This window comes from Amphiura filiformis, chromosome 7, assembly GCF_039555335.1.
Source record: "Amphiura filiformis chromosome 7, Afil_fr2py, whole genome shotgun sequence".
In the NCBI taxonomy this organism is placed as follows: domain Eukaryota; kingdom Metazoa; phylum Echinodermata; class Ophiuroidea; order Amphilepidida; family Amphiuridae; genus Amphiura; species Amphiura filiformis.
Window position 1 is genome coordinate 28,001,231 of NC_092634.1, and position 65,864 is coordinate 28,067,094.

A 65,864-nucleotide genomic window follows, 5' to 3' on the forward strand; every position below is an offset into this window, starting at 1 on the left:
AAACATATTAAAGTTAGAAGTTCCAACTCAGTGTATTTCCGAAGATATCATCAAAAACTGCCTAATTAGTCTCAAATGTGGTATACCATATTTGAGACTAATTCTGCAGTTTTTGACGATTTCTTCGAAATATACCAATTTGGAACGCCAAATTCCAATAAGTTTATGAGAAAATATGAGCTTTCATCTAGATCTGATACCAAAATCAGCATTTTGATAGTGGGGGATGAGATTGTCAATCAGGTTACCCACCTTTAATTTACAGGATGGTACGATTTCTCCTTTTATGCCCAAAATAATGTGCACAGTGCACTTGCATTTAGGGGTGGTTCAATAATTATGTATACCCATAGAATGGTGAAAAGTGGCAGGCTAAAAGGGGAGGCGAGCGATTTTTGGCACAGATATTTGGCACCATTTCGATATTAACCCTAAAAGCCGTGTAAAACATATCATGAAATGCTCAAATATGCAAAATGTTCTTTTGATGCACTCACATCACATGATAATTTCAGGTTTTAAATTGGGGTTCCCAAAATCTAACATGTGTAAACAAAGGGCAACGATTTTTTGGCAGGGGCGTGGCAAAAATTTTCAGCATGTTAAAAAGGGCAGTAAGGATTTTTTGGTATAATGAAAGGGAGGAGCAAGCAATTTTAACAGAACATTAAGAATCACTCATCATGCACATTCCAATTCAAACAACACATCTTTAATTCATAGGCCTATTGGCATCTTGAGATATTGGGGCTGAAGACGTCCAAGAGAATACTTGAAGAAAGCTTCCTCTCGGTAAGCAATTTCAAGTTGGTTAGAAATAAGAAAAGTTAAACTTGAGATATGATTGTTTAAACTGTTTTATCTAAACTAATTTGGAAATCGCAAAAAAGCCATGAAGCGCTCCACAGACTCCGAGTATTGTACGTACAATATTGTATGCAACATATCTACGTTATTTAATCTATTGCCATTCTATTTCCAGTAATGTTTAAGTTCTAACGAATGTTTGATGACGAAAAATCGATAATATGTTACATGTAATATCTAGTAGAAATATATTATCGATTTTACGTCATCAAACATTCGTTAGAACTTAAACATTACTGGAAATAGAATGGCAATAGATTAAACAACGTAGATATGTTGCATACAATATTGTACGTACAATAAAAAGTCTGAATACTGCTTTACATTGATACTTCTCAGGTACATGGGTATTCGCCACTTGCACGGTTCCGCCATTATGCACTATATGCGGGAGAGCCTCGAACTGGCAGCATACATGAAAGGAAGAATTACGTAACCTTACACAGAATGTTATATGACTGGTTCAATTCCCATTCATGTATGCTGCCAGTTCGAGGCTCTCCCGCACATAGTGCATAATGGCGGAACCGTGCAAGTGGCGAATAGGCAAGAAGAATCATTTTGTATATCAACCAAGTAAATGTCTATAATATTGATTGATATATCATTTTTGTACTTACAGTCTACTTGCGCTCAGGTCTTCACTTTCACATAGCATTCATAGGGTCAATGATAATAATTTTTCTACTGATGCAAACAAAAATCTACATTTTGATGTGGGGAATAGGCTGTGGATTTGATCATCCTCACCAATATATGAACAGGCACTTGCACAGACATACAAACATAAATCACCCCCAGTACCCCACTACAGTAAAAATGATAATGTGCCCATGCTGTGGAAGATGACTCCGCCCAAGAATACTTTGGGGATAAGCCCATATGCATTGACATGGGTGCATCTGCATTGGGTGGTGGTTGGAGGGCTGTATGAGGGGTAGGAGGAGAAGTTTAACAAGAATGTAATCATAGAGCTAGAAATAAGCCTTTTAAAATAACACATTGGGATATGTTGTGGCGATATATTATTTTATAGCCCGTGCCTTCTATTTTAATTTATTTATTTATTCAAAACTATGGTGTCATTCACCTCGAGTGAGATCACTCTCTCGTATCATTTCGATTAGACTATCGTTAAACGTCACAATGGTCTTTTTGTAAAGAGAGGTTTTGTGGACGACGCAAACTGAGAATGAATTGTAGTCTGTGGCATTCACTCAGATGGTTAACATCTCTCCATAAACTCTCCGTGTGCGTCAAGATTTGAACACAACTTCTTAGTTTAGAGCGAGTACAATTCTCGCTAATTATTACTGGATAATGGAGTTTGTTCTACTCCTAGTTCTCTTGTTAGTTTTAATATAAAGTTTCATACCGAATGAAGAAGATGTAGTAAGTAATAAATATAACTTAATTAACAGTAAATTGGGTTTTGATTGTCTTCATGTTTGTGTGTTAATACTGTGCTTGGCTGATTCTAAAAGCCTAAATAAGTCCCTGGTTGAACCTCTGGTTCTATGAAGAACTTTATTTAGCGCCCCTACTCACGCCTATGATGAAGAGACGATGAACCGAATACCAATCTGAGGGACTAGTCGAGACGAGTGAACCAAGACGCATCTACCAAGCCGTGTGATTATTCCCTGGTACCTACCTCGCCGGTTAAAATATTTAGCGAGTCCTATTCCCAAAGTTCTTTATTAGAAATGGTGGAGAAAGCCAAGGCGTTTTGATATTTTTATATCAATGTTATTTTAAAGATCACACTTACAAGAGACAATTTTTACCCAATATATTAATACATCTTGTTCATCGACGGCCGAAGACGTCAGCGGAGTTTCTGAGTGATGCTACGGGCTACCCTTACCATTTTTGTTTCAAATTTTATTTTGGTAAGTTAAAATGATGGTGGTAAGTTTTATTTTGGTGGCATCAACATATATTGTGTGTAAATCTATAGTCTAGGCACGTAGTAGGTAGGCCTATTTCATTTCAAAATTTCGCGAGTTGAGTAATTTTGCGCTAGAAATGGGCGTTGGCTGCCAATCGATACCAGCTGTGTATGTGACGGGTTTGCATTTATGTGTAATCAATGGAGTGTACAATTGTATTCATTGAATTGAAGCTTGCTTTCTTTGGTCAGTCCTTATAAGCTTGGCTTTGTATTGTGTTTGATTGTTCATTCAGCCGTCATAAACTGTGGCGTGGCATGTATTTAAAATTCGCGCACAGTATACTCATTCAATTGAATTGGCTTTCTTTGTCAGTCAACCGGGTTCATTGATGGTCATCATGTTTGTAGTTTACTATGATTGCTAATATGAATTATTTGGTCAGTGAATTAATGGCATGTAAATAGATAGTGGAAACTTGTATATAGGTTATTTGCAAAACTTTGTTGATGTAAAGTAATAAGTTGACTTTGAAAATATTCTAAATAATTTTGCTTTGTTAAAGCGAGTCAATTTATCAACTTATTTTGATGACAAATATTGAGATGGATTTAAATTTTGTAAACATCCATGGCTTCTGGCGATGATGAAATTAAATTAGAAGAAAAGTTGAATGATAGCTCTGAAGAAATTTCTAATACATCTGATAGTAGTTCTGATGATGAAATATTAGATTTTGATTTAAACATGGCTACTAAATACGACATGTACGATTTAAAAATCAAATATTCAGGAGATCCTGAAGATGATTTAGATTCTTTCATTACCAAATTTTCAAATTATGCTGCACTTCGAGATTATACTGCGCCAAAAGCAGCATTGGCTCTGACAATTAAAATTGAGGGCAATGCTAGCGTCTTTCTTGAGTCAATACCCGAAAGCGACAAGGATACGGTTGATAAGATTAAGGCTCTTCTTAAGGAGAATTTTGAGGGTGATTCGTGGCGTTGGGGAATTGAATCAAAATTGCTGTCGCGTAAACAACTCACCAATGAAACTTTGGACGTATACGCGTCAGATATTATGCGCTGGTGCAGACAAGTTGGTAAAACAGATTCCGAGCAAATGTCAATTTTTGTCAGAGGTCTATTGCCTTCTTTGCGGGGATTTGTGTTTTCCAAAGAACCTAAGACATTCCGTAATGCCTTAGACGCGGCACGATTAGGTATCGCAGTGCAGCAAACCGCTGAAAGTGACACATCTAGTACTAAAACTGTAGAAAACTCTAGTAATTCAGTGGATGAAGTGAATGTTGTCAAAAATATACGTTATCAATATGGTAAACGTGTTGGGAATGACAAAAAGGTGGAAAACAAAGATGTACCGACTCTTCCAGCTGAAATCAATTTACAAGGGTTTAAAGATGCACTGCTGACCGATACTTTTGCTAGTTCTATGTTGAATTTTCTAGAGCACGACAAATTGCCAGATGATGCTCTTAAAGCTAGAAATCTGTTGTTGCAGGCTGATCAATATTATGTCCATGAAGGATTATTATATCACATTTGGCATACTCCAGCAAAGAGGCACATGCCAGAAAGGAATACTTATCAGTTGTATGTTCCAATCACTTTTGTTGATACAGTTCTGAACAACTGCCATGATCACGTGTTAGCTGCACATTTTGGATTTCAAAGAACTTACAGCAAAATTCGTCAGCGGTACTTCTGGAAAGGGATGTATCGTGATGTAGATAACTGGGTTAGATCTTGCATATCCTGTTCTCAACGCAAAACGCATAGGCACAAAGTTATCGCCCCAATGCAAATCATGAAAGTACCAGGTGCTTTCCAACGCGTTAGTGTTGATATTTTAGGACCTTTACCAATTACAACCTCTGGCAACCGTTATGTTCTTTGCTTTACGGATCACTGCACCAGGTGGCCCATTTTGGTACCTTTGAAAGTAACAAATGCTTCAACAATAGCAAGAGCATTTTACGATAATGTCATATGTGTCCACGGTTGTCCAGAAACGTTATTAAGCGATAGAGGAACAAATTTTCTAAGCAAGATCGTTTTGGAAGTGTGTCGAATCATGCGAACACAGAAATTGAATACCTCAAGTTATCACCCACAATGCAACGCGATACAAGAGCGGTACAATGCTGTAATTTTAGACACCATTTCACACTATGTAAATGATTTCCATACTGATTGGGATCAATATATCACAGCCATACAGTTTGCGTACCGTACAACTCCTGCTGAAAACTCCGTTGGATTCAGTCCGTTCTTTCTTTTGTATGGTAGAGAAGCGAGACTTCCTTTAGATGTAACGCTCACGTCAGACTGCAATTATGCAGAACAGAATCTCAGAGAGCACATTCATCATCTAATCTCTCAATTAGAAATTGCGAGGAAGATCTCACAACGTCACGCAGAACAAAATCAAAACAAGATGAAAGAACGTTTCGATGAGAGTGCAACGGAAGTTCCTTATCAAGTTGGAGACTCAGTATGGGTATATATTCCTGCATTGCAGCAAGGACTTTCACGCAAACTTCAGAAATTCTGGTCGGGTCCATACCTGCTTGTTGAACAAACAGGTCCAGTCAATTTCCGTGTACGTAATCTAGAAAACAACAAATTGATTACTACACCAATCCACGTCAATCGTATGAAATTTGCATATGATAGGTATGTCCGACCAAACAATGATACTGAACCAACAGATTTAGAACAAAGAGATCCAATTCCAGGACTTGTTCCGGACAATTGTCCTGAGGACTCTTTTCTTCCTCTTTTGGCCACACAAGAATCTGAGAAAACAAAGGTTCCAATCATCCTAGGTCTGCCACCAGTTCAGGATAAAACTCCTGAATATGTGATTGAGCATATTATCAGAGGACGACGCTATAGAAATGGGCGTCTAGAATATCTCATTAAGTGGCGGGATTTTCCAAAATCAAGAAACACTTGGGAACCAGAGACAAACTTGAACGCAGCTGCTCTTGAGTCTCTGAAGACCAACCCTGTCAAAATTACTGGTAAACTGTAAAGGCCAGACTATGGAATCAGTATCATTGTTAGATCAGTTGTAAGCAACTCGATCAAAAGGCTGTATGAAAAATATAATGTCTTTAAAAATGTGAAATTAGGCATAATATTATAATTATTATGTGATTTGTAATTATCAAAGAATACTTCTAAAGATTTTTGTGCATTTACAAATTTATGAATGACTAATATAAAAGTCAAAGGACGTCAAAATTAAAACAAATATATTTGGCATTTGATAAATGTAGAAATTATATTATATGTTGAATTGATTCTGAATTATTGTAATTTGAAAGTTTGTCACAATTGTAGTTGTGTGGAATTGGATTATCAGAAAATAATGTATTTTGAATTATAATGACAATGAACCCGAATGTATATTTGGTTGGCGCGTATGTTGTGGATTTGTACACTATTGGAACAAATTGTTTGTAGGTAATAAAGTAATGAAACATTTAAGAAATTAAGAAATGTAGAATTGTAATGTTGATGCCACCATCATTTTATTTTGATTCAATTAAAGTAAGGTATATTATTGTATTTCGCGATATGTACTTGTGCGTGTTACAATGTATTGCGATATTGAAGGAAATCAGTCAGAGAAAATCCTCAAAAGAAACATTCCCATCTCGATGTAATCATTTTGGAACCCCGGAGAAGAGTTTTGCCTAAGTACGTGAAAGGGTATGTAAGGGAATGTTTGTGTAATGTAAATACAATGTAGTCATTGACTTTTTCCGTGAAACCGAAATTACCTGAAAATTAGACATGTAAATTTTCGGGTCAATTCGGTATCAGGAGTTCCACAGATGCAGATACGACAAGGCATTGAAGAATTACATTTCGTAACAAGGAAACAATTTAAGCGAAGAAGAACTTACAATTATGATGAAGAACGATTTTCTACGCTAATTTGATCTACGATAACTATTATTATGTTGAACATTTAAACACTGTATTTCAAACAGCAAAACAAAGCTGTACGCTGCTTTTTATAAAGAACTTTATATTATCTTCGCATATTGAAATCATCACACAACGAGGATACACTGACGAGGATAAGAGGATTTATATCGCATGGATATACCTTCATAAAATTTTGTTTAATAATCAATAAATTATAAAAATGTCCTGAATTGTTATCAGGGACAGTCAATGATTGTATAAACATAAATGAAATTTGCAATTCAATTATGAACTGGAAAGTAGAACAAATTTGGTGTTCAATAAATTTACTTTTGTCAGGTGCCAAAACTTTTAGGGAGGGCGTATGTTGTGGCGATATATTATTTTATAGCCCGTGCCTTCTATTTTAATTTATTTATTTATTCAAAACTATGGTGTCATTCACCTCGAGTGAGATCACTCTCTCGTATCATTTCGATTAGACTATCGTTAAACGTCACAATGGTCTTTTGTAAAGAGAGGTTTTGTGGACGACGCAAACTGAGAATGAATTGTAGTCTGTGGCATTCACTCAGATGGTTAACATCTCTCCATAAACTCTCCGTGTGCGTCAAGATTTGAACACAACTTCTTAGTTTAGAGCGAGTACAATTCTAGCTAATTATTACTGGATAATGGAGTTTGTTCTACTCCTAGTTCTCTTGTTAGTTTTAATATAAAGTTTCATACCGAATGAAGAAGATGTAGTAAGTAATAAATATAACTTAATTAACAGTAAATTGGGTTTTGATTGTCTTCATGTTTGTGTGTTAATACTCGTGCTTGGCTGATTCTAAAAGCCTAAATAAGTCCCTGGTTGAACCTCTGGTTCTATGAAGAACTTTATTTAGCGCCCCTACTCACGCCTATGATGAAGAGACGATGAACCGAATACCAATCTGAGGGACTAGTCGAGACGAGTGAACCAAGACGCATCTACCAAGCCGTGTGATTATTCCCTGGTACCTACCTCGCCGGTTAAAATATTTAGCGAGTCCTATTCCCAAAGTTCTTTATGGTGAACAAATGGAAGGATTTGACAGGTTTAGGAGGGGGTGTGAGAGTCACGGGAAACATTTTATCAAAATGAGCTAGGTCTTTCCGTCGGAGTGGGGACAATGAGGTCAAAATATAAAAGTTGACGAAATTTGGATTTTTTTTTTCAAAAAGCCATGGAAAGTTTTAGGAGGAAATATTTGAAGAAAAGTACTTTTTGGATTATCAGAAATTGGGGGGGCTGTGTTTGGTGAGGCCACATAATTTGACAATTTGTTTCATGTCCCAACATTTATTTATTTTTTTGCTAAATGAAAAAAAAATACTGCAGTTTCCATGTGATATTGACAGTGCTAGCAGTTTTCAGTATCTAACAGGAAAATGATGAGGCCCTTATTTTTATATTTAAGATTATGAAGGCCAAGGGTTAGACTCTTTTAAAGTTCTACAAAAATACTTGCAAGTGATTCATGATGAAAATTTAACTTGTTTATCAACATTAGGCCTAACCTTAAAATTAAATATGATAATAGAGGGAAAAAATATGGACTGATCCCAGAAATTGAGGAGTGGACGCGAAATTAATTGATTGAAGGGATCAATTCCCGGGGATCATTTGATGAGAGCCAGTTGAAAAATGGTGGTCAACAACAAGTTAAAAAATTGGCCCAGAAGAGCAACAACATATATTATTTACTCTTGACCTACACATAACTAAGTAAGACCTATATGAAATTCATGAATACAAAACAGTACTATAAGTCTAGTCTAATATTATTTTCTTCAGATTGTCTGTGCCATTTGATTTATCATCAATAGTAAAACTCCCAATATTAGAAAAACACAGTGCAATATACTTACAGATGTTCTTTTGCCCAATATTTTTTGTAGGGATTATAGGCATACATGTTATATTTTCAAACGTTATTTCTTTCATCACATGAAAAGGGAAATTTACATTAGCCTTTGACCCCTAGCCAGGTTCACCACAGGGCCGCGTAATTCAAACGCTATTTATATCTACTACATGTATATAGTATGTAGATCAAGATGCATGAAGTTATGACATTCCATATTGTATACAGTGCGTATTGGGCAATAATATTTCTTGTCTCACACTGTTGTCTGCTGACCGACATATTCAATTGAATAAGTATTTTAAAAAAGCCTTTCATCCTCAATACCGGTAGCTTCATATTTTTTTAATGTTTTAATTACAGTATAAGAATGCAGGAAGGGTCACTTATAACTACTTATATTGAGCAGTTTTTGAATTAGTATTACCACCGGCACCATCTCGTCAAAAGTAACAAAAGAGCTTTTAGGAAATGTATACATGGTATATGGAAAACAAAGATTCAACATAACAAAAAATTATTTACACACACTCTCAGAAAAAAACAGGTGCTACTTAGAACCTTTTTTGTCCTGTATGTAGAACCCTAAGCAGTAATAAGGTTCTAAAAGAACCTTAAAACGTTCTATAAAGAACCTTAAAGATTTAAATAGGTTCTATAAAGAACCTTAAAGATTTAAATAGGCCGGGGGATATTCTAAATAATTCATTCATTCAGGGACTCGTCACAAAGTTAAGAAAAGTAAAACGTAGTGTTAACCCTTTTGGTACTAAAAATAATTTTCTTGGATAAAAAAAACTTTTTTTCTGTTCTACTAAGAACCCTTTGAGGGTTCTTTCTTTAAGATTCCTTAAGGGTTCTTCAAGCTTAAGGTTCTACAAAGAACCCTTTTCTTGGCTACAGAACCTTTTTTGGTTCTACAAAGAAGTTGAAAGAACCCAATTGACACCCAATGGATTTTAGTACCTAGTTTTAAGGTTCTTTTTAGAACCTTATTACTGCTTAGGGTTCTACATACAGGACAAAAAAGGTTCTAAGTAGCACCTTTTTTCTGAGAGTGCATGCTATAGGAATAGCTTGTAACAATGTGTAAATTTGGATAAAAAGTCTCAAAAATGAGCTAAAGATAATTAAAAGTACGGACATTTTGACTTAATAAAAGAAGGAATTCAGACATGAGAAGGAAAGGCAGCATCTCTGATACTGGGAAATACTTGCAAATATTGAATATAGTAGTAAATACCTGGACAAATACTTGGTTTTGCAATAATTTATGTATACATTTTAGAAATAGTTTTTTTTATATATTAACACATTTTCATATTCTTATCAAATAATTTCAATACATTTTAGAAAATGCCATTCATCCAAAACAGGCAAAATTATATTTATCATATGAGTGATATTTGTCTGTGACAAAGAAGTTACAGAGTAAAAGGCAAAACATTATTTCACTGTAAAATACCGGATAAAAACATTACCCTTCCCATATATATAACTTTTCTCTATATGAGTAATGGTGAGTGATAATTAGTGTAAGATTTTTAAATGTCCAAAGTGAATACGATACGATATATAATTTTTGTAACATGAATATGTTAAATATCTATATATGAAGAAGAAGAGTTTATTGACAATCACCAAACATTATGGTATAATCAACAATTAAGACAGTAACACAAACTTGTACAATAGACCTATATAAACTATAAGAAGTAAATATCTCAAGAAATACTCATACTTTACCAGATCTAACATCAAAACATGATTGAACGAAATTGGTTACTACTTTCAGAACATCATAATCTGAAGCATAATCAACAAGAATATGTCATTCAATGACATATCATATTATAACATATAACATTGTAACATATTATTCATGTCAGAAAGGAACTCCATAACAAAATGATATTCATCTTCAATCTTATTTGCGTCACAATGAACACAAAGTCTGTCTTCAATTAAAGTTTTTGGCGAGGTATGTCGACCTGACTCAATTCTAAGAGAATGGCAACTAATTCTAAGGTTAGTGAATGCTAATCTACGTTTACGATTAAACATAACAGTATAATTTTCTTTACAAAATTGTTGTTTAAAAGTACAATAAGTCCTCAGTTTAGGTTGAGAATTTGAAGTAACAAATTTCCACTGAGTATTATATAAAAGTTCTAGACCAGTGGTAATAGTTTTAGAAATACTAGATGAACTACACGCATTGGGTTTGTCCCAAATATCATCCCTATTGATAACAGAAAGAACCTTTTTAATACCAAGTGACCATGTAAAACTGTTGCTATTATTAGACAGTTTTCTGTTTTCAACAAGAGCATCAATAACTAGTTTGTTACTATAACTATTTTGCATACATAAATCATTCAAATGCCACCAGTATTTAACCGAAAGGTTAAGCATAAAAATCAAAAGAGGAAAACTACCTAAGTCACCCCTTACAGCATGATTTGTAGTCTTTCGGTGGACACCTAAAATAAGCTTACATACTTTAACATGAAGAATTTCACTAGGTAATTTATCACATAATTGAATAAAATTATCATCCTTTAAGTTCTTTAGCATATAAGGTGCCCAAACCTCACATCCATATGCTAGAATTGGTTGAATAAGTGAGTAAAATAATTGGAAACTACATTTAACAGAAGAATTATATAAATTATTTCTAATTTTGAAAATGCTTTAGAAGCCTTTTTCCTTAAGTTTTATCATCGCTTTAGTAAATGACCCAGATGGTGTAAAAACAATACCAAGATAACTATATTCATCAACAATTTGAAGTAATAAGTCACCAAACTTAAAAGCATGATTACACATAATACGACCACTCTTATTAAATATCATTACCTTTGATTTATCAGTATTTACCATAAGTTTCCATTTTTTGCAATAATTAGAAAGTCTATAGAGCACATTGCAAACCCTTAGCGCTCTGTGAAATAATGACTAAATCATCAGCATACATCAAACAATTCAAATTAGAGTTATTAAGTTGAACTGGATCACAATGATTATCAAAGATGTCTGGAAGATCACTCAAAAAGAGATTAAAAAACATTGGACTAAGGCTAGCTTCAGACTCCGTATTGTACGTACAATATTGTATGTACAATACTTTTCGTGACGTCAAAAAGTATTACACGTGCAATAAATATACGTGCCACGACGAGTTGAATCAGATTAAATAACGCGCTATAACCCTGACGGTTCATTGTTTGCTAAATCCAAGCGAGGACACCAGAAAATCTATGCAAAATAAATTTCTACTGCTGCTGATGAAAAATCCTAGAGTGCGTTTTGAGGTTTTTTCTGCACTTTACCAGTAGGCCTAATAAATTCAAAAAAAAAAAAAAATCAAATAAAGATTTAGGGCGAATGTTTTTACTCACTGCTCATCTGATCCACTTTCCCAGGAAACTAAATACCGATGCTCCTTAGTTTTTCCCTGACTTTCCAGACATAATTATGAGTAAACATCAAATTTAATGTTTACAAAACAATCAAATATATATACATTCGTTTGCATTTTGTACATAAATATTAATATTAATAATGTACAAACGGCATTAAAAAGGGGGGCCTAAGAGTATGTCTATCTTTAATCATATACTAATTCCGCCATGCCCAAACATATTATATATATATGAAATCGTGTAATGGCACCCAAATTCCAATAAAAAATAAAAACAAATTTGTTATCAAATACACTAGGCCTATACATTGTATTACAGGAATTTAATAGATGGTGCATTTTAATAAATAAATAGATTAACACGGGTAATGGACGATAAATATTTGGCAATACCGGATTTACCACAGAGCCAGTGGACAAAGAAATTAATTACAATTAAAACAAATTAAATGAGAAAATGAAAGCAAGGACATTTGGTGTTCAAAGTATTGTTTTAGAATGCGAAGGAGTCCTAAATGTTATCCTGGCCCAGGACACTGATTAATGTAAATTCGACCCATTGTTATTTTATCTACTTTTGCCAGCATTCAACCTGTGCAATATGATTTGTGCCTATTTTAATACAATTCCGAAATCTGACGTCTCAATGTTGTATCGTCCACAAACTATGATCCGAGACTATTTCATTTGAGGGTTGTATGGATTTCAAAAGATCGGTCCTATAATATATATCGATTAGAGAATTACAGCAAGAGACTTTGAGGATGCCGTAATCCTCTTGACAATCAACCAATCAGAGAGACATATTTCAGAATTATGTTCGTATATATTTGAAACTCTTTCAACTCTGAAATATATATTTCAAGTAATCTCGTTTCACATTAACACGTTTATGGATGTATTGGGATGATCATAAGTAGGTCTATAACATACACCATCATAACATGCCTCAACGATATCAACATGTAAAAAGCTGTTGCAAATTCATAACACAACGTGTTATAATGTATAATGTTATATGCCAAAACTTTAAAAAACAATGAAAATATCAGTATCAATCAAATCAAAACCAGAATAAATACATAGGCCTACAAATAATAGGCCTACTTAAGAAACTGACTAAATCAATATATGACTAAATGTCAGTATAAATGAATCGCTAAATCAATTAATCAATCAGTAATCAATCAATCAATAAATAAATAAACAAATAAATAAATAAACAAATAGGCCTAAATAAATAAATCTATAAATAAATGAATGTGCCATTTATATTATTATTACAATTTTAATATTATTATTAATATTATTAATATCGTTAGTATTAATAGGCCTTTTAATATTAAGTACAGTTGAATACAAAAGACATGAAAAGATGTTCATCATTCCGTGGACGAACACTCACTAAATTTACCACTCTTAGAAATTTGGCAACTACGTATCAATTAAGCAACCAATGATTGTAGCACAATATATATTTTCCCGGTACATACTATTTATTGCACGTGTAATACTTTTTGACGTCACGAAAAGTATTGTACATACAATATTGTACGTACAATATGGAGTCTGAAGCGCGCTTAAGGATACATCCTTGTTTAACACCAACAGAAGTTTGAAAAGCATTTGTTACTTTATCATTATACTTAATAACAAATGAGACATGCTCATACATACTACGAATTATTTTAAGAAAAAGTCAATTAATACCAGAATTATATAATTTATATAAAAGTGCTTTACGCCAAACAGTGTCGAATGCTGCCGAAAAATCAACAAAACAAACATATAGATAAGATTTACCGGCTTTGGTAATATACTTGTCAATCAGAGTCTTGAGAACTAAAACGTGATCACTATATATATATAGGCCTATAAGATACATAGGGTGGGGGGGGTAAAGTCCACTTTTTACATCAAAGCCAACTTTCACACAAAACCAGGTCTACATTTCCAAAAATCCAAACACCTGGATGCCATTAATTATTGCTGCCCACCCAGTAAATTATTTTCCCTAATTTGAGGGCAAAAATAGATTAAATTGCCAACCCAGTAAATTATCCTTATACCTCCCTGCAATCCCCATGCATATAAAAGGCCTACAATTTCAATTTCGCTTTTTAACCAAAAAAAATAAAAGAGATCAAGACAACAATGTTATATACAGTGGAATCAGTAACATCTTGGATAACAGAAAAATTTTCCTTGATTTCATTACTAGTTCAGACTCAAACACTATTCTCAATTGACTTTAAATCCAGAAAACAAGTTAATTGGGCCACTTTTGACAGTTTCTTTTTTTTAATGTCTTTGGGTGTCTTTCTTCCATGGTACAATCCATCTGCGAACAAATTAACTTCTATTATGCGTAAATGTCACCATTGTCATAGCTGTATACTATATATAGCATGTCCAAAAACAATGACAGGAAAATCAGGAACAACAACAACACTTAGGAATTTCATCACTATAATACTTTTGCGTGTCAAACAATATAAACTTGTTTTTGGGCTCTAAACATATATATTTTAAGCAAAGCCAGAAGCAGTGTATTTCAAAATCAAATAATTATAACCACCATACCATGTTCTTTATATAGATTTTGTACCAGGATTTTGTATTTACTTCATCAGATAATTTATTATAAATTTTAGTATGCACTGTAAAATAATTTTACAGTGCATGTGTAAGAATGTGTATGCTGTGTAGTATGGCTAACATGTAAATACTAGCAAGTACACAGCCAGTTCAAATTTCCCACTTTTAACTACAAAAGATCAAATAGGGCGAGCTAGGGGCCAGAGGTTAACATGGTAACATGATAATGGAATGTGTGTGTACACTGCCATTAAAGGTGCACTAGTTATTATGTTAACAGTCTTTAATAGTGTTTTTAAAAGTCCGTAAGCTATCTAATCATTGAATATTGTGTAAACAATGAGTTATAAAGGGGAAAGAAGAATAATTTTATTTAAAATGGATAATGGAGAAGCAATAAGCATGGGGCTGCATGGTAAGAAGCTGTTACACTGCAGCGTTTGTGATACAGTGGGGCCTACCAGCAAACACAAAAACGTTTTAAAAACGTTTTAAATAAGTTATATTTTGGCTTTTGGTTTAAATAAAACGTTTTAATAACATTAAAATGTCGGGTTATATAAAGGTCATGATAACGTTTTAAAACATTTTGTATGAAAACACACTACAACAATATTTTTAAATGTTTCAAAAAATGTTATTGTAAATAATTTTTGCAAACATTTTTACCAAATATTGTGTCAATACTTAAATAACATTATGTTAAGATATTTGAATCCAGCAAACACAGAAATGTTCTTAAAATGTTTTTTTCTAAACCTTTTAATAACATTTAAATGTCGGGTTATATAAAGGTCATGAAAACGTTTTTAAAACGTTATTGAAAATATTTTGGGCAAACATTTTTCGCAAAATATTTTTTCAACCCCAAAATAACATTCTATTTAGAATGCTTTGTATCAAGTTTTCAAGAATGTTTTTGGAATGTTATGAAAACGTTTTTATACCCTTTATATAACCCGACATTTAAACTTTTTCTGTAAAACATTTTTGTTTGCTGAGCAGTAGATTATCAACATATGTTTTTTGAGGTTATGAAAACGTTTTATACTCTTAATATACCCTTTATATAACCCGACATTTAAACGTTTTCTGACAACCTTTTGTAACCTTTTGCGAATGATGTCGAAAACGTTTTGCGTTTGCTGGGTAGTCAGTTGCAAATCTGAGTATGAGACCACATGAACCCTAGGCTTTTATTATTTGAGGCCTATCTACATTGAAGTCTGAAGTGAAGATCCTGTTATGCCAAAGCTTATCCTCAACCAGCACAAACTAAACCCCAAAGCTCAAAAAAAGGGTCGGTGCTCTGTGTGGTTTAAAATGTAGATCATGAAGCTGAAGTCTCTACTACTGTTCTGAGGCACACGTCTACCCCCATTGGGAGTTTCATCATTAGGTCAGCCATATATGCCACAGCACAGACCCTGGAATTCTGGTCACTACATATAGCAACTAGCTTGTAATAGGCCTATAGATAACATAATAATGAGATCGAATTGCCTTTTTAAGGAAAGATTTTATGTTGGAAATTTTCATGCCATATAAAAAATGGGATAGAGAAAGGTTTCCTTCTAATTTTTATTGTTCTAAATCCAAAAATCTGGATTTGTTTTGGCTAATTCCAACTAGGCCTACATATTGTTTTGGCTAATTTCTACAATTCAATCCAAATTGTTCCAAACTATTCCGATAACTCTATCTTGTTCCGACTAATTCTGATAACTCCGGGTTGTTCCAACTAATTCCTCGAACTCCGCATTGTTCCGACTAACTCCATTAAGTCCGGATTGTTCCGATAACTCCAAATTAATCCGACTAATTCCGGATTATTCCGATAACTACGGATTGTTCCGACATATTCTGATAACTCCGGATTGTTCCGACTAATTCTGGTAACTCCGGATAGTTCCGACTAATTCCGGTAACTCCGGATTGTTCCGACTAATTCCGGTAACTCCGGATTGTTCCGACTAATTCCGGTAACTCCGGATTGTTCCGACTAATTTCGATAACTCCGGATTGTTCCGATTAATTTTGATAACTCCAAATTGTTCCGACTAATTTCAACTAACTGCGGATTGTTCCAAATAAATATTGCAATTCCGATAACTCCAATATCGGACTCCGAAATCGGAATTAATACCCTGTCGTGGGGCCTCATAAGGTTGTGCAATAAAAATTATTTACAATATTACTTGTATACCCTGACCTATTGACCCCTTAAACAGCTCAAATGTTACAGTCCATGACATATATACTACATCAAATGTAATGTGGCACCACAATAGTGCTGCCGCGCACGCACAGTATAATACCCAGTGGACTCGGGAGGTATCATGAAGGGTTCCTGCCCTTCTTTTACAGTTACCAATTACTAGACTTTTAAAGGCTTTTATACTATTTTCCCCAACTTCATAAACAAACAAAAAAGGTAGGGAAAACAAATGAATTCATGTCCCGCATTCATGTAGGTCTATTCCATTTGCAAGCTATTTTTTGTGTTGCGCATAATCTTAAACCATGTTTAATTTCCCTGTAAAATACAAGAACACCAATTGTTAATGTTTTAAACCACACAAATTAGGAACTGGAATTCAAATATATATTAATGCAAGATGTTTTTAATCAAACAAAATAAGATACATACTCTAAGATATAAGTATAAAACAAAAAACCCTAACATCAGAAGACAAGAAAATCCCCAACAATCATTTACTTAAGCAAAACATAGAGCCTGTAAACAAATGCTAGCTAGAGTTTGATATTAACTGCCATGATAATGGCACTGAAAGAATTAAAGTTCCTACTGCAAAGGAAACACATCTGATAGTTTCATATACCGGTACTAACATTGGAATTACTAATCAAGCCAAAAACACATTCATTACAAAGAAAGAGGCCAGAGAACACTTTCATTAATACAAAGAAAGAGGTCGGACATAACCATACAGAAATAAATGCTAAACATTTTAAAGCCTGGCTCATTAATCCCCTGTTTCCAAACATACCACCAAAGTCTGTAAAATACGGGTGCAAAATCAAAATCAAAAGATAAGCCAGAGCCTAATACTAGTACTTTTAATAGTAAACATAATATTAAACCTATAAATTTATACTACAATTACTGTTAAGGAGTGCCTTTAACACACCTGCATGGTTCATATCAAAAATCACATTTCTATTTAAAAAACCTATATAAATATGCCATTACTGCTTATTTCCACTGCATTGACATTCAACCTTAAAGAAAACCTTTGGCTTTGCAATCACCTAAAGTTATTCACTTTGTTCATGTGCCCATATGCCATTATTTCAACTATTGCTTCCTACACAAACTACTGTCACTATTATCCAAGTTTTCTGCAACAACCTTTCAATTCCAACTAACTGCATCCAAAATCATATTAGCCATCAATCCTCCCACACATACATTCCCTGGGCTTGCAGAAACAACAGGTCATTAATTACCTTTTCAACTAATTAAGTGCCTTAGGTTAAATAACAAATTACAGTAACAAACTGACAAACACATTCATTCCTTTAGAAAAACAATGATTCAAAAAGACCAAACCATATCTTCACTAGTCAAATAATTCTTACATAGCATCAAGTCAGGGTTTCATACTCAAAGGGTAACAAAAAAAAACATGTGCATTTTCACTTTGTTGCCAGCGGAAGAAAACAGGAAGATTACAGTGGTTTGTTGCCAGCGGAAGAACCCGAACGATTACAATACCTAGCTGGGGGGTGTAAACCCCCCAGCTAGGTAAGAACAAGAAATCTCCCCTCAGAGTCCATAGAATTAACAGCATAATTGCACAAGTTGACATCCCCAGATAGGACTGACCTCGCATAAGAATGTCATGTTGAGGAGAGCTGATATGCATACAGAGTTATGGTGCCCATGCCCTGTTGGCCATGCGGAAGACTAAGACTGTCAATTACTGTAAAGAAAGTGGTTAAATTATGTGGTTTTCAAGTTGCTTTGGTTTTAATAGAGGACAACCATAGGTTTAGGTAGTAAAGTCCACGATATTCACTTTGGTCTTGCGAAATTATTCCAAGAAATACCGACTTTTAACTTGGCTTAAAATAGGCATTAGTCATTACCTTTGACATTTAGAAGACAAGCTGGTTAAAATCGCATGTTCCTAGAATTTTTTTAGTCATAAATCAGTTTTTGCTTATACTAATAAGTACATAGCCACAATTTCCCAATTGTACACACAATACGACGCCATAGCGATATTATGTGAGAAATATTTGTACTTATTTTGATATGACGTTATAGAAAATAGGGGGTAATAAAAACTAGCTTAGCAGATCGAGAGGTAAGGTTCTTCATGCAGGTCAGGCAAAGAACCTTTTTACATGTCGGTTCTATTTAGAATGTTTTCTAGGCTTTCTTTTTATCCACTCCATCAAAATAAAGCAATCTGTTGTCACCTGGTATTTTCGCGATATCTGCTGCGTACAGCTTCATTAATAACAATCACGAAATAAATTACAAACCTCGATGCTGTAAGCTTCTCAGATATGGTCAAGAGAGAAAATATCTTAAGTAGTACATCATCTACGAGTATGTTGATAATACACACTGGGTCATCTTTTGTCGTTGATTTCGCCAATCCATCACTTCTCCGACTCTTGATTTGGCCCATTTTGTTAATCGCTGTATACACGGAAATAAACAAAGAAGCAATGATAAAAGAAAGAAAGAAAGAAAGAAAGAAAAAGAAAGAAAGAAAGAAAGAAAGAAAGAAAGAAAGAAAGAAAGAAAGAAAGAAAGAAAGAAAGAAAAAAGGAAGAAAGAAGGAAAAAAAAAAAGAAAGAAAGAAAGAAAGAAAGAAAGAAAGAAAGAAAGAAAGAAAGAAAGAAAGAAAGAAAGAAAGAAAGAAAGAAAGAAAGAAAGAAAGAAAGAAAAAGAAAGAAAGAAAGAAAAAGAGAGAAAGGAAAGAACGAAAGAAGAATGACAGAATAAAAGTTAAGAATGTATGCAAGGAAGAAAAGAATGAATAGAGTTTAGTTTTCACTTTGACTTTTATTTGATTCTACTAGAGAAATAATTTAAATTATATAGACATTAGATAAAATTATGATATATAGTATACCGTATAATGTACAAGTAGAAAAACAACTTCTCTAAAGCTTGAATACACAACGTAAAGTTTTATTACTTCTCTTACGTTTTCCTGATTCCCCAGTAAACTCCACTCTACGTAATGTTGATATTGTACACGACTACCAAAATTCCTTGCATATACGCTGACTATAAATAATGGCATCTATATTGTAAGTAAAGCAATGTCAAAACATGACCGTTCAAACAAAACCCCGAACATGTTCGCAGACTTATACTTTTGTGATTCAAAAAATCTAAAATTTCAGCTGATTCGGACATTGAATAGAGGTTATCCGTGTTCTATAAGCTGCATATCCTACCAGCGACTGCTATACCTTGTTTAGGACTTTCAAAAGAAGTACCTGCATGTGCAACCATGACTATTTCAAAATAGCCCGCCAAAGTCATGCAGGTAACTCCGAGGTCGTGCATTGATTAGTTTGAATGAGGAATACTACGGGAACCAGTGCCTTTTGTTAGAAGTCACGCATGAGTAAAGTGGATAACCTCTATTTGCAAGCTCTGCATAATTACATAATATTGGACGATATCCAAAGTTTACATGACCACACACATTCTGTATTCTTACAATCAGGGAAAATAATGTTGGCACACTCTGATATACTATTAAAATGTAAATCGCCCCCCCCCCCCATTCAATGTTGATGAAAGCAAATTTTGCCATTGGGTTCGCCAGTCTCCCTAACATTGATTGAGGGGAATGGGGAAAGGGAAAGGTTTGTACTTCTCATGATACATAGCTACAATAATTTCACTGAACTATCAGAGTGTCCAATATATTGTCAAGGTGTGCCAACTATATTTGTCCTTGATTGTAGGTTTCTGATGGTATAAGTATTTTGTGGTAAGTTGGGACGGGGGGGGGGGATTAGGCAGTGGATCACGAATTGAAATGCCTGTATAAAAAAAACATACCGCAACAATTGAATACATGAATACAAAAGCCACCTAAGTCCATGCGAAGTTATTTTGAGAGAAAAACCCGTGTATCATTTTGATTCCTTCAGTTAGATTTACCTGGTCAATATGGTAAGTTTTACGTGCAAATGAGTGGATTAACTTGTATTAGGTATGACGATTAGCATTTCAGGGACTTCGTGGGGTTCATTTTAAATTTTGGACTTTGAATCATATACAAAGACAACAATGTTAGAATGAGTTTACCACTACTAGTAAGATAATACTAAATAAAGCACACAGGTATGTATAATGTTGATAAGCATTCTGCCATGTAATATAAACCACACACTTTCCTTTATTAAACCCATTTTTTGTTCAAAAGTCATTCTCTAGCAATGAATGTGTTACAAGTGGACTTTTATACATACTGGATTTCAATCAATGTGTTACAAGACTCGAATCATGGAATTGGGTGATTCTTTCATACATGCTATTTTTCACATGCCCAATAGACACAGAGAATGAATTTGAGTTGTTCTTTCATGCATATGACAGGCCTATGTATAGCAACAATTTCCCATGCTTAACTCAATTTGGCCAAAGTATGGACTTCGGTGGCTTTTGTATTCATATATTCAATTGCATGTACGTGAGGATTAATTGTATATACTATGGGCAATTCACTTTTGTTAATCCCCATCAATCTTCGAATGAAAAAAAAAAGAAAAATCTATATCATCAAAGTCTCAAAAAGTATTTTTTTTGACATGTTCCTATTATAAAATACCTACCAATATAATCATTTGAAGACCTGAGCGCAAGAAGACCGTAAGTCCACTTGCACCTCAACATATAATTGTATACTCTAAAGTTGCGTTTAGTTTCGTATAGTTTGGTAATGTTTTATACATGTTCAGGGGCCAAAACAAATCTTTCACAACCTTTCATGATATTTTCACCCTGGAACATGTATTAAACATTATAAAACCCTAACAAACTATACGTAACTTTAGTGTATTATACATGTTGAGGGGCCAAGTGGACATACGGTCTTCTTGTGCTCAGGTCTTCATTTGCATGTACGTATAATCTAATTATTAAGGAAGCAAAGAAGGGAAGAATAATAATAATGTCGTAAAACAATATTTATTATAATCTAATTATTATCAACATTTGTGATGCGATCAAGCCAAATCAGTCGGAACTCGGAAATATTGATTTTGAGATATAGCCAAACAAAGAAAGGTTTTCCTTTTGTTTCCTCTTGTTTTGGAAACTCTTAAATTGCTCATATCTTTGGAACTGGTTGTTCAATTTCAATGGGGTTTTCTGCAAAATCCAGCTTGTAAATGCTTTTTACTATCCTATAGGAAACTGAAAATTCATTATGGCCGAGTTCCGACTGATTTTGCTTGATCGCATCACTAGCAATGACAGTACTAGTATGATAAATCACATCCGATCAATCATACACAGTATGTACTATTGTGTACGTAAGAGATAACAATTGTGGACCTGTCGAGTATACGTAGGCTGCAAAGATGAAGTATTGGCAGTGTTTTTCAACAGAGAGAGAAGGCGGATCACAGTATGTATACAGTCATCTATTTACTCGTTTGTCATCTTATCACGTTCAATAGACACACCCATGCCAATATGCGCATATTCTACTTTGTCATCATTGCCCATGCGTACCATGATTAAAATAGATGTCACTGTGTAAGATCGTGCTACCAATCCACCCCACCCATACACATTCCCCACTGTGTCGAGTGGTGGGTCGGTGCGTGATGTGTACATATCTGTGTGTTTGCTGGGTCGATTGCTCTAATCAATTGTAAAATCAATAATTAAATCTGAAACGTAAGCTTTCCGATTCCCGGTTAAACATCAAGAAAAAAAGGGGGCAATTGATATATCAAAACCATGGTGTGTTGTGGTACATGTTGGTGGGCAACAATATGTGATTTTCTGTATATATATATGCAGACATGGATATGCTCATACAACTTTCCACCTCAGGTGATATCGAGGTGGTCGTATATTACTTAGCCAAAATAACAACTAATTCTGCTGTTTGCTTAAAAAGTTACCTTTTTCAGAGTCATCATTGAGCAGCGACGTAGCTTGCGACACCATCATGGCGTCTTCATTCAGCGTAGTGATGTATTGTTTACAATCCTCCGGTCACATGACCACCCGATGGTCATGTTCTGCTGTGTTAAATAATTCTGCTGTGTTAGTAAATGTGCAGGCGTATGTTGTATGAGCATACCCATGTCTGCGCTATGGCGTACCGTCAGCTTTAGTTTTGAACTTTCATATTTACTGTCCTATATATATTTTATCCCCGGGATTTTAACCGTTCATGGTATCGTGCTTGAGTGAAGCACAAATCATAATTTATCGACGATAATACTGATATAAAAATTATGGTCTGTAGGCTACTATAATATATCTTCAGTTCTGAGTTTTATTAAGAATAATTACCACCCCATTACTAGCTAGGTCAATGATGAAATATATAGATGGTCCATGTTCTCATAAACAACAATCACAGCATTGATCACGCTGAGCGAACTATGTAATACATGTATGTTCTTGACCTCGAGATATTACTTAAAGGCTAATCAGCACCACTACATAGTTGAATACAATAATAAAAAAACATTTCCCACTTAAGCAGTAACTAAAAAGGGTAACCTGAGTAATAATTACTACTTAAGAAAAGGTTCAATTAAGAAAAGGTTAAAACATTAACAATTTCGTTGTTGTCTTGGTTGTCGATGTCACATGTGTGTGCGAAGATGGCGGGTGTGGGGGTGTGGGGGGTGTACCCATGGTGATGGTGATGGGGTGTTTGTTTGATGAGTGTTGTATTTGTATGGTGTGTGTATGTGAAATTCTTTCCAGTAATACTTTAAAATGTTTTATTTTTGTCCTGGCGTCATCTGCTTAAGTAGGCCTACATCCCACTCAATATTACATACGTACATCCTAATCATGTTATTATTAGCATGTCATTAGTATCTGTGCCAGAAGTCATCAGATGAGGCGCCACGCGGAAATAGAATACAATCTTAAAATGGAAAGGCTTAAGTGTAGACGATGATAAATGAAAATTAACAAGTGTTCGATTATGCATTTCAAAACACGGAGGGGACATATCGACTGATAGAATGCAAAGGGAATGTAATAAAGGAATTAGGATCAATTGACAGGAACCCTCTTTATAAAGCCCCATGCAACTATATTGGAGTCTTCTATAAAATTGGTGAAAAACAGTCGGCTCTCAACACGCGATATTCAAAACTCCCGCTCCGGAATTGTCTGTGGCAATGACGTCATGATTATTTGTGATCAATTGCTGTCAGAAATTAATTGTGTAACTGGGATGTCATTGCCACTCAATTTCGGTGCCCAGGAGAGACGACTGTTTTTATTCGTTTGTAAGGACAATATGAGTTTCTTTTAAATAAAAAAACACGTGATTTGTGCTTGATAATTATTGTTTTATTAACATAATAGGCATAATGTTGTGATTGCCGGAGTGTTCCTTTAAGGTTAGTCTAGTCCAGTTTGCAGGGTAATACATTGATTTTGAGTCAATGAAGCCAAGGTTACGTTTAAATTTCCATATGAACTGCAGTTATTGAGTTATGACAAATAATCGGTCAAAACGAAAGTTTCCTCTGTTTCCACCCTCCCAGTGAAAATCATGCACATGGGGGGTAAAACCCGTTACAACGAGCCTTGGGAACTCACGTATTAAACCCATACCTTTGAGTTATGACAAATAATCGGTCAAAACGAAAGTTTCGTCTATTTTAACCCGCCCAGTGAAAATCATGCACATTGGAGGGGGGGTATAAAACCCGTTACAACGAGCCTTGAGAACTCACGTATTAAACCCATTCCTTTTCCCTATGTGTGAGTGTTGGATTTTAAGTTTCTCAATATTTGAGCACAGACACCACTAGCTCAAGCACCAACTTAATAAAAATAGATATTTTACCTGGAGCTGTGATATAAGTACGTCGGTACTTTTATTACGACTCGAGATCGAAAGAAGCTTCAATTCGTTACTTTTAGTTACAATGCAAAAATAAGTGTTTGTTTCATAATTAATTTAGATATACTTTCCCCGTCTTAGAAACACCAACCAAGTGTTTCCATTGTCGATTGGCGGTGCACAGGAAGGAATCTCAATTTCCAAGAGTCAAACTGCTTTAATAATCGAACTAGAAAACTCTTTCTAATACATTTTTTTTTACTATTTTGTCGATTTACTCTGCAAATATTTTATTAGTGTAATTCCATAAGCTTGTGCTCTATTTACAAGTTACTCTGATAAATTTCCAACTTTGCTCATGTTCTCGCGAAATCCCCTAAATGTCCCTTTAATTGGATATACCCCCCTTTTTTTTTTTTTTTTTAGTTAACGTTCACCCGATAAATGGAAAGCTTACGTTTCACATTTAAAAAAAAAAAGAAAAAAAAAGAAAAATAATAATAAAAATAAAAATAAAACGCAAGAGGTTTAACAAACGACTCAGCACTCAAACAAAATAATACACACATTGCGAACTGACTCACCCACCCCCACTCGCCCAAGTATTTTTTTGTCGATGTGTGTTCTTTTTTTTCTATTAATTAGTAACTCAATATTAAAAGCAGCTATGTCTTTTAGATTCGTAACACGTTCGTCTACACCACACCACACAACGACATCCGTTATAACTCGATCAATCATATGTAATGCTGCCGCATAGTGCGCGTGGGCAGTGATGGCAAAATGGAAAAGCGGATGTTATCCTGAGTTAATGGCCATGAACGTCATCAGATGACGAACGATAGATGACTGCGTATAAGTAATATCCGCCTTCTCTCCCCGTTTATAGCAAGCTATTGGGCCCATTACGTATTGCGGCAACGCGTTGCTTTCAATAAACAACGCGTTGTTAAACCAGCCAATAAGAACATAGCTTTTGGCAACGCGTTGCTTTCCAAAGCAACGCGTTGGTTAAAGATGCCGAAAGCAACGCGTTGCTTTCATTTTAGGGCGTGTTGCGAAGAGCACCAATCACAGCGAATCTTATAGGAGCTGACTCGGTCGTCGGTGATACCACGTGGTTTCTATGCTTTCTGTATTCATTGTTTCCCATATAATAATCCTAAATTTATGCATAGGCCTATAATTAATTGGAACACATGCATGGTAGGGATATATTAATACTTATATCAGTGATTGTAAGTCTATGTATTGCACTACATGTACATCATAACATTTATAACCGGCCCATCCAAGATTATGAAGATAACAACAACAACAACGGACAATGACCTTCGCCTTATTATACACACAGCTATTGCGTGTAGTGACCCGTTGGAGCATGGTTGGAGTGACCTTCTCCTTCAACTACACAGCATATTACATACCGGTATGGGTGTAACTGGGTTAAAATAACTGAAAACATGACTGGTGCTGTTCAAATGCTTTATTTTTTCACACGTACTGAGCATGTATACTTATTTTATGTCCAAGTGAAGGCAGTGATCCTAAACTGATATTCTCTCCGCTTACAGGTGATGATGCAGATCGATGCATGTTACATACAACTATTAATCATCAGAAACATCGAAGTCAACAGCTCTTGAAAGCATTGAGATGATTGGCCAACCTAAACAACGCGTTGCCGACCTAGTGAGTTGAGCAATGAAAACAACGCATTGCTTGGGAAGCAACGCGTTGTTTTCGAAGGCAACGCGTTGCCAAAAGCTCCCTTTCTATTGGCTGATTTAACAACGCGTACTTATTGAAAGCAACGCGTTGCTTTCGAAAGCAACGCGTTGCCGCAATACGTAATGGGCCGTTTGGCTTGCCATACCCGTTGAAAAACACAGTTATATTTCATCCGTACATCATGTACTATCAGGTATACACGACATAAAATATACTCGAAGCTATGCAATGTGTGTGAATGGATCAGGCGCTTGGATGGTTGTGATATTCATACAGTAGTGGAATTAACGTACATGTTTACTGCATATACGTACCTACATTATCATAATTCAGAACGTGGTATTTAAGCTTTAGTGTGAGTATATAACCAATTGCATGTACACGTAGATATACGTAGTAAGAGATCCATACCAGGTGACATATTTTACATGTAGAGTGTAAAGTCCAAGCTGTTACGCTAAAAGGTTTGAAAAGTGATTTAGTGTATACCCTACATTAGAGATGCTGAGTTGGAATATATCCGTGTAAAAATGCTAGGTTGCGGGAAATTTCTAGTTGCAGGTGAATTTAATTTAAATTCACTTAATTTGTGGTCAAATTGAGTAAAATTAACCAAATGTAAGATGCACTTATAGCTTTAAGAAACGATTTACGGTATTTTGGGGATGTTGATTTTGAATTTGTTTACCATGTAAAATTTCCAGGTTGTGGGAAAGTGGACAAATTCTTGTTTTAAAGGGACACTAGCTGATTTTAAGATAAACAGGATATGGACATCTTTAGGAACATTTGAAAGTGAAATAGGTATTCTATCTGTTTCATTATTAGTTAATGTTGATAAACAATATTAAAATCAAACATTAAAGGGGGTGCTTCCTCGTTATGGCGTTAAGGTCCGTTCATATACTATGCCACAGATGCTATGCGATGCGGTGCGTTGCCGATAAATCGATTACTTTTTGTCGCAAATCACCACAACTCATCGCATTTCCAAGTTAAAATGCAATTAACTTTATAGCTGATGATTTTATACACATTTTTTCTGGTATCAAGACGTTGAATAGAAATTGATTTCTTTGGTTTTTCTCTTTTGTTTAATATAGGTCTATATAACGATTAACAAAATGGGTCAAGTCAAGAGTCGGCGAAGGGGATTGACGAAATCAAAGGCGAATACCGACGAGAAGTCAAATTATGACAAGACCGGTAAAAAGACAAAAGACAACCCAGCGTGTATCAACGACATACTCGTAGATGATGTACTACTTAAGATATTTTCTTTCTTGACCGTATTTGAGAAACTTACAGTATCAAGGTTTGTAATTTCTTCGTTTAAAGTAGAATTTAGATAATTTAGATAAACATATCAGATGAGAACACATTGCATTCAGAAACGAGAGATTGTTCATATCTCATTCGAACTACAGAGGCTGGTTTTCAAACATGGTGTGAATATAATATGTTAGATTTGAAATTGGTAACATAAAATAAATTATTTCTGAGAAATTATAGTCGACATATTAAAAAATAGTTTACTTTTCTATGATTATACAATAGTACATTTGGCAATAGAAATGTTTGCTTTATTTCAAAATATAAAATATTTGACAATTGTATTTATTGAACTATATATGAGAACGATCTGAGTCCTATAACATGGTAAATAAAGTATCCATACAAGTATACAGTGTTTTCTATGACTGTAAGTCTCGGAGTCCATTGTATTAAGCCCCAGAAAAGCCATTTTTAGTTAGTTAATGAGGTAAATTTGTATTCTTCGTAATCGTAACTCGTAAATGAACCATTGTGTTTTTCCTTACGTTTATAAGTCTCTTGGATAATATGCAACATTTTACTGCCTATTTCAGTCAATTTGTCACACCACTTGTAGGAAGACTATTAAAATTTGACAACAAAATGCTTTAGGTTACGGTCGCCTGTATTAGTTAACTGCATAACTACACAAGATTATATGAAGTGTATTATAGACAAATTGACCCACCTGACTTATGTACTTCCTCTATCGCTATACAGGGTGATCCAAAACGATGTAAACTTATGTTTGTGGCGCTGTTGTACAAAATGTAGAAGGAATTCCCTGTAAATAAAAACTTCATTGAAAAGAGCAGATTCTGAACTTCTAAATAAAAAAGAATTGTTTTGTTTGCTTACTGCAAATCCGAGTTATACTCATTTGATTAATACCACCAATTGTTGTAGCTGCACATGGATTCTCTTCCGAAGCATGTAGTCATGATCATGCTAGTGTGTTGACCGGTATAGCGCGATATTCAAATGCAAAATAAAGTTGTGTGGCAGGAGTGGTTTCGATCAATGATGTCTAGCGGGCTACATTGTGGCCTAAAGACGGGCCCCAAGAGTTCTTTTTTGATTTTTCAATTTCACTTTCATCATATTACACTGCACACAAAGAAACGAGCGATGTACAATATGACAGTTCATTTATGGCGACACTGTCAGGAAGCTACAGTTGGAGTCCGCGTGAAGTTCATCGCCTCTTTCGTCGTCAGTTTCCCACAGATGATCGGATATCAAGTACATGTAAGTGAGCAATATATGGATGTAGGCAAGCTTCGAATCATGTGACTCTAATGATCCGACAATTTGAAGCTTCAGGACCCGGAAGACCACGAACTGCTATATAGATCACAGGTAAAAATTGCTAGAGTTTGGCATGCGTTGCAAATAGACCCAAAGATCAGCAGCTCAAGACAAAATCCCCTTCGCAACATTTTCTGGGCAACTTTCAGTCGGACCATCCGGAAGAAATGAATTACACGAGTTATTAGAGTTGTCATGGTTATACGAGAAGGTTATCCATACAAACCGCAGCACCGTCGTGGATTTTGCATTTGAATGTAGCTCCACAGCAATCAATACACTACACTCATGGTAAGTGAAACCGTGTGCAGTTATAAACGTTACAAAAAGGTCGGTTTTATTCAAATAAGTATAACTCGGGATTGGTGTTAGCAAATACAAGAATTCTTCTTTTAATTTAGACGTTCAGAATCTGTTCCTTTCAATGATATTTTCGTTTACAGTGGATTACTTCTATATTTTGTACAATAGCGCCACAAACATGAGTTTACTTCATTTTTGAATCACCCGTATGATCACCATAGATAGTATGATAGAAAATGAAACCCTGTTTAAGGCAGGATTTCCGTAATTGGTATAATAGGTTGTCGTTTGGTATGGACTCTTATACCACGTATCCAAAAGAGTATTTTATTCCATTATGGTGTCTGATCTCTACATAGATATTTTAGAATTACCGGTCGTTGCGGGTAAACTAAGATATAGGGTGACTAACTGCCAACTAACGGGATATTAACAAAAGTAGCCACATTTTGTTAACATTTACACCTTTTTTATTATTTCAATTTTGGCAGAACTTGCAAAAGATGGCACAACCTCATCAAAGAATCTCACTTATGGCAAACTGTAGATTTCTGGAATAGTAGCACATTATTAAAGGACAGCAGAAGTCGGGATATTCCTAAAGAGGGGATTGATGTTGACGCAAATTCGGCGTTACGAATTCTTCAATCGTACACAGATTCCTTGTTGAAACGGGTGTACCTCAGGGCATCAAACTTGGCCCTTATGCGATACTTGTCCAACAATTGTCCAAATCTACAAACACTTTCCCTTTTGTCATCAGAACAAGATATTCCATATTGTGATGTCGACATCAATGACTATTTCAATGAGACACATTTCGCCTTACCGTTGACACTTGAACACCTACAATTGTCTTTCTCAGCTGTGATGCTGGGTTCAAGTGAATCGTCAGAGTTCAAGATGTTAACCATGATGCAATTTAAACATACAGTCTTACCAAACATTATAAAATGTCAACATTTACGCCACATAACATTGAAAATGTGTAATGGAATATCTGTAGAAGATGTTGAAATATTAACATCTGGATTACCGAAGCTTCAAGAAATCTGGATGCTCACTTTTGCAACTTATCCTGACAGTACTGAAACTCTGGAAGAGATCCTTAGACGCATTGTTCATAATCTTCCAGACCTTACAAGTCTACGTTTCATGCCAGTCAACCGTAGCTTCTCCGGCTATGGTGATCATCCACCAAGTTACGATATAGACTATCTTTTACAAGATTTAAGCAAGCGATCTCACCTGAGAGAATTGCGCGTCCGAGATGCTGTGTTCAGTCCAGAAGCGTTTGCATCTATGACCAGAGCGCAAGAGAAGATGGAGGAACTTGTTCTATGGAACTGTAACTGCGTTACTGACGATATCATGAAAATCATTGCACGAGATCTGCCTAGTCTGAAAATTTTAGAATTACCTTTTTCTCGACCGTACACAGACCGAGGGTTAAAGGCCTTAAATCATCATCCGTCATTGCATACGTTGAATGTATTTAGATCCATGTTGGATGTGTCCTTTCAGGCACTTTCGACAGAAGTCATTTTTGATACACTGCTGACGTTACCAAACCTCGAACAAGCAGGAGGATTGCATTGGCAAAGTCTAGATGCTGACTTTCCGCAATATGTGGAGAAACTGCGAGTGACTAAGCCAAATATTAGGATTGAAATGTCATAAACATGCGACACAAAAGCCACTTTTTCGCATGAAGGTGCAGAAGTTACAACGAAAAAATCTAAACTATTTCCAACTCTACCTGATTTAAGCTGTTTATGCTGTTAGTAATGCCTTTGATTTATATGCTACCAAACGATAAGTACTCAACGATAAATCCTAAACTCTTCATGAAATGGTGACTTTCTTCCGTAAATAAATACAGGCAAATTGACTATGAAGTTTTTCAAATGATCTTCTTTTTGCTCAACTGTCTTCTGTCATGCAAAGGGACTATAATGATGTTGATCAGCTGTTCAAGGGCCTCAACACATCGTGTCTAGAGCTTCTTGAAATTCATGCTTTATCCGTTACCAAAACAAGAGATGTGAAATATCGTCATGGCTGTAGTGGTGAGTCCATTGATAACCCTCGTAGGTAGAGACGTGGGTCTGAGAGGAAGTGGCGTAAGATTGGCTCCCCTGTCTATCTTTAAGAACATGCAGCTGCCAACAATGTGCTGTTGAATCTAAGACAATGCAGTGGCGGCGGAAGCATTTAAAGTTACTGAGGTTGATTTGGATGGCGAGCGAAAAATTTTCAATTTCAGACAATTTTAGCATTTTCGCCAAAATCATGTCATACTGGCAATTGCTTTGTATGGGAAATCGGATTATGTTGATATTCTCCTCTGTCATTGAATAAAATCTGTCCCCAGTACGTGAAAGCCTGTCTTGTGGTGAAAAAAAACACGTTTTGACTCAGTAACCACCGGTCCTAGTTATGGTCTGAATCATCAGGTTCCTAAAGACAAGTAAATGTGCTGGACCTTTTCAGTGACTGGCCCAGGTAATGGAACACTCTCCAAATTCACATACGCAATGCTACAACTGTTTAGGGCTTCAAGTCATCTCTCAAAACATACTTGTTTCAGAATTCTTATGTTTACTTTATTTTTCTCCCACCTTTGCATTTTATTTTGCGATTTGAATCCTACCAAGACGTCTTGATTTATGTAATGATATGTAACTTAATGTAATGTAATGTAATGTAATGTAATGTAATGTAATGTAATGTAATGTAATGTAATGTAATGTAATTCAATGTAATGTAATGTAAAGAAATGTATTGTAAAGCAATGTAATTTAAAGTATGCGGAGGCCCGTGGGTTGGCATCGTGCACTATTTATTGCCAAATTTATTTTTATTTAATGTCATGCACTTGATTCGGAAGCTTTTTATTTGCAATATTACCGTATTCATCAGAATTCCGCCTAATCACGATTCCCAGATTACTTCACACGAACCACACTATATAAATTTATGATTGATACGGAATATTGAAATTGAATGTGTTGAGAATTTTTGTTAGTGAATGGTCGTCAACGAGTGTCATCCATCGATAAGAAACTGCAAAGATCGCGACCTTTTCAATTTGGAGATCATTGTGCATTGTGCATCTATCAAAGCATATCTTTCACTGCAGTAACGTTGAAACTTTTTAAATGGCAACAATCTTAACAAAATCGTCATATTTTGTCGATTTGGGATTCTTTTTAGGCACACAAATGAGGTATCTTACTCCAACTACAATGTTTTGCTAATCATAAATTGTTATTATTGTCATACTTTTTGATTAAAATCAATATTTGCTTGAATACACTACGTAACCGGGACATATTTCAAACTTCATACCTAATTATATCTTGAGGTGGACAACATTGGGCAGTTCTCGAATTAATCAATATCGCTCTGTCCAAAATTGACAGGTTTGGCAGGCACATTGTAAATTAAATGTACATAGAACATATGGCGCTAGTGTACTAATCAGCCTTAAAATTTGCCATTCCTAGCGTATATATATATGAGTCTACGAGATATTTAAAAATGACGTAATGCATGAGCCTGTTATTTGAGTTGTGAACACAAACCCCCCTGCCAAATAAATTCAAGAAAAGCTGGAGTAATTATGTATGTATGCACTTCTTCGGTATAATGGGGAACATTAAAATGTACCACCTCTCGTAACAGAATTCACGGCACAATTTAATGATGTGTAAATTTGAACACTTAAAATAACCCTTCCATTGACGGCAGAGAGCGATTAATCCGATGCAATAATAATTCTTGGAATATTAACTTTCAGTGGATCTATGATTTGTTACAATATGGTTTGTCATTCGAAAAAAAAGTTTCAGTGGATTTATGCAGAGACTTCAACATGAGAATGCAACACATGTTATCAATGGTTTTATCCTAACAATTGCACAAACAAAATCGATTTTCCTTAAATGAACATTAACATTAATTTTTCCATATTTCAAATGTTTAACGTACTTGTAATACATGATGAAATGCAAATATAACCATGCTATTTTGCACACAAGTTATAAAATATGATAATTCGTCGGCTGTATTCCATAGTGGCGTATAGTGATTTTTGGTCATTTATTTGAAAATTGGCATATATGTTTTAAATGATGTTTTCTTTCATTTTTCTAAGTCTCATCAGTCAAAACTAGCTAATTAATTAGTAATTAATTAATTAAATGTGGCGTATAGTTACAAAGTGAATTTTTTTGTTTCCCATAGTGGCGTATCGACCATACGCCACTTTTTATACACATTTTATAATTATGAAATATCGACAAAAATGAAAAACATTGTATGTCATAGTGGCGTACACGTCTTAGTGACGTATCAGAGCTATACGCCACTATGGAATACAAACGACGAAAAGTAACGCCATAAGGATTACACGGCGACCGAGGTGGCGTAACGTTAACGTTAGGTTAGGGTATTGCGTTTTGATTGTTTTCCATAGTGACGTATAGCTTTGTGCTTTTTGTTTTCAGTTTGCCAGCAATAGTATGTATTTATTTCTTTTGAAAAATATATAACAATAAAATCTATTTAGTTTACTACAGAAATTTCACATCATTTACAAAATATAATGAATGTCTGATTTACACAACTCGATTTTAAATTGGCATTTCTTCAAACCCGATTTTCTCGAAAAGTTGTTTATTCGCGGCGCCCCACTATACGCCACTATGGAATACAGACGACGAATTACTGCTTTGTCATTCTCTTATTATAAAAACAAATGTGCAAATTTAACGCTGATAATTCTCGATCTAACAACATTTAAATGAAGACTGCATGTCTATTTAAAAACATTAAAATCTCTGCGCAATTGTTTTCCACTTTTGCCTGATTCTGCCGTGATAGGTAACAAAACATAATAATTTTGATTTGCTAAGTTGCTGTTTTCTTTATTTTCGATTTGACAGAACATGTAAAAGATGGAAGAGTCTCATCAAAGAACCACTTTTGTGGCAAACTTTAGACTTTTGGAATGGTTGTCGCTGGTATCCACCAGGCCAGAATGAAGCTAAGCACATTAATACGTTTGTAAATATGACTCTGCGATTCCTTCAATCAAACACTGATTCCTCGCTGGAAGGGGTGTACCCCAGGGCGTCAAACTGGGCCCTCATGCGATACTTGACCAACAACTGTCCACATCTGCAAACTCTTTCGTTTCTTTCACCAGATCACAATGCACCGTTTTGTTGCAATAACGACATAATTAAGTACTTTTTAAATAACACTTTTGTTTTACCTTTAAAACTTGAAAAGCTTCAGTTATCATTCGTTGCTAACAGAAAATGGGCGTATAATAATTATGGCCCCCAATTAGAATTTCATATATTATCAATCATGCAATTCAGAGACACTGTCATACCAAGAATGCTACAATGTCAAAACTTATGCCACCTTACACTTTATAGGTGTGATCAAATATCACCAGAAGACGTAGAAATATTGACGTCTGGATTACCAAAGCTTCAAGAAATTTGGCTGCTTCATTTCACCACTTCATCTAATTTCAGACGCGGTCATACTGCAGCTCTGGAAGATATCCTCCGAAGAATCGTTAGTAACCTTTTAGACCTTACAAGCCTTCGTTTTATAACAGCGAACGATTATTATGATGCATATGAGTACAGTATAAACAACATCTTACATGAATTATGTAATCGACGAGAGTTCAAGCATCTTTACATAACAGAGGCTTTATTAACCGGGAATCTTTCGCTATAATGACCCAAGCACTACCTAACATAACATAACTGGGGCTTTACGCTTGCAACTGCGTAACTGACAAAAGTATGAAAATAATCGCACGTAATCTAACCAATCTTAAGATTTTATTATTAAACGATTGCAGACCATACACAGACACAGGATTAAAGGCATTGAAGTACCATCCGACGCTACAATCATTGACCATTTTCAAGGAACCCATATTGTCGACAGAAGCTATCTTTGAGACGCTTGTGTCGTTACCAAAGTTCAAGGAAGCAAAACTTCTGAATTGGAGTCGTCGCTAGCAAAACTAGCAAGCACATAATTAGGGGTTACTGGTTACCATGTGAAAACAATAACAGCATGATTAATGCATGATATTAGTTACTTGTGACACATATAAATCGCTATAATGCTATCTAAATCCGAAAATCTTCAGATCGTACGGTCATTTTAGGGTATTGAATAAAGTGGTTCACAGATTATTGCCACCCTTTGTTAGTTGGCTTCATATTTGTTGTAATTTTCGCATACTGACGAATACCAAAATAACAAGCTATTATAAACAGTCCCTAAATAACCCGTGTCATGCCTGATGTGATTCATCTAATAGTGACCGTGGTATGTGGCTAGTAACCATTATATAAAGGGACGGTTAGTCGTTTCACTGTGACTCGTTATTAAAAGAACAACATTGCTGTTGTAAGGACTTCAGGAAAAATGATGGTCATCTCTTGTAACCTAATAAGCCGTTTCAAATGGTCAATTTTTAAAACTTGGTGCCTGTTATATCATATGTTCTTCACAATGACCTATGGCGATAGTATATAGTTGTATTGTAATCAAAAGGTTGCGATGTACTCTAAGTAATGTAATTTGTTAATTTGTTTTGTTTCGGGGATTTGAGCTGGGATGTTCCTTTCATGCAATCAAGAAAAAGCACCTTGAGATGATTCTGGAAATACCCTAGCTTGTTTATAATGCACCATCAGACAGATCTATCATATGAATCATAGGATTTTTTCTTATATTGGTGATGACATAATAATTATAGAGAATCTCTGGAAAGTAACAGACATTGCAATGTAAAGTGGACATTTTGGATGAATACATATTAGAACATGACTAAATGTTTGTAAATAAAGAATGATGGTTGCAAGAGTGGAAATCCTCGATTTGGTATTTACTATAAATGGATGACAACAACTCTCTACTATTCTGACAGTTCTATAATATATGCTGTGAAAAGTTTAACTATAAAGGCTATCAAAGTAGAGCATTTGGCGTCAGTAATTTTAGGGTAGTGACAGCACTACAATTTAGCCACTGAGCGAAGGAAGATTGCAATTACACCAAAAAATGTGCATTCTCCCCAAAAAAAAATTTTATATGCTGGATCTTCTTCGACATGTTGAGGTCTAGTCAAGGTAATTTTCCATCACAGATGATGAGAATAGTTGTCCTGAAAAAAAAAGCGATTGGTGAAAGTAACACCGATTTGGATATTGTCCGCATATTTAATGGGTTCGTCTACATATTCAATGGGTTTGTTTTCAAGTCTACAATGGACGTCGTCTTATCTTTGCAAAGATTTATACATATGCTCTATGAAATGGACTTCGATGAACAGGTTTGGAACTGGGTTTTACTTCAGAGAGTCGTCCGGAACAATGTAAATTTAATGATTGAAAATGTTCAGCAACATATTAACACGATTATATTCTACATTTGATTTACATTTAAAATCATTGTTTTTTCATACTGTATATTTTCATAATAAATAATTAATTTGTTTTGAATTATAGAGCAGTGTGTTTCGACCTTCAGTCATATCGTGATTTCAGCATCTTCGTTTTTCAGTTTTCAGCGTAATACATCGACGACAGATTCGGACAGAAGCTTCTGTCCAAAATTGTAGTTAATTCTGATTTTGCGTTCCGGTGCTATGCATAATATCCGGCTACCGCCCCATGTCACTGCGTTCATGGCGTTGCATACTGAAACCACATTTTGCACAATTTCATTTTGCAAACGACCGAAGATGGAAAGAATACTTCAGTACTTGTATTATGAAGTTCAAGGTTTCTAACTATATATTTATTTCAAACTTTTTGAGATAGGCGGGGGATGAGGTTATGGATCACCACATGTCCGCTCTTAATGATATAATTACGCCACAAGCTCACAAGCATCGTATACTACGGTATATCAAATGTAATCGACTTATCTAAATTTAATGCCATTATTTTTTTCATATTAATTCCCTTTCACAGAGCGTGCAAGAGATGGAACACACTTATGAAAGAGCCCCAATTATGGCACATGATAGATTTCCATAGAGAAAGACGCAATGATGAATATTCCATTGAGGAAGGGACTGAGGAAAGATGTACTCTTGCAGCACTTAAAACTTACGCTCGTTTTTTAAAAAGAGTGTATCTTCATGTGGTAACTATTGATATCCTACATTATGTAACAAACAACTGTCCACATTTGCAAACATTATCCATCATGCCTTCCGGACCGTATCAGCAAATGGTCATGTGGTACCTATGTAAACGGGGTGAGGAAAATTGTGAATACATAAGAGGGCCTAGTTTTGTTTTACCGTCTACATTGAGAAAAATACAGTTATCGTTTAGCATGATCGATCCTAGATTAGTGGAAGATCCGTTCGAGTGCAATGACATTACACAGAGAGTTTTAAACACCGTATCTCATTGTGATAACCTGTATCACCTAACGCTCATGGAATGTGCACAATTGCACATGCTTTTGGTTCCATTAGCGAGAGGATTTCCCAATCTACGGGAACTGTGGCTGCTAAAATTCACCACCGATCCATCCGATTCAAATACAAATTTTAAAGAAATTTTATGCCAAATCGTACTCAGTTTAAAAGACCTGAAAAGTCTTCGGTTTATACCGCGTTTTCGACAAATTGCATATATTCCGGCAATTATTATCGGTCCTTCAATTTATGCTATCGATGATATCCTCTGCAAACAATTAGGGCAGCTGCGAGATTTAAAAGATTTCGGAATTGGTGACGTCAGATTTACTCTGGAATCGTTCATTATTTTGACGAGCACACTAGTCCATCTTGAGGAGCTTACTTTAAGGAACTGTGACTGCGTAACAGACGAAATTCATAGCAAAGGATTTGTCCTGTTTGAAGATGTTAGATTTAACTGGTTCTCGACCGTACACTGATAAGAATACCACTACAATACCATCCATCACTTCAAATCATCAAGTTCTATAGACCCAGCGATATTCCGTTTCAATCATATGCAGGGCTCTTTGAGACATTTGTGACATTACCAAAACTTGAGCAGGTAAAAGGTCTTGGTGCCATCGATGTATGCAATGCAGACATTCGAACATATTTTGAGCAGTTACTTTCCATGAAACCAAATGTGAAATTGGATATCAAAATTGAGAAAGAGTTCAAAGGTCAACAGACATGACAGATGAAAACGAATATTAATTCAGCTGCATAAGCTGTAATTTAAGTGACTGGCTCTTTTTGGTGGAAAATTTTAGCGGGAAATAATCCCACCAAATATTTTGGCAGGAAATAACCCCACCAAAATATGAATCTTTTTCAACAACTAAATATCACAGTCAGGAAAATAATGCTGCAACTTGTGCCTTTGAATATATCGTAATATACAGATAGTTATATGCGATTATCCCGGATAATTCTTGATTTATTTTTAATCAGTGTTTTTTGAAACTCGAGGACATAATTTTTCTCAAATAAACCACAATTCATTAAAATCCGCGTTCATGTAATTCTTCATCCACACAATCTACCACGCACATCCCGGTCATGGGGAACAGATCATTTGCTGTGGCAGCTCCTCATCAGTGGAACTTCCTACCGCATCACACCCGTGTTTGCTCTTCACTTGAATCATTTAAATCATGTCTTAAAACTCATTTATATATTGCTGATGATTATGTTGTTGTTTATCTATATCTTGTTTTATTATTTCCATTGCCCTTTGTCCGGGCTCTTTGTTCGAGCTCTTCTTGCGCCATGAGTGGTTTTTGCAGATTTGTGGCCATTAGAAATGTTTATTATTACGCGTGTAAGGAATAATTTGATGATGTTTGCAGAGCCTTTTTGTGATATAATTTTTTTTCGAAATTCCTATGGCAAGAATTTAGTCCTGTCAATACGTGATTTTCAAAGCCTTTTTGGATTTTTAAATTTGTAATAGTTTTAACAAAATATTGAGTACGCCTACTACTACACAACACTTCCAGGTGCCACTAAGCATCTGCTGAGAGCCAAAATGTTTATTGAGAACCGACCCTTCCTATAATTTTTCAACAAAAATAATCTCAAAATCACGTCCAGTGTGAACCTATATTGGCACAGCGAACCAATAAACAGAACCTTCACCGCGGAAGAACTATCTATGGTATTTAATGACTGTATATATCAAGCAGGTGTTTACAAATGACTACCTGAGTGGAAGAAGGACCCAACTCCAATTTTTTACAAAAATGAGTTAGACCCAGCATTTTATTGCCAGCAGACTGCTCTTCCTTGTGTGTGAAGGATGAGCCAAAATCCACTTTCTAAATAGTCTTCCATGTACACGTAATCATGAATTTCATGGAATAAAGGCCCAACTCCATGTACTTGGGCCCTTCTTCTTAATATTGGGTTAAAGTGGAATTTTGTTCATCCATGAAATCTGCTTTTCACTACAATAATTTTTCTTGCTAACATATTACATGCTTCTACTTGTGCAATTAATGGACATTTCCAAATTTGTGTAGCTATTTATAACACATCTGCTTACGGAACTGGCACTTGCAGTATATTAGTGGAAGAAGGGCCCCATGCAGCTCATATTAAGACCTGTATAGTTGCCAAGGAAACATCATATATGATTTCGAATGTATGTAATACTGTATGTTCATGTATTAAAGGTCCGCTGAAGATGAAAACAGTATGTCTATAAAACTTTTCCAAATATGAAGTTTTTTCTTAATATCTCAAAAACAGTTTTGATGGAGTTGGGCCCTTCTTCCACTCAGGTATTCAAATGTATGCGTATATTAAAATGTACTCGTATTGTCTGAATCATTGAGTCGCTCCCAGGTTTTGACATAAATTACAATGACGTCGAGAATGACTCGGTGTTTTCATTTTATTCTTTGAAAATTGAATCGCAGGCTATAACGAGTGAAAAGAGTCATAACAGTTTATTTCATCAATATTAATTTGAACTGAAATAACAGTAAACAGGAAGGTGCTATGTCTTACTATGGCTATATTTCTGTAGAACAATATCTGATCTTTTACAAAACAAGAAACGTGTTGATATATATATATATATATATATTATTGTCACTCATATTTTTAGTCATGGCAGTGGTTTGAAACCGGGGTAAAGTATTTTTGTTCTTTTTACTACGGCGCCGTTTTTCAAATATACCACTGAATGCAAACGAGAGCCAAGTAGTATAGTTGGAGAAATGTCAATAGTGATAACATATAATTATATGAAAATATAGGCTATATTTTGAAATAAAACATTTGGATCAAAAAATTATTTTGTTTCAACAACGAAAGCTGCGTTAACAATTATTGTGTCGTATCCATTTTCTACAAGCTGTTCAAATTCAAACGTGATAAAGTTGTCTGTCCAAGATTGATTTGGACTGACTACTTTGATGGGTTACTAAATGTAGCGCAATATCACAACTAGCTGAGCTATTTTAGTGGGTATCAGAATCGGTGCACGTCCTTAAGGCCTCGTATCCATAGGCTGTTCCCTTGTGGCGTGTGCCCTTGTTCCGTGTTTACTTTTCCCCATGTGACCTGCCACACAGACAACGAACCTTTGTTTTGCTTAGTGGCCGCTACGGTTCGTTGTCTGTGTGGCAGGTCACATGGGAAAAAGTAAACACGGAACAAGGGCACACGCCACAAGGGAACAGCCTATGGATACGAGGCCTTAAGAACCACTGCGTTGACATTAATCCTGTCTGCACTGTATGTAAATATCCAAACGGCACCGCAACGGATTGACAGAGCCTTCTTTTAAAGTTGGAACAATAGATATGTGCACTACGCTGTGAATTATGGAGAGGGGTAAACATTTCTTGGCAAGCATCACAGCATTCTGGCAGGGAATGTCATGTGGGGAGAGTTCAACTTCGGACACATATTTTGTTGCACCGTTTCGATATTAGGCCCTAATAAGTCGTAGAAAAGCGTTAGGATAACATTCAAATACGCAAAATGTCCTGCTCGCTTCACACGATTAAATAATAAGGTTAATGTGGGTTTCCGGGGGTACACATACTTACCGCACAGCTTCTTATTCAATCTGATTGCGAGGTACTTGCTAGCATTGGCTCAAGGCGTCAGGCTCTTTTTCTCTCTCATTTATATTCACAATGACTCTACTATTGCATACTGTTTATTTCCTAGCGGAGTTGAAAGTTGGACACAGAAGAAAGAAAGAAAGAAAGAAAGAAAGAAAGAAAGAAAGAAAGAAAGAAAGAAAGAAAGAAAGAAAGAAAGAAAGAAAGAAAGAAAGAAAGAAAGAAAGAAAGAAAGAAAGAAAGAAAGAAAGAAAGAAAGAAAGAAAGAAAGAAAGAAAGAAAAAGAAAGAAAGAAAGAAAGAAAGAAAGAAAGAAAGAAAGAAAGAACAGATTTAGATAAATAAATAAATAACATGACCTTTTCAGTGAAGGTCATGCACGATAGGTGAGTGGGTACAGTGTTATGGTTTAGTGTATTTACATAATAAAATAGCAATTCGGCGTGGTATTAATCGACATTATAGTCCCGATCATCATGTAACCTCATAACCTGTTCAGCAATTCTTCCCGTTTAAGTGATCGCTCATTGACTTTTGCACGTAGCCCAGTAAAAAGAAAATCTACGAAAAGAATAGTTTAAATTTAATTGAATGAAATCAAGAAAACGTAAAATCAATGGGATTTGTTTTTATTGTACATGAACGAAATTGGTGTTGTTTAAAAACTATGCAACATTGTTCAAATTTACAGTTTTGTCACAAAATAACAAAAAAAATATAATTAACAAAGTTATAGCGGTATTTAAATGCAGTTTCTGTTTTCAATGTGATTTGACATTGTCTGAAAAAAATGAAATAAAAAATTAACATCATGTTTAAAATGAGCTCTCAAGTCAGGGGCAATTTTTTCAATGAGGGGAATGTCAAGGTGGAAGCTTTATAGTCCGAAGGTTCTTTATTCCGACGGTTCTTTAGTCCGAAGGTTCTTTAATCCGACGGTTCTTTATTACGAAGGTTCTTTATTCCGACGCTTCTTTATTTCGAAGGTTCTATAATCCGAATTTTAAAAAAGGTCCCCTAATCCGAATATGAAAATAGGCTCTATAGTCTATAGCTTTTTTAAAATTCGGACTATAGAGCCTATTTCCATATTCGGACTATAGAACCCTTTTTAAAATTCGGACTATAGAGCCTATTTTCATAATCGGACTAGAGAACCGTTTTTAAAATTCGGATTAAATGACCTCTTTTAATATTCGGATTAGGGAACCTTTTTTAAAATTCGGACTATAGAACCTTCGAAATAAAGAAGCGTCGGAATAAGGAACCTCTTTTTAATTTTTTTCGGACTAAAGAACCTCTTTTAAAATTCGGACTAGCGAATGCTATGAACACATGTTCGGACTAGCGAACCTTCAGTGTAGAGGGCTGAAAATAATACGCACAAATGGGAGAGGCCTGCCGAAATTAATTTAACACTGGACTGAAGGAACATCAGAAAGTGCTAGAAAGAAACCGATATATTGGAAGGGGCCCATACGTATAAAATACGTATTTATAAATATAGAAGTTATCTCAATACAGAATAATGCCGTTATTGAAATAATTTTATGTGGTGACAAAAATATATTTGGAGTTCAGATCCCTAGGGAGAGGGCACGGGGATATCACACGCGACCGTGGACTTTTCAAAATGCACCTTAAACATATTAATTGATTGCAAAACATGGAAAATTCACTCCTAACAAGCATGATATGACAAATGTCTATTCTATATATACTTAAATATAAAACTGGAACCATTTCAAACTCACAAAGTCAGAAAGTTTACCTGATTTCATACAACTGTTTTAGCAAAATATGTATTTATAATCGTCGACGTAGATTCTAACCTGTGGCTTAATTACACTAAGTTCCCCCAAATATCGCTGGAAGATAATATCACCTTGTCGCCGTCGGGAGGGGGGATGCATGTGAAATACTATCTGCTTGAGCTTTGATAACGACATAAGTGTCTCAAAAATAGCTTGTGTCGACAGTGTCGTTTCATAAATTATGCCATCCCAATTCCAAAATATGGAAATGGTCAATGATTGTAACGAGGGATGATACTTCAACGCTTTAAACCCTGTATCTGTGACTTGTGCTGTGGATTGGGTCAATGATAAAATGTTTAGATTTGATAGAGCACGTGCTATTATTTCGATAATTTCGTCAGTTACACAGCTGCAATCGTAAAGCACCAGTTCTGTCATGTTAGGTAGTGCTTGAGACATAGTAGCGAAAGATTCGGGGGTAAATAAAGCATGTGCGATATGCAGATGTTTACACTTTTGTCGATGCCTTAATTTAAGTAAGATGTCGTCTGCATCATAATCATGATATTGTCTATCTGGCATAAAACGAAGGCTGGTAAGATCCAGAAGGTTATTAACTATTATTTGGAGAACCTGCTTCGGCGTTTCAGTGACGCATTCAAACAGCCATATCTCTTGAAGCTTTGGCAATCCAGACGTTAACATGTCCACGTCTTCTGGTGATATATCATAGCACATATTAAGTGTTAGATGGCGTAAATGTTGACATTGTATGATTCTTGGTAAAAGAGTTTCTCTGAATTGCATTATTGATATTATCTGAGAACTCATAAAGGAGGATCGTAGTGTAGCATGGAAGGATAACTGAAGCTTTTCAACTTGTATAGGTAAAGCAAAATGAGTCTTCGAGAAATATTTAATTATGTCGTTTTCACAAAACGGCATATGTTGACCTGGTGACAAAAATGAAAGAGTTTGAAGATTTGGACACTTGTTGGTCAAGTATCGCAAAAGGGCCCAGTTTGAATACTTGAGGTACACCCCTCTCAGCGAGGAGTCAGTGTGAGTTTGAAGGAGTCGCATTGTCATATTTGCTGACTTTGTAATCTTTTCTCTGTCACGTTTACATATGGTGAGTGTGTACAGGTTGTAACCATTCCAAAAGTCCACAGTTTGCCACAAATGTGGTTCTTTGATGAGACTGTGCCATCTTTTACATGTTCTGTCAAATCAAAAACAGAGAAAAAGCATCTTAGAAAGTAAGTTTTATTATTTTGTTTTAAAAATACTAGTCTTCTTTTAATTTTTGTACATCAGATAATTCATACCGGGTTGTCAGCGTTAAAATAATAATGCACAATCTCTGTTTTACAAGTATGTTGAACATTTGAAATATGGGAATATCAATATTAAAGTTAATCATTGATGTGTGCATTTGCAGGATACTACTATAAAAAAAACCGCAGTGATTTATAGTGCGCTACGCACAGGTATAACGCCTAGACGTTGATACACAAGCCTCAGCACACTTTACAGGTTGTTGCTGATCACTACGGCCCACAAAATTCATTCCATAAACCATTAACAAACAATTCAGGGACTTTGCTGCTTCAAGAGCGCACACCCTAGACATTCCACAAATAACCATCGCAACCAGGATCAGCTCCCCGAGTTTCGTACGGGTTACAACGAGACAAATTAGCAACCTCTCGCGCCATAGTCGAACGCCTTATCGATTGAGCTAACTTAACATGCCCTTGATTATCATGATAAATGATATCTATGCAGTGTTTTTCTCAAATGATGTTGCCTTGAAATGAAAAAATCATTAAAAATCATAGATCTGTGAAAAAAGCCAAATAATATTATGGCATTGCAATATTTTCTGTCTTCGTCGAATAGAACAGTCACTACAGTGTTCAGAATCATACAGGATTTAATTGTGATGCTAATTCTAAAAATTACGAAACATTTTCATTATTATTCCCTATAAAGCAAAGAAAAATGAATACAGCATGTTATTTACCCTTTTTGAAAAGTATTTGTACTTTTGCAAGGGATTTGTGTTCACGATTTTAAATCATGGGCTCACGTATTTGTCATATTACAATATCTCGTTTACGCTAGAAATAACAAATATTGATGCTGATTAGTAGAGTCATATCCAACTGTTCATACCAAACTTTAAAATTTTGGATAGAGCCATATCAAAATTAATTCGGGAACTACCAAAATGTTCCTTAACATCCTATATTTTGCTGATGTACTTAACTCAAGATATTATTAGGTATCAACCTTGAAATATGTCCAGGTTACCCGGTATTGCTATCCCAGCAAACTGATTTTAATCAAACGATATTACAATCAAAAGGTTTTGTTAAAATTGGTGCGATTTTGAAAGTTGCAATGTTACTGTGTAGAAATATGTACGATTTGATGGGCAATCAACCACTCAAGGCACGGTTGTTTGATGTGATAATTTATTAGTTTTTTCCAAACAAACATCATTGCACAACCCAATTTTAGGTTTAAACAGCATAAAGCGGTATCATGCTAATGCTTACAGATGCTTTTGAGTCATTTTCAACTTTAATTTCACCGCATTTACGACATTATTCACTTTCACAGCATTTTTAAAAGCTTTTTCGGATATAAAATGTATCTATTTATGAAAAGATTGGTGGCGCTATTTAGTTACTGGAAATTACTCTTTGAGGCTTTTGATACAAATAATTCCTTTTATTTTTTGACAACATATGTTTATAACATTTCTTTGTTGCTTGTTTGACCTATTCCACCTGTTATAATGGCAGTTTTGATTACCTACCTCTTGCAAATCAAGAAATATGATTTATGATAAATACGCCACGTATAGTTGGCCTTTACTTAATAATGAAGCCAATTCTATATACATCAAACAACTGTTAAGGATCTTCAAATTGAAAAGGCAGTACAGATTCTTATTGATCGTTGAGACACGTTGATGACCAATCACTAATGACCGTGTATGTTGATCCGGATAAGGGCCTATTTGACGCCATGAGGTATACCCGTTTGAACAAGGAATAATGGTTTGTAACACTGGGGATTTGCTGATCTAAACAACTCCCCTCTTTATTAATGTCTTACTGCTGCCCTTTAATAACGGGTAACTATTCCAGAAGTCTGCAGTTAATTTAGAAGTCCTGGGTCCTCAAGTCTTCTGAATGTACGTCCGCAACTACGAAACGGCAATCCATCAAAATAAAGCATTGTTTCGCGATATCTGCCGGGGATACGTATCTGCTGCGCGCAGCCTCATTAATAATATCGAAATATATTACAAACCTCGATACTGTAAGCTTCTCAGATATAGTCAAGAGAGAAAATATCTTAAGTAGTACATCATCTATGAGTATGTCGATAATACACGGTGGCTCATCTTTTGTCGTTGATTTCGTCAATCCACTTCTCCGACTCTTGATTTGGCCCATTTTGTTAATCGCTATATACACGAATAAAAACCCAAACGAGATACAAGAAAGAGAACACGAAAGAGAAACAATGATAAAAGAAAAAAGAAGAAACAAACAAACAAACAAACAGAATAAAGAAAGAAAGAAAGAGAAAGAGAAAGAGAAAGTAGAAAGATAGAATAAACGATATGAATGATGGCAGAAAATAATGAACAAATTTTAGATTTAGATTTGAATTTTATCCCTTTCATAAATATAGTGAAATGACGCTGATCCTTATGGTGGTGATGAATTGATGATGACAGTCATGAAGATGGCGAAACACAGATTATCGCTGGCCAAAGACGACAAATCCATTGGTCCAAGCATGAAGCCTTCATGGTAGGATCAACCATCCTTCATGGTAGGATCAACCATCCTTCATGGTAGGACCAAACATCCATCATGGTAGGAGCATGGAGTGCTTAGCCAATCACAGCCAAGATTTACTTCAGCCAAGCCCAAGCAACCAATCACACGCTTCAGCGTAGTGCTTGACACTACCATGAAGGATATGTCTTCACACTTGGACCAAGCAGTCTTCACATGCACACTTGGACCAACTTTTCTTCATGCTTGGACCGACCATCCTGCATGGTAGGAGCAACCATCCTTCTTGGTAGGAGCAAGCAGTGCTTAGCCAATCACAGCCAAGATTTACTTCAGCCAAGCCCAAGCAGCCAATCACACGCTTCAGCGTAGTGCTTGACACTACCATGAAGGATATGCCTTCACACTTGGACCAAGCAGTCTTCACGTTTGGACCAACATTTTCTTCATGCTTGGACCAACCATCCTTCATGGTAGGAGCAAGCAGTGCTTAGCCAATCACAGCCAAGATTTACTTCAGCCAAGCCCAAGCAGCCAACCACACGCTTCAGCGTAGTGCTTGACACTACCATGAAGGATATGTCTTCACACTTGGACCAAACATGCCGTATAATGTACAAGTAGAAAAAAATGCTCTTAATAAAAGCTTGAATACACAACGTAAATTTTATTACCGATCTTACGTCGTGTTGATTCCCCTGTAAACTCCACTCTACGTAATGTTGATATTGTACACTACTACCAAATTCCATGCATATGCGCTGACTATAAATAATGGGATCTCTATCATATAGCAATATTAAAAAAATGACCCGTTCCAACTTAACCCCGAAACATGTTCGCAGACTTATACTTTAGTGGCCATTAAATGGGTATTTTGCGATTTCAGGTATAATTAGATATACTGGGCGATATCTTTGCCAAGCAGCCGAATGAGCAAGAAAGTTAATATGAACATAGTTACAATAATTTCGCATAACTATCAGAGTATCCTATAGATTGACAAGGTGTGCCAATTTGTCCTTGATTGTAGGTTTCTGATGATGTAAGATTCGAAAGTGTTTGTACAGTAGTATGTGGGGGGGGGGGTTGGCAGTGGATCACGAATTGATAAGGTTATACGAGGTATTGTTGGTCGAAGCAGCCAAAAAACTGGATTTTCATTATCTGAATCAATATATTATTGAAAAATAACACTTTGGTGTTTTGCAAAAGTTCATTCTACAAATCATATACTTTGAAAACTTGCTTAATTTATTGTTGTTAATGAGTTATGTACGTTTTATAAAAGTGTTGTTGTTTCAGCCCTCTTTACAACATAACTCAAGAACCACAGGACCTATAAAAGTATATCTGTACTATTTGAATTCTTCTATACGCTCGCTATGATTTGAGCAATGCAATTTTTGCTAAAGTTCACTACCATTCGCAAGATGCTGTGAACTACATTTTTTTTGCTGCTTCGACCAACAATGCATCGTATACCCTTAAAAGAAACTTACCACAACAATTGGTTTTAAACTAAAGAAGAAAGTGTGGATTATTTGAATATACAATTGACAATTCACTTTTGTTAATCCCCATCAATCGGAGGGCGAATGAAAAAACAATGAAAAATCTATATCATCAAAGTCTCAAAAAGTAAGCTTTTTGACGTGTGTCTTGTTTTGATTTATTATGCGCGTTAACATTAAATCGTCATTGTGGTAGCATTTTAGCCACACAGTTTAAAACTAATTAATGTGTTTGCATCGCCAACAACAACGACTTCAGAAATAATATGCATGTAATAATAATAAAAAATACCTACCAATATGATCATTTGCAGGTACATATATCTAATTATTATCTACATGTGCTGGCTACCCAGCAATCAAACAGGATATATTTTGGGCTTTTGGTTTTGGTAAAACGTTTTAATAACATTAAATGTCGGGTTATATAAAGGTCATGAAAACGTTTTAAAACGTTCAATATATTTTTAATGTTTTCAATATTTCTGCAAACATTTTTTGCCAAATATTTTGTCAACACTTAAATAACGATATGTTAAAATGTTTGCAGTAAGTTATCAAAAATGTTTTTGAATGTTATGAAAACGTTTTATACCCTTTATATAGGCTTATCATTTAAATAACCCGACATTTAAACGTTTTCTGGCAGCCTTTTCTAACCTTTTACGAATGATGTCGAAAACAGTGTGTGTTTCCTGGGTATACTCACATTTTAAAATGTAGCGTAGAATACATTCCACGTTCTGGATAATGAAGAGACGTTGGCACACGTATGCATAAATCCTGACACTATACTAGTAGTAATGACAGTGCTAGTATGATACATCACAACCAATCAATCATGCACAGTATGTATTATCGCGTACGTAAGAAATACAAATTAAGAACTTGTCGAGTATACAGGGCTGCAAAGATGCCGTATTAACAGTGTTTTCCAACAGAGACAGGAGGCGGAACTCCGCATTACACAGTCATCTATTTTCTCGTTTGTCATCTTATGACGTTCAATAGACACTACCATGGCAATATCCACATATTCTACTTTGCCATCATTGCCCATGCGCATTATGATTAAGATAGATGTCGCCGTTTAAGATCGTGCTGCCGGCGACGCCACGCACTGTACTACAATTACAAAAATGCAGATAAAATATTGTAGGTAGGATTTTTGACGGAAGAAAAGAAGTACTTTCACACCTCACAAATACATTGTAAAATCAATAATTAAATGTGATACATAAGCTTTCCAATTCCTGGTTAAACGTTAAGAAAAAAAATTCTAACATAAAAATCATTTTGTGTTGCGGCACCTGATCATAGGCAACAATATGTGATTCTCTGTATATGCGTAATATGTTGCGGGGTGCATGTTTTATAGGTGGGGTGTCCGTTAGTATTCAGCGTGTTTGGAGTGTTTTGGCACTTGATAGTTGAATACAATAATCAAAAAAACATTTCCCACTTAAACAGTAACTAAAAAGGGTAACTTGAGTAATAATTTATAATTATCAATTAAGAAAAGGATAAAACATTAACAAGTTCGTTGCTGTCTTGGTTGTCGATGTCACACGTGTGTGCGAAGATGGAGGGGTATGGGTGTGTGGGGGTGCACCCAAGGAGTTGGTGATGGAGTGTTTGTTTGAGCATTGTATTTGTACGCTGTGTGAAGCGGTGTCGGGTGTGTGCGTCGAGTTCCGGGCGTCGTGTTGGGGTATGTGTGTGTGTGGGGGGGGGGGGGTGGGGGGGTGGAGTGTGTGTGTGTGTGTAAATTTTAAGAAATCGATAAAAACATCACCGACAATCGTGTGAATATCATACATGTGAGACAAAATTGTAAGGTATGTCACCGTCGTGTGAATTGTTTCCAGTATTACTTTAAAATGTTTTATTATTGTCTTGGCGTCATCTGCTCAAGTATATCCCACTCAATATTACAGTAGTAACAATATTCATGTAGTCATCATCCTATATCGTTAGTCTCCAGATGAGAATCCAGATAGAATAAATCTTAAAATGGATACGCTTAAGGGCAATCGATAAATAAAAATTAACATGTACTTGTACATGCCCTTTCAAAACACGGATTCATAACGATCTTTTTCATGTTAGCCCCTGTTGAAAGTAAACATAACCTACACCAACTATATATCATGCGTGAGAAAGGCCAGTACATGCCATATGATAATGTTCTTTGTTTCCGAACTATTATATCTGGTAAGAGCCCATTATGATATCACCAACCAAGTGACAAATTGCAGCTTACAGAAAATGATGTTTTTATTAATTACACTATTCATTAAATGCAAACTTTGGTCACTGTTGTTTGATGTGGTCATTTATTACATTTTCTAACAAAACATTGTGTAATGTTCACTTCTTGACCTGGACAATACCGATAGCTATGACAATAATGTATACATATTATTTTCAGCTATTTTAAAGATAGATTTTCGTTTCTTTATCAACTTAATCATCTTTTTCTGATTTATTATGGTAATTTTTATTCCAGAAACTGTATATATGTGTGCAAAATGAGGGAGCTATTTACATTCATTTTAAATGTTATTTAGCCAAATAATATAAGTAATTAAGTTAACATTTCATTATAAAAAGTTTTTTGAAATTGTCCTTGCTATTTGTTACTACCCCTTGTAATGATGAAAACACGATTTAAAATAAATAGCGCCATCATTGTTCACTTTAAAAAACAACAACTTAGTTTAACATGCCATCAAACAACCGTGTGGTTTCAACCAAAATACACCGGAAGAATGACTTGAACGAAATGCGGATCAATTCTGCATATTCATGGGAAGAATAGCTCAATTGGTGACCATGAGACATAAATTTTGGCCATGCCGTTGTGAAATATGATTCTCATTGTGAGTAAAATCGACAAAAAATAGTAACATCGGCACACCAAATCAAAGTGTAACAGTAAATCGTGCATGCCACTTGTACTAAAACCATACAGACATATTGTCCATTGTGTATGTATACATTATGTCCAACAGCGATTTCTGACCTCTTTTTTTTTAATGAAAAATGTGCAAAATACCGATTGTTTTAGCCCCCAAATTCTTACACAAATAGCCTTATATGACATGTATATACTTATCTGTGACATTTCTCACATATGATAGTTGATGTAGGTCATGTTTACCTTTCAGCAGGGCAGGGCCCCGGGGCAGGGCTGGCCTGAAGAAGAGTTAAACGCATTTGGGCTATTCATGTTGAAAACCATTATACACCCCGGATGGAATATATATGTATGACCGTAATCTTCCACACTGGGACGTGTGACTTTCAAATGGGTTACCTGAATGAGTGACTCCATTTGAAATCTTCACTGCTTGCATGGGATATTAAGGCCCTGTCTTCCATGATGAATAGATTTCAAATGTACAGTTCCAGGTGAAATGGGTTATTTTACGTTGAGCTGAACTGTATTAACTATACTACGACTCGAAATCGACGGAAGCTTCAGTCAGTTACTCTGTGTTATATTACAAAAACTAAGTTTTGTTTCCAAATAATTTACAACGCTATTTCCATCTTAGAAACACCGGCCAAGTTAAAAATGTTCAGTGTCGATTGGTTGTACACTATTTATAAGGAAATCTTAATACTTCAAAAAATTTTTACTATTCTGGCGATTTAATCTGCGAGAATTAGTAGTGTAATTCAATAAACTTATCCTTTTTTTACAAGTTACTCTTATAAATTTCCAACTTTGCTCAGGTTCTTGCGGAATCACCGAACACTTTTATTGGATATCTTAATCCCCATTTTTTTTGGTTAACGTTCACCCGGGAAATGGAAAGCTTACGTTTATTCAATGAAAGCAAAAAGTAAGTGGTTTAACAAACGACGTAGCACTCAAACAAACATTATAACACACCTTATGCACTGACCCACATATAATACACACATTACACACTGACCCACGTATCCATACGCCTAAGGGACTGTGCAATAATTATGAGCCGGGCGGTAAAACTTCCAAACGGCTTGCCCAAAATTGCTTGCTCCCCCTCTCGGCCCGCCAAAAATCGCTTTTGAACATGCCAAATTTTTGGGATCCCAATTTGCAAACCTTAATTGGTCTAGAATCTAGATATATGTTGCGAGCGCAGCGAGCAGGACAATTTGCATATTAAAGCGTTTCCGTACTGTTTTCCTAAGCCTTTTTAGAGCGTTTTATTAAAAAGGCGCCCATGAATGTGTGCCAAAAATCGCTTGCCCCCCCCTCGGCTTCCCAAAATTGCTTGCCCCCCTTTCGGTTCGCCAAATATTTCTTGCCCCCCCCCCCCGATTTTGCCCTCCCCCAGGGCTCATAATTTGTGCACAGCCCCTAATTAAATCTGATACAGTCCTTTGTTTGTTACAAAGTACTTGTTCCAAAAGAGAAGTTGGAAGGCGAGTGCTTTTTGTAGCGAAAATTTGCACTCTTTATAACTGGCCTGGCCAAGTGTCTACTGCAACAAACAAGGTTTTACGTCTATAAGGGAAACCATAAGATTGTTATTACTGGTTCCCCATTGTAGCCTTTGGATTCAGAAACAAGAGATAACTAACCCATGTCTTAACAGAAAAAAGATTTACGGTGTTATCACTTATAGTGGAATCTTTAATATGCTTATTATGATTATACAAAGTATATTAGGAAATATAGAAAATGTAAAAGAATGGACTATTTTATTTATTGAGCTTATGTATGATCTTAGTATACTTTCAGTTTGTTAATGAAGTAAATTTGGGTTCTGTTTAATCGTGCCTCGTATCTTTCACTTAATAATTCAACAACTCTTCCTATACCTTTGTACAGGAGTCAAACATTGTTAATCCGTAATGAATCCACACTTATATAGCGAATAATACGATCGCAACTAATGGAAGCAAGTATACGCGGTATGCGTTAGCGCGTAGAATTGGCCATGCCCGGAACTTGTATGCTCTACATGTTGTTTTCATTATTTTGGAGGAAGCGGCTAAACATTGCCCTTTTATTCTATAGTTCTATTGCTGATATCAACCGAAAAGTGGAAATGACTAAACTGAACCTGCGCGTCTGCGTAGTTTACTTTGCTCGCGAAGTAAACCACGCAGACGGCGTGGACGCATCGTTGTTAAACAGTGATGAACAACGGTGAAGTATGATTTAATCCCAAAATGAACCATTGTGTTGTGCCTTACGTTTATAAGTGCATTAAAATATGTAACATTTCACCATCTATTTCTGATAGTGTAATATAACTTTTTTAGTAAAGCAATGCATGCGTCATACCGCCTGTAGCAGGACTGTCAACATTTGACAAAAAAATGCCCCAGGCAAATGTGGCTACTTATTAAATTACATAGCTACATAATGTAATCTTTATGTATTATAATACACTCATTGACCTATCTGACTTATGTACTACATATTGCCACCTGCTTCTGTGGGAAACTCAGTGACAGATAGTATGAGAGAATGTTTAAGGCAAGGATTTCGTAATAGGTGTATTAAAATGTTGTCCCTTGGCATTGACTCTTATACTATGTATCCTAAAGAGCATTATGCTACTATGGTGTCTGGCATCTGCAAAGATATTTCAGAACTACCGGTCGTTGTAGTTCATCAGTGCACAAAAGATATAGCGTGAACACTAACGGTCAACTAACGGGATATTAACAAAAGTATACACACTGTTGTTAACATTTACACCTTTTTTCTAATTATTTCAATTTTGGCAGAACTTGTAAAAGATGGCACAACCTCATCAAAGAATCTCATTTATGGAAAACTGTAGACTTCTGGAATAGTAACACTTTATTAAAGGACTGCACTAGTCGAGATATTCCGAAAGAGGGGATTGTAGTTGATGCAAATTCGGTGTTACGAATTCTTCAATCGTACACTGATTCCTTATTGAAACGGGTGTACCTCAGGGCATCAAACTTGGCCCTTATGCGATACTTGTCCAACAACTGTCCAAATCTACAAACACTTTCCCTTTTGTCATCAAAACAACATATTCCATATTGTGATGTCGACATTAATGCATATTTCTCCGAGTCAAATTTTGCCCTACCTTTGACACTAGAACACCTACAGTTGTCTTTCTCAGCTGTGATACTGGATTTAAGTGAATCATCTGAGTTCAAGATGTTAACCATGATGCAATTTAAACAAACAGTCTTACCAAACATTATAAAATGTCAAAATTTACGCCACATAACATTGAAAATTTGTAATGGAATATCTGTAGAAGATGTTGAAATATTAACATCTGGATTACCGAAGCTTCAAGAAATCTGGATGCTCATTTTTGTAACTTATCCTGACACTACTGAAACTCTAGAAGAGATCCTTAGACGCATTGTTCATAATCTTCTAGATCTTACAAGTCTACGTTTCATGCCAGTCAATCGTAGCTTCTTCGGCTATGGTGATTATCCACCAAGTTACAATATAGATAATATCTTACAAGATTTAAGCAAGCGATCTGACCTGAGGGAATTGCGCGTCCGAGATGATATGTTCAACCCGGAAGCGTTACTGACGAAATCACGAAAATCATCGCACGAGATCTGCCTAGTCTGAAGATTTTAGAATTGCCTTTTTCTCGACCGTACACAGACAGAGGATTAAAGGCCTTAAATCACCATCCGTTGTTGCAAACGTTGAATGTATTTAGATCCATGTTGGATGTGTCTTTTCAGGCACTTTCGACAGAAGTCATCTTTGATACACTGCTGACGTTACCAAACCTTGAACAAGCAGGAGGTTTACTTTGGCAAAGTATAGATGCTGACTTTCCGCAATTTGTGGAGAAACTACGAGTGACTAAGCCAAATATTCGGATTGAAATGTCATAAACATGCGGCTTTCTCAAACACCATGTTTGTCAACGTACTGAAGTTAAAATGATGACTACTCCAACTTTTTCCTGATTATAGCTGTTTCTGCTGTTAGTCTTGCCTTTAATTCACATTCTACTTGAAGACTCAGAGATAAATCCTTAAGTCTGCATGAAATGCTGAATTTCTTTCGTAAATTAATACAGGAATTGACCACGAAGTCTTTTGAAATGATCTGTCTGCTCAACTGTCTTCTATCATGCAAAAGGACTACAATGTTGATCTGCTGCTCAAGGACTTCAACACATCGTTAGACTTTTAGCATTTTCGTATAATATTATATTTTAAGAACCAAAATCCTGTTATACCACCCCGCTGATCTCTTACCTGCATTGGCTTCCTATGGGAGATGGCATTAAATTCAAAACTCACCTCTGTTTGCACAAGTTATTGAATATACTCTTACACACATAAATGTAGTATTTTACACTCAAGAATAAGTATGTCAAAGACATATTATCGAGCACCCCAAAATCAATGGTTGAAATATCAAAGCCAATATCATCTTTAATTCCCAATAGTGTTAATTATATCTTTCCAAAGGGGTTTGATTGATTATCTCACAATCACAAAACATGGGTTATTGTTTCAGGCATCTTATTGCAAAATGCACAATCTGGAGAACCCATCCTTTTAATTTTGAACAAGAAATCAAGAATAATTGGAAATAAAATGAGTGAAATCGAGAATCAATTGAACATTTAAAATTACGAAGATGAATTTGATCATATTCAAAGTCCTCGGGGTCAAGTTTTTCAGGAATACATCCGCAATCATGATAGAATACGCATATCGAAGAGTCTTTGGAGCTTGGAAAAGGTTATCAAACAGCCTATCAAAAATCTCCACACTGGAAATTTCAATGTTTGGATTATCGAGCCATGAAGAGGGAACATTTTTCATTAAAAAAATAAATTTCTTCCTGTCACTATTTAAAATATCAAAATCGAGAATTAATTCTTCAAAATAATTTAGAGTTTAGTAAATCATCTACAAAAAATACCTTTATCACACTAGGTCTTCAAAATAAAAGTACTGTTTAGATTTTGAACGTATATATCCATTAAAGTACAAAGATTGGCAAACACCAAGATCAGAAAAGGGAAAAGTTTCATAGAAATGAGAAAATTGTCAATTCTCATCGTCATGCGAAACCAGGTATCAAATAAATTGATAAAGGCGTTGGCTCTTATTAAAGTTGTCCATTGTTATGCAAATAAGATAGTTTACTCTTCGTAGCTTTTACACTGAGATTTGCTGAGGGGCTTGCTCCTTGTTAATTATGCTAAAACCTTCACAGGTTTAAATTTCAATGTTCCTCATCCACAAATGTTGTTGATTGTCATAGTACTATTTTATTACAATCAACATCTCCTACTTAAAGCCTTAATGTACGACTTCCGTCAAATTTTAATTTTCTTATTCTTTATTCAAAATGTTGAAATAATATTAGTAATAACTGCCGGGAAGGGTTGCTGTCCATTTTAAGCTGGAATAACAAGGTAAAGTGAAAGAAACCCCACTGGTTATTTTGGCCATTTAACATGCAGTTCTATGGCATAATTTTTAAATTATGATAATATGTCAAACTTTGCTCTGTTGACCTACATAGACAACAAATTTGGCCGATTCTATATTCTATTTAGGTACAAGTTGGGACATGTGTGAACATCACAAATATGCTAAAACATCAAGTTTGAAAAAAAATCAACCAATTTCATATTATAAGTTCGTACATTATGGCTTTAACCTGACCATATCTCAAAGTTGTATGAAATCAGGTAAACTTTCTGACTTTGTGAGTTTGAAAGGGTTCCAGTTTTATGATAATATTCATTGATCTCTGTCTCTAATGCAATGCAAAGCTTAGGGTCGACAAAATGCGTAATTATCTTGCTTAAGGATAAGAATTAACTTTGAATTTGAGAATATAATCTGATCTTGGATCAGGCCATCAAGAAGATCCCTCAGAGGTTTAGCTCATCTTCGACCTGTGACACAACATCCGCTTCACAGGTCAACGAACTCTGCATCCGAGATAGGATGTGAAATATTGCCACTTATAAAAAGTAAATCCAGTAGATCAGATCATATTCTCAAGCTCATATTCATTAATACCTGGATGAATTATAATTTTGACAGGCGTATAATAAGGAGAAAGATAAAATTTGAAGTATAGAATAGACATTTGTCATGCTTGTTAGGAGTGAATTTTCCATGTTTTGCAATCAATTATGATATGTTTAAAGTGCTTTTTGAAAAGTCCATGATCGCGTGTGATATCTCTTTACCCTCTCATTTGGATCTGAACTCCAAATATATTTTTGTCACCACATAAAATTATTTCAATAACGGCATTATTCTGTATTCAGGTAACTTATATGTTACGCATGTGCCCCTTCAAATTTGTCTGTTTCTCTGTAGTACTTTCTGATTTTCCTTCAGTCTAGTATTCAATTTTCGGCCGGCCTCTCCCACCTGTGCGTACTACTCCAAGCCCTCTACACTGTTGGTAAAACCTTTTTTACACTGAAAATGATAACATCGCCCTCTACTCTTAAGTATTATACATGTACAAGGGGCGGTTATTGTGTTCTAGGGAGTTTTCCTCCAAACAAAATTGCTAAAATAAAGCTAATCATATATTTATAAAAGATATATAAAATGTTACATTGTCAGGCACGTATTCAACCAGCCTTGGTGTTCCCTCATTGAGAAATTGGCTCCTGATAGGGACTTGAGAGCTTATTTTAAACATGATTGTTAATTTTGTGTTCCATTTTTTCAGACAATGTCAAATCACAGTGAAAATTTAAATACCGCTTCAACTTTGTGAACTTTGTGAACTATGATTTTTTTTGTTGTTATTTTGTGACAAAACTGTAAATTTTGACAATTTTGCACACTTTTGTCACCACATAAAATTATTTCAATAACGGAATTATTCTATATTGAGGTAATTTCTATATTTATAAATACGTATTTTATACGTATGTGACGTATGGGCCCCTTCCAATTTTTCGGTTTCTTTCTAGAACTTTCTGATGCTCCTTCAGTCCAGTGTTAAATTATTTTCGGCCGGCCTCTCCCACCTGTGCGTACTACTCTTAGCCCTCTACACTGTTGGTTAAAGTGGTTTTACACTGAAAATGATAACATCGCATTCTACTCTTTTAAGGCAGCTGTGTACTCTCAGACATGCATGTAGTAAAAGTGCCATAACTTTGTAATTATACACGCAAGACATATAAAAGTATACATTTTTATAAAGGCAACACATCAATGAATCTTAATATAAATACAGATTTGGTGTAAAAACAACAATTATAAAGAAAATCACAAAAAAGTGAGTTTTTGGCAATTTTTGTTCGGTACATCATAACAAAAAAACACTCTTTCCAAAAATTTTGTTTTGTTTTTTTCTTAATCTTGAGACACCATTCCAAAAACAGTTTTTTTAGTTTTTTGATATTGGCCTTATTTTTTGAGATATTGACCCATAAGGCATCAAAATGAACTTTTTAAAATTCACAAACGGCTACTTGCACAAAATGACGCCTAAAATCAGAAATAGACCAAAATATAAAAAAATGAGAAAACTGTTTCTTAAGTCGATCATGCTTTTTACAATGATCATATTTGCTTACCTATAGATGCTGTATTTATTGAGTTATCGTGTACCTAAATCGTCATTTTACCGAGAAAATGAACATTGAAATAAAGGGCGTTGAAGTTTAAAGTGGTCACATTTTGCACTTTGCACAATTTCACATTTTGCTAAGAGAATGCGGCAGTTCTCGTTTTTCTACCTTACATTACGTGAACATCGGGTAAATCCACAGCCCCTTGAGAAGTTTGGGCGAAATCTATTCATATCTTGATGTTTAAATCGGGGAAAGAACTTGAAAAATTCACATTTTATCAGCTAAAACGGAGCCATTTGACCGCTAGGTTTTTATGAAATCAGTGCTTCCGTGGTGCTTCCATAAGATGCGCCGCGCATGCAGAGAAGCGTTGCGTATGCGTAGCGTATCTGTGCGTTAACAAATTGCGCGTCTACAAAACACGATGCGTTGTTGCGCGCGTATACCCCGATGGTACAACAAAGATTTTCTTTCCTTTTAAATTGCGGAAACGAGTGAAATAGTGAAATAAAATCCCTAAAATAGAGCAATTGGAGTTAACAAATCGGAATTATCTTTCCTTGTATTTATAAAAAACATAACAAAGTAAATACATTTCAAAAAAGCTCAATTTCGCGAAAGAAACAATGTCTAGAGTACACAGCCGCGTTAAGAGTATAAAAGTATCCCCTTGTTGAGAAATTTGCTCCTGCTAGGGACTTGACAGCTCATTTTAAACATGATTGTTAATTTTTTGTTTCATTTTTTCAGACAATGTCAAATCACATTGAAAACAGAAACACTATTTACATACCGTTATAATTTTTTTGTTATTTTGCGACAAAACTGTAAATTTTGACAATTTTGCACCGTTTTTAAAAAACACTAATTTCGCTCATGTCGAGGGTTGACAAACAGAAGGCCTTAACTCTAAAAGTGCCTTTTTGAGAAAAATTAGTAAAAATAATATTTTGCATTGAAATGTGACCAAGTATTATTGTGTTATAGATGCAATGGGAAGTTGATTGAGTTAAGGCTTTATGATTTTAAGAATCTGTGGGTATTACATATTATTTTGGTACCAAAATCTCAAAAGTGAGTTAAGGCCTTCTGTTTGTCAACCCTCGATGTACAATAAATCAAATCCCATTGATTTTACGTTTTCTTGAATTAAGGGGGTACTACATTTTTTTGCGGGTTTTTTGCATTTTGTGAAGAAATTCGAAAAAAATGGACAAAGTGGTATGCAAAACGAAGGGGCAAATCTTCTCGTTCTATTGGTGGCATCAATATTAATGTAGCTTATATGCTTTTTAGGTATAAGCCAAAGTACGTCAGGCGACATTCATAACCAGGAGTATATCTTGAATTTCAGAATTGCTACCGTTAATCCGTTCACACACACATATTTAGCACCAATGTCCGGCTCTAAAAGTATTAAAATTATTTTTTGGGGGAAATTCACTAATTATACACAGCTTTGAAAACACAAATATGCATCAATTTCATGTTATCAATGAAATTAAACGTATGTTTCCCCTTCCAGTTGACAATGATATGCAAAATTTGTGTTCGCTAGCCAGCACATCTGTTTCAGGTTTGAAACAGTAAAATATGAATGATAATATTATGGTTGGTTTTTAGTAATAGGCGATTTTTAGGGCCGCCATCTGACAATGTCTGAGTAAAACACCAACACTGAATTATAATGTAAAACGCTACATGATCACATGTGTTTGGGACAAACACGTTAATTTGTGGCAACTTGTTGCACAAAATCAACTAAAGTGGGAACGTTGACAGTGTATGTTGGAGCATAATTAATATGCCACCGAGTTTACTTACATCAGGCACGTTAATCCGGTCCATTTCACTTTAAACAACTGTCTCTGCCAGCTAAATATTCCTGTACTGGCCGTCGCCATTTTAATTTGGATTTCGGTGCTGGGCGATACTCGATGGGTGATACCGCCGGATGGTCGATACCATTAATTGGTATCGGCCATACGATAGGCCACTTTTGATTTATTTTTTGAAGCTTTTTGACAGAATATAGAAAAAATAAAATGTATTATTATGAAACGTATTGAAAACAAAAAAATTCGAAAATTGAAAACAAAAAATTATAAGCAAATATTCAAATCTTTATCTGAATAAATTGTGTGGTATAGTGATTTCCAATGGATTGTCGATGTCCCCGGGATTGTCTATGGGATATACACTCAGCGGCATACCATGGCGTGATATGTGCGAGATATTTCGAGTGATAGAGGTGAAATTTATGTGTTTTTTTGTTGTTGCAAATTTCCAATGTTTTTCGCCTCCAAATGTATTGGGAACTTTCATAATGATTGCATATTAAAGACCCATTCAGTGATTCAGCGCAAGTGTAAAAAAATAAAATTGTTTGAAGGATAAGTCATTCAAATTGTCATTTGGTATTTTTGAAATGACAAATTTAGCAAAAAACGAAAAAAAAACCCCAGCAGTACTGACGAAGTTGAAGCAACATTCAAATACACGTAGCTAATTTAGATACTGTCAGTATCTAAATTACAGATTCGTGTAAAATGTCTTTCGGCTGAACCACTCGCAGGCTATGTTTGGCACATCTATGACAATGACAAAGGTACCGAAATATGAATTTTGATGATTTTTACTATCGTCCGGATGAGCAAATCACTGAATGGGCCTTTAACTATTTTATCATTTTGGAAGAAAAAAAGAAAAATCTAAAAATTTAAAACGATCGTACATTAAGGCTTTAAAAAGAAAGTTGTAAACTTGTTGCATCTAATTGATTAAAGTGATGTTTGCTACTGGTTTTATTATCACCTGTGTTGTTTGTGTTTACGATTCGTAATCCCACGATGAGTAAGTTTAGTTCATTAATGTGGTAGGCTTACAGCCACACGTACCCCGCATCCCCTGAACAAACACATCCTACTCATTTCAGGCGTGGATTCAGGGGGAGCGCCGACCACCCCAAAAAAAAGAGAGAGGAAAGGCGAGAAGAGAAGAGAAGAGAAAGGGGGGAAGGAGAAGAGGAAAGGGAGTAAAGAAAGGTTAAATTTCACGTAATTGAGTAGGGCTATGCTTAATAAAAACCTGCAGTAGTCGGGTCGATTGGAAGTAGGTCATATAATAATGGCCTGCGATTATTTTAGGCATTCGGCTTGAAGGCGGGTCCGCATCCTAAAAGCATGTGAAAATTACTAGTGCGGCCCCGCCGCGCCGATACAGGGTCCGTCACATTTTGCCACCAAAGTCATTATTCCTACCGGCGATTTATGCACGGCTTTAACCATGTTTATGAATCTCAAATTTTGCAAATTGAGTTCGGGCCCTTTTTTTTAAGCAATTGTTTTGAATGGTGTAAACATGATGCACCAAATGCTTGAATTGGACCTTCATTTTGCAAATTTTTCAAACTTCTCAGGAGGGAACATCAGTCCTCAAACAGCGTAGTGGATAAACATATGACCATTTTCGCTCTTCTTTCGACATTTGCAAATTTCCTATGTTAACACAATTTATAGGGAATTAATTTTACAAATTTGTGGCTTTTTCAACTAAAATTTTACACTATAGCCTAATAGTGCCAAAATTGTCCACCACTCAATTAGATCTTCATTTTGCACAAGTTTCTTACTTCTGAGGGGAAACATCCCCCCTCAGACAACCCCCTGCGTCGCGCAAGCGCGCTCCGCGGCCATTTTTGTTCATTTTATTTTTTTTTCTAAAAATTCGGCCCCACCCCCTGACTGCTCTAGATCGACAATCGGTACCAAACGCTGGTATCGCCCATCCCTATGGAAATTGACTACGTACTATCCAGGCGGTGATGGAAGTGATATCGCCAATTTTGAGGTCGCCATTGGATTAACACATAATTATGAAATCTTCACAAACAATTCTAAATTTGTTATGCGGTGTCAAAGCAAAATTATCTTACTCTAAAACCGTCGGGGTTCGACAAAGTACCCCACTGCAAGTATGTTAAGTTTCCATTTGTAATTGCTAACCGTGTATTTTGAATGGGGCCGTCAGCCCTGTATCTTCGCCAGCCTCGTACGTCACGTGTTGCGCTTCCTATGCCGCCTGGTACTATCGCTAAAAAAATAAGCGTCCTTATCAACCAATCAACTTTAAGACAAATAGGTGAAAAAGGACACTTTCATGATTTTTTTTCATAATTGTTTTTATATCGCCTAGCCATAAATGAAAAAATATTTTTTTAGACCAATCAAACCAATATATGGGTGTAGTACGCCCTTAAAGACAACTATTCTTGCGATCTTTTCGTAGATTTACTTTTTACTGGGCTACATGCAAAAGTGTATGAGCGATCTCTAAAACGGGAAGAATTGTTGAATAGGTTACATGATGATCGAGACTATAATGTCGATTAATACCACGCCGAATTGCTATTTTATTGTGTCAATACACTCAACCATAACTCCGTACCCATTCACGTATCGTGCATGTCCTTCACTGAAAAGGTCATTTTATTGATCTAAATCCGTTCTTTCTTTCTTTCCTTCCTTCTTTCTTTCTTTCTTTCCTTCTTTCTTTCTTTCTTTCTTTCTTTCTTTCTTTCTTTCTTTCTTTCTTTCTTTCTTTCTTTCTTTCTTTCTTTCTTTCTTTCTTTCTTTCTTTCTTTCTTTCTTTCTTTCTTTCTTTCTTTCTTTCTTTCTTTCTTTCTTGCTTTCTGTCTGTCTGTCTGTCTTTCTTTCTTTCTTTTTTTCTCTCTTTGTTTCTTTGTTTCTTTCTGCTGTGTCCAACTTCCAACTTCGCTAGGAAATAAACAGTATGCAATAGTAGAGTCATTTTGAATATAAATGAGAGAGAAAAAGAGCCTGACGCCTTGAGCCAATGCTAGCAAGTACCTCGCAATCAGATTCAATAAGAAGCTGTGCGGTAAGCATGTGTACCCTCGGAAACCCACATTAACCTATATTTAATCGTGTGAAGCGAGCAGGACATTTGGCGTATTTGAATGTTATCCTAACGCTTTTCTACGACTTATTAGGGCCTAATATCGAAACGGTGCAACAACATCTGTGTCCGAAGTTGACCCCTCCCCACATGACATTCCCTGCCAGAATGCTGTGATGCTTGCCAAGAAATGTTTACCCCTCTCCATAATTCACAGTGTAGTGCACATTATTAATTGTACCACCTTTAAAAGAATGCTCTGTCAATCTGGATCTGGATATTTACATACAGTGCAGACAGTATTAATGTCAACACAGTGGTTCTTAAGGGATCCAAAATGAGCGTTTATTGCGTTTCGACAGTATTTTTGTGGGACATGAGAGCACCAGACCTATCGAATTGCATTCTGAATACGAAGCATGTCTTTCTGATATCAAATAATTTTCATTTTTTAAAATCACAATATAATACAAATTTTATGACAAATTATAAAATTTGATATTTTTCAAATTTTGATATATAACAGTCCTCGAAGTAAATTATATAAATCTAATGATATATTCTTAAAGTGTATGTAGCAGGGAGGAAAAAGCCGACGGTCAATTGAAAATTTTGACCTTTCATATTGAAGATATGGATTTTTTCCCAAAAAGACCTAATTTTTTTGGTGTTTTGGGGAAAAAATCCATATCTTCAATACGAAAGGTCAAAATTTTCAATTGATCGTCGGCTTTTCATCCCACCTACATACACTTTAAGTATAAATCATCAGATTTATAAAGTTTTCTTCAAGTACTGTTAAATATCAAAAATATCAATTTTTAATGATTTGTCATAAAATGTGTATTAAATTGCGAATTTCAAAAATCAAAATTATTTGATATCAGAATGACATTCTTCGTATTCAGAATGCAATTCGATATGTCTGATGTGCTCTAATGTCCCAAAATAAATACTGTCCAAACGTTCATACCCCAGCCCTTAAAGGACGTGCACTGATTCTGACATCCACTAAAATAGCTCAGCTAGTTGTGATTTTGCGCTACATTTAGTAGCCAATCAAAGTAGTCAGTCCAAATCAATCTTGGCCAGACAACTTTATCACGTTTGAATTTGAACAGCTTGTAGGAAATGGATACGACACAATAATTGTTAACGCAGCTTTCGTTGTTAAAACAAAAGAATTTTTTGATCCAAATGTTTTATTTCAAAATATAGCCTATATTTTCATATAATTATATGTTATCACTATTGACATTTCTCTAACTCTACTACTTGGCTCTCGTTTGCATTCAGTGGTATATTTGAAAACCGGCGCCGTAGTAAAAAGAACAAAAATACTTTACCCCGGTTTCAAACCACTGCCATAACTAAAAATATGAGTGACAATAATATGTATCAACACGTTTCTAGTTTTGTAAAAAAATCAAATTTTGTTCTACAGAAATATAGCCATAGTAAGACATAAGACCTTCCTGTTTACTGTTATTTTAGTTCAAATTAATATTGATGAAATAAACTGGTATGACTCTTATCACTCGTTATAACCTGCGATTCATTTTTCAAATAATAAAATGAAAACACCGGGTCATTCACGACGTCATTGTAATTATTGTAAAAACCTGGGAGCGACTCAATGATTCAGACAGTATATTCAATGTACCACGACCATACATTATATGCACTTGCTTGATATATACGGTCATTAACTACCATAGATCATGAGATAGTTCTTCCCCCGTGAAGGTTCTGTTTATTGTTTTGTTGTGCAATTATAGGTTCACACCAGACGTGATTTTGAGGGTTTTTTTGTTGAAAAATTATAGGAAGGGTCGGTTCTTAATAAACATTT

At 35.4% G+C, this 65,864-nt stretch overlaps 2 protein-coding genes across 4 annotated transcripts; both read left to right on the forward strand.

The window, feature by feature from the left end:
* Positions 1–2,348: 2,348 nt before the first annotated feature.
* On the forward strand, positions 2,349–7,487 carry LOC140156967 (uncharacterized). Its single transcript, XM_072180013.1, has one exon. It carries the CDS (start codon positions 3,390–3,392, stop codon positions 5,817–5,819), a length of 2,430 nt encoding a protein of 809 aa, XP_072036114.1. The 5' UTR covers positions 2,349–3,389; the 3' UTR covers positions 5,820–7,487.
* Positions 7,488–26,577: 19,090 nt separating this feature from the next.
* On the forward strand, positions 26,578–40,648 carry LOC140156968 (uncharacterized). 3 transcript variants are annotated; one of them, XR_011859615.1, is made up of 4 exons: positions 26,578–26,782; positions 27,531–27,742; positions 29,844–31,421; positions 37,374–40,648. XR_011859615.1 is itself a non-coding variant. In XM_072180015.1 (3 exons), exons 2-3 carry the CDS (start codon positions 27,552–27,554, stop codon positions 38,311–38,313), a joined length of 1,131 nt encoding a protein of 376 aa, XP_072036116.1. In that variant the 5' UTR covers positions 26,578–26,782; positions 27,531–27,551; the 3' UTR covers positions 38,314–40,648. The 3 variants fall into 3 exon arrangements, 2 of the variants coding, with proteins under 2 accessions (XP_072036116.1, XP_072036115.1); XM_072180015.1 differs by lacking the exon at positions 29,844–31,421; XM_072180014.1 differs by lacking the exon at positions 37,374–40,648 and having other exon boundaries at positions 29,844–34,275.
* The last annotated feature ends 25,216 nt before the right edge of the window (positions 40,649–65,864 follow it).

Bases quoted from the DNA above. Each gene is read 5' to 3' on its own strand.
- LOC140156967 (XM_072180013.1), top strand. From the start codon at position 3,390: ATGGCTTCTGGCGATGATGAAATTAAATTAGAAGAAAAGTTGAATGAT.
- LOC140156968 (XM_072180014.1), top strand. From the start codon at position 27,552: ATGGGTCAAGTCAAGAGTCGGCGAAGGGGATTGACGAAATCAAAGGCG. The intron at 27,743-29,843 runs GTTTGTAATTTC...CAATTTTGGCAG, and splicing joins GAGAAACTTACAGTATCAAG to AACTTGCAAAAGATGGCACA.